Below are 72,089 nucleotides of genomic sequence, written 5' to 3'. Positions count from 1 at the left end.
TGAAAGGATGCTGAATTTTGTCAAATGCTTTTTCAGCATCCAATGAAATGACCATGTGGTTTTGTTCTTTGAGTTTGTTTATGTAGTGGATTGTATTGATGGATTTCCGTATATTGAACCAACCCTGCATTCCCGGGATAAAGCCTACTTGATCATGGTGGATGATCGTTTTGATGTGTTCTTGGATTCGGTTGGCAAGAATTTTGTTGAGTATTTTTGCATCGATGTTCATAAGGGAAATTGGTCTGAAGTTCTCTTTCTTTGTTGGATCTTTGTGTGGCTTTGGTATCAGCGTAATTGTGGCTTCGTAGAAGGAATTGGGTAGTGTTCCTTCTGTTTCTATTTTGTGGAATAGTTTGAAGAGTATTGGTGTTAACTCTTCTTTGAAGGTCTGGTAGAATTCTGCACTGAAACCATCTGGTCCTGTGCTTTTTTTGGTTGGAAGACTTTCTATGACTCCTTCTATTTCTTTAGGCTTTATGGGACTGTTTAGATGGTCTAGTTGGTCCTGATTTAATTTTGGTATTTGGTATCTGTCAAGGAAATTGTCCATTTCCTCCAGATTCTCCAGTTGTGTTGAGTACAGGCTCTTGTAGTAGGATCTGATGAAGCACTCTGGAAATCAGTCTGGCGGTTCCTCCGAAAACTGGGCACCTCACTTCCAGAAGATCCTGCTATACCACTCCTGGGCATATACCCAGAGGATTCCCCACCATGTAATAAGGATACATGCTCTACTATGTTCATAGCAGCCCTATTTATAATTGCCAGATGCTGGAAAGAACCCAGGTATCCCTCAACAGAAGAGTGGATACAAAAAATGTGGTATATCTACACAATGGAGTACTATTCAGCCATTAGAAACAATGAATTCATGAAATTCTTAGGCAAATGGATGGAGCTAGAGAACATCATACTAAGTGAGGTAACCCAGACTCAAAAGGTGAATCATGGTATGCACTCACTAATAAGTGGTTATTAACCTAGAAAACTGGAATACCCAAAACATAATCCACACATCAAATGAGATACAAGAAGAAAGCAGGAGTGGTCCCTGGTTCTGGAAAGACTCAGTGAAACAGTATTTGGCAAAACCAGAACGGGGAACTGGGAAGGGGTGGGAGGGAGGACAGGGGAAGAGAAGGGGGCTTACGGGACTTTCGGGGAGTGGGGGGGGGCTAGAAAAGGGGAAATCATTTGAAATGTAAATAAATTATATCAAATAAAAAAAAAAAGTGATAATGGGGGGTTTGCTTCCACCCTTTTGCTCCCAAATAATGACAGGGTGTTTCTATACCCACTCTAGCCCATTTTAGCTCCGGAATAAACAATAGAGACATAATAAATTTATTAACAAGCTATGAGCCCTATAACTGGGCAGATACTCATCTATTCTAACTGCAGCATGCTAGCTTGGCTACATCCCAGCCATGTGACCCTTTATTTGTAATCTGAATCTGAGTCTGAATCTTGCTCAGACTGGCTCTGTTCCATATGGGTCTTCATGGTGACTCTTCCCATGTCCCTCCACAGCTCTCTTCTCTGTCAGTCCCTCTGTCTGTCTGTCTGTCCCTGTGTATATGTGTGCATGTGCATGTATCTTGTCTCTCTCTTTCGTCTCCCAGGGACCCCCAACTGGGACTGGAAGTCTTGCCTAGTTATTGGCTGATCAGCATTTTATTAAACCATCAGAGTTGATAGAAAACAATTTTTATACAACATTGAGATGCAATCAGAGCTGGGCGGTGGTGGCACATGCCTGTAATCCTTGTACTCGGGAGGTAGAGGCAGGTGGATTTCTGAGTTTGAGGCCAGCCTGGTTTACAGAGTGAGTTCTAGGACATCCAGGGCTACACAGAAAAACCCTGTCTCAAAAAACAAAACAAAACAAAACAAAAAACAAAAACAAAACAAAAAACAAACAAAAAAAAAAAACAAAAACAAAAAACCCGATGAAAGGAAAAAGAAAAGAGGCACAGAAATCAGAATCCGTATACACAGTGTACAAAACCAACCCCTAATAGCTGCGTTCTGGTTTTTTTCTTTCTTTTTTTTAACTTATTAACTTTATGTTCTGCTCACTGCTCTCCTCTAGGCCACCCTTCCCACAATCCTTACTTCATCCCCCTTGTCCTCTGGGCGGTGGACTCAGATTTCAAAATCCCACTATTCTTTGAGAAAAATTACTGAGCCAGGAAGTGGTGGTGCTCATCTTTCATTCCAGCACTTGGAAAGCAGAGGCAGGCCATCTTCTCTCCAGTGACTGAACAGGTGGGTACAGAGTGCAGGGAACACAGGAGTGGCAGAGCAGCTGGGACAGGGTCCATCCAGGCTAAACCTGCACCCAGAAGCTGGGCAGCACCACAGCCATCTGTGAGCCAATCCTGCCAGGGAGAACTGCACTGCAGGGTGTGATTTGACTCCCAGCTTTGGAGGTGAGGGCGCCATCTTCTCTCTAGCAACTGAGCAGGTAGGACCAGCCAGGAGCACAGGGAACACAGGAGAGGCAGAGCAGATTTCAAACCAGAGACTATGAAAGCCACAAGAGCCTGGACAGATGTCATACAGACCATATGGGAACACAAATGCCAACCCAGACTGCTATTTCCAGAAAATCTGTCAATTACCATAGATGGAGAAACCAAATGACAAAAACAAATTTATACAATATCTTTCCACAAATCCAGCCCTTCAAAGGATAATGAATGGAAAACACCAACAAAAGGAGGGAAACTACACACTAGAAAAAGCAACAAATTAATCTTCTTTTAACCAACCCAAAAGAAGATAACCACACAAGCATAAAAATTACATCAAAAATTGCAGGAAGCAGCAATCACTATTCCTTAATATCTCTTAACATCAATGGACTCAATTCCCCAATAAAAAGACATACACCAACAGAGTGGACACATAAACAAGACCCAGCATTTTACTGGATACAGGAAACACATCTCAGTGTCAAAGACAAACACTACCTCAGAGTAAAAGGCTGGAGACAAATTTTCCAAAGAAATGATTTCAGGAAAAAAGCTGGAGTAGCCATGCTGATATCCAAGAAAACAGACTTTCAACCAAAAGTCATCAAAAACGACACGGAAGGACACTTTATACTCATCAAAGGAAAAATCTAACAAGAAGACCTCTCCATTCTGAACATCTATTCTCCAAATACAAGGGCACCGGCATTCTAAAAGGAAAGTTTACTAAAGCTTAAAGTACACATCGCACTCCACACAGAACTGTGGGTGACTTAAACACCTCACTCTCATCAATAGAAAGATCAGGGAAACACAAATTAAGCAGAGACACAGTGAAACTAACAGAAGTTTTGGACCAAATGGATTTAAAAGATATCTATAGAACATTTCATCCCAAGTCGAAAGAATATACCTTTTTGTCAGCACCTCATGGTACCTTCTCCAAAACTGATCATATAATTGATCCCAAAACAGACCTCAACAGATAAAAGAAACTTGATATAATGCCATGACTCCTATCAGATTACTAAGGAGTAAGGATGGTCTTCAATAGGAACAAAAACAACAGAAAGCCCACATATACATGGAAGATGAACAATGCTCTACTCAATGATACCTTGGGTCAAGGAGGAAATAAGGAAAGAAATCAAAGACTTTTTAGAATTTAATGAAAATGAAGACATAACAAACCAACATTTATGGGACACAATGGAAGCAGTGCTAAGAGGAAAACTCATTGCTCTGAGTGCCTCCAAAAAGAAGCTGGAGAGAGCATACACTAGCAGCTTACCAGCACACCTGAATGCTTTAAAACAGAAAGAAATTAATACATCCAAGAGGAGTAGAAGGCAGGAAAATATCAAACTCAGGGCTAAAATCAACCAAGTTGAAACAAAAAGAACTATACAACGAATCAACAAAACCAGAGGCTGGTTCTTTGAGAACATCAAAAAGATAGATAAACCTTTAGCCAGACTAGCCAGAGGGCACAGAGAAGGTATCCAAATTAACAAAATCAGAAATGAAAAGGGAGAAATAACAACAGAAAATGAGGAAATTAAAAAAAAATCAGATTCTACTAAAAAAGTCTATACTCCACACAACTGGAAAATCTGGGTGAAATGGACAATTTTCTAGAAACATACCAAATACCAATGTTAAATCAGGTTTATAGATCATCTAAATGATCTCATAACCCCTAAAGAAATAGAAGTTGTGACCTTCCCCAGCCCTTGAATATCTGGCCCATTGTTCTCAAAGAATAGCAGCCCAGTCACCTAATGCCAGCCTCCTGCAGAACAAGCAGAACCAGTTTCCAGCTTTTGGGGAAGGGTCTTGGCCTGCCTATTTATCTTTGGAGAGACTCATTAAAGGTTGAGCTTTGAGCAAGAAATCATGTCAACATTTATGATTTTGTGTCCATGAGCTTCCCTTGCCACCTTGATTTTCAATCCCCATCTCTTCTTCCAGAGAACCCAGGCTGTTGCCATGTAGCTGCAGGCTGCTACAGAGTGGTGCCAATGGATGGAACCCAGAAAGGCAGAGGCTGAATGAGGGAAGCTGTCTTGGGTGGTGCTCCATGGAAAAGGAAAAAGAAAAATGTTATGTATCCGGCACGTTAAGCAACAGAGTATTAATTTTATGGCTAAAAATGTCATTTTTTCAAGGCTGTTGCTGCAGGGGTGCAAAATAGATACAGGCTAGACTGGATCAGCTAGGGTGTGACAGCAAAATGGAACAGGGAATTAATTCAATTAGGCACGTGGTTCGCAGTCTAAGAACTGTATCAGGGAAGAGGCATAGTGCAAAAATAAAATAAAACAAAATAAAAAGAGTAAAATACAAAAAACCCCATATTTTAGAAACATGAAAGAGAAAGAGAGAAGGAAAATGGATTGAATTGCCCAACCAGCACACTTCCCTTTCTACATAGAGTTTTTTGGTCTCTGGTGGACACCATGTCCACATGTACGTTTGTGTCCTTTTTGTTTCATTGATTGAATGATTGTTGATCTGTTTCATGTTAATAAGAAAAATTGGTGAAGATTTCATCTGCTGGCAGTCTATCTCTCGATCTGGCCACAGTTTGTACAGCAGAGGCTGATTTAAAGGACCCTGCAATAAAACAGGATTCAAACAAGGCTGGAGAAAAAAAGGCTGCTTCTTAAAGGGCCAGCAGCCTCAAGATTTAGGGAAAATTTGTTTGGTTTAAGCTATGAGATTCATTTAATCACTTTATTCTTGCTTCTACTGGTCTTATTGGTATAAAGTTTTACATATCTTGACTATAGAGTTAAAAGTTATTGGTTATGATTTAAAAGGTATAATGTTGGTAATAAAAGATTAGTATAAACTGGTAACTCAGGGTTGGAGCCATCTTAAAATCAGTCTGGAGGTTCCTCCGAAAACTGGGCACCTCACTTCCAGAAGATCCTTAGGCAAATGGATGGAGCTAGAGAACATCATACTAAATGAGGTAACCCAGACTCAAAAGGTAAATTATGGTATACACTCACTAATAAGTGGATATTAACCCAGAAACCTGGAATACCCAAAACATAATCTATACATCAAATGAGGTACAAGAAGAAAGGAAGAGTGGCCCCTTGTTCTGGAAAGACTCAGTGAAGCAGAATTCAGCAAAACCAGAACGGGGAAGTGGGAAGGGGTAGGTGGGAGGACAAGGGGAGAGAAGGGGGCTTACAGGACTTTCTGGGAGTGGGGGGGCTAGGAAAGGGGAAATAATTTGAAATGTAAATAAAAAATATATCGAATAAAAAAAAAGAAAACAGAAAATTATTGTACATGATTTAAAAGATTAAGGTTGGTAATAAGAGGTGAGTTTAGAGCTGGTAGCTCAGGGTTGGAGCCATCTTGAACACGTGGCATGATACAACCCAGGGAAAACACAGGCCTCTAAGATGGTCCTAAACAAGCATGGTATTTTGTGTGAATCTTATCCTAGAAATTGAACTTGTAGGAATAGGATTTAAGATAATGTCTCTTTAATAAGTTACACTGTCATGCATTCAAACATGGGAAGTGGGAGACAGACTTTGTGGTGTGGAAGTAATGCATTTGCCATTGATTTTAAAGAAAATAGATTAATTAAAATCGGGTTTTACTCTCCAAAGTTATAGTTATGCGCTAATATTACAAGAGAAAATTAAGAGTTACAATAAGGATTGCCAGTGTGCCATTGGCTGCAGTTTGCAGTCTGGTTGGAGGCTCACAATTTTTGGCATGTTTTGTAATTGGGATGATTTTAAGAGTGATAAGGTTAAAAGCAGCTGTTGTCAGAATGGGCCTGTTGCTATTTTTTTCACAAGTTTATTGGTGTGGTGGTAAAAGCAATTGTTTCTAACTTTAAAAGAGCATGAGCTAACTTTAAAAGAAACAACAAAGCAATTTCATTAAGATTTTTTTCCTCAAGGAATGGCTAAATAGCCTTAACTTAGGTGAGAAAAAATGTTTTGTCTCTGCTTCAATACAAGAAGCTAGGATCTTAGATTTTTCAGAGTATATTGTTCATAGGATTTTATTACAGGCCTTTGCTCTTAACTATGGGCTTTTAAAATTTTTTAAGTAAATGATTTTCAAAAGTTGGTAAGATAAATTAATTGGCTAAGACATTGCTTTAAGCTTCCCACAAAAGGATTTAAGCTCTGATGTTTTCAAAATAAATGATAAGAGACATAACTCAGAGAAAGCTACTGTAAGCATTTGTCAAACGGTTTATAACGTGTTCACCGCAATTCCTTGGGAAGGAGAACATTAATGTAAAATCAGCTTTTTTCCTCTCCAAATAAAGTTTTTACTTCCTTCAATAAAGATATTGGTGTGTTGGTAAAATGTTGTAAGATAAAAACATAAAGGTATCAAAAAATGTTTTTTTAACTGAAAAGGCCAGCAAATATCTTCAACAAAATATGGAAGAAAACTTCCCTAACCTAAAGAGAGAGATGCCCATGAATAATATACAAGAAGCCTACAGAACTCAAAACAGACTGGACCTGAGCAGAAATACTTCCCGTCACATAATAATCAAAACCCCAAATGTACTAAACAAAGAAAGAATATTAAAGGCAGTAAGAGAAAAAGGTCAAGTAACATATAAAGGAAGACCTATCAGAATCACACCAGACTTCTCACCAGAGACCATGAAAGCTAGAAGATCCAGGGCAGATATCATGCAGACTCTAAGACAACACAAATGTCAGCCAAGATTACTATACCCAGCAAAACTCTCAATCACCATAGATGGAGAAACCAAGATATTCCATGACAAAACCAAATTTACACAATATCTTTCCCCAAACCCAGCCCTACAAAGAATAATAAGAGGAAAACTCCAATACAAGGAGGGAAAATACACCCTGGAAAAAGCAAGATAATAACCTTCTTTCATCAAACCCAAAAGAAGATAACCACTCAAATATAAAAATAACATCAAAAATGACAGGAAGTAATAATCACTATTCCTTAATATCTCTTAACGTCAATGGACTCAATTCCCCAATAAAAAGACACAGACTAACAAAATGGATAAGGAAACAGGACCCTACATTTTGCTGCATACAGGAAACACACTTCAGTGTCAAAGATAAAAACTACCTTAGAGTAAAAGGCTAGAAGACAATTTTACAAGCCAAAGGTCTCAGGAAACAAGCCAGAGTAGCCATTCTAATATCAGATAGATATGACTTTCAAACTTAAGTCATCAAAAGAGACACAGAAGGACACTTCTTGCTGGTCAAAGGAAAAATCCACCAAGAAGAACTCTCAATGCTGAACATCTACATGCCAAATGCAATTCATTCGTAAAAGAAACTTTACTAAAGCTCAAAACACACATTGCACCTAACACAATAATTGTGTGTGACTTCAACATTCCACTATCCTCAATTGACCAATCAGAAACTAAAACAGAAACTAAACAGGGACACAGTAAAACTAATTGATGCTTTGGACCAATTGGATTTGATTGATATTTATAGAACATTTTACCCTAAAGCAAAAGAATATACCCTTTTCTCAGCACCTCATGGTACCTCCTCCAAAATCAACCATATAGAGGCTGAACAATACTCTACTCAATGACACCTTGGCCAAAGAAGAAATAAAGAAAGAAATCAGAGACTTTTTAGAATTTAATGAAAATGAAGGCACAACATACCCAAATCTTTGGGACACAATGAAAGGAGTGCTAAGAGGAAAACTCATAGCCCTGAGTGCCTCCAAATAGAAACTGTAGAGACTATACACTAGCAGCTTAATGACACACGTGAAAGCTCTGGAACAAAAAGAAGCTAATTCACCCAGGAGGAGTAGAAGACAGGAAATCATCAAGCTCAGGGCTGAAATCAATCAAGTGGAAACAAAGAGAAACATACAAAGATTCAATGAATCCAGGAGCTGGTTCTTTGAGAAAATCAACAAGATAGATAAACCCTTAGCCAGACTGAGCAAAGGGCACAGAGAAAGTATCCAAATTAACAAAATTAGAAATGAAAAGGGGGATATAACAACAGAAACTGAGGAAATTCAAAAAAAATCATCAGATCTTACTACAAAAGCCTATACTCAACACAACTGGAGAATCTGGAAGAAATGAACAATTTCCTAGACAGATACCAAATGCCAAAATTAAATCAGGAACAAATAGATCATCTAAAAAATGTTTTAAGAGCCTGATACAATGTTTGTTCCTTGTTTTAAACAGCAATCAAACTGATTATTATTGATGGTTAATCTATTACATGGCAAGCCTTTTTAGGCAAAATCAATAATGGGTATACAAAAGATAATTTGTTGCAATTTGCTTTTATATTTCTATACATACATCCTATAAGGACTACATATACTGTGGGAATCCCCTTACTACAGCACAGATAATTAAATTGGGTATTGTAGCTGCTATATATTTTTTCTTTGTTTTTTGTGATTTTTTTTTCGAGACAGGGTTTCTCTGTATAGCCCTGGCTGTCCTGGAACTCACTCTGTAGAGCAGGCTGGCCTCGAACTCAGAAATCCACCTGCCTCTGCCTCCCAGAGTGCTGGGATTACAGGCTTGCACCACTACTGCCTGGCTTATAGCTGCTGTTTTTAAAATGTTAAAAATGAAGCCTTTAGAAATACATACACACACAGACACACGCACACACACACACACACACACACACACACACACACACACACCATGGATTAAAATTACTCAAAATTGTTCCTTCATTTTGATACTGCTAATTCTTAATTTTTATACTTGTTTATGCAAATATAATTTGAGTTAAAAAAAAAGATAAGTTCTTTAAATAAATGACTATCCTCAGGATATTTGAGAACTGATCCAGTGCCAAAGTGAAGGGAGCAGTCTGCCCATAGGCTGTGACTGCAGACTTTAATTTTTCTAAAACTTTAAAGTCAAGGGGCTTGTTTTGGCTCTGGCTTTTTCTGGGTATTTGTCTTTGAAATAAATCCTGAAGTTAGAGTGACCATTTGTCCTTCTAACTCTCCTAGGTCCTTTAAGAGAGCTACTTGCTCCTTGCAGCTATCATTTGGCAGAGAGAAGAAATTTTTTTCAGTGGCTCTTCTGCTGGCAGCTTTCTCCTCCAAGCTGGCTTCCTCCCTGGGAGATAGAGTGTCATCACCTGAATTATGACTAGATTTCAGAGTTTATAGACAAGGATAGACATTGGTCTTTTTGAGAAATAAGGTAAAAGAGCAGACATACACAGAGACTGTTTTAAATGTCCCTCCTCCATATCTGTCAGAGGTGGGAGGGATAAGAGAGCACAGAGACAGTGTATGGATGAGCACTTTTTCAGAGAACTAGATCCTGGAAGCCGGAGGAATTCTGAATAATGTCATTAATTAATCAGAGACCAGTAGTTAAAGGCAGTAACCAGAACTTTCCCCTGCCCCCCTCCCCCCAACCCGACCCCCCACCCTCCCATCCCTGATAAAAAGTTGCAGAGTAATCTCTAAAACAATTACTTACTCTAGCCATGTTTTCTTATCTATGGTTCCTTCCTCTGGGAACCAGGGACAAATTTGTCTGACATAATACTTAAGACCCTAAGTACTTCTCAAGAAGTACCTAAGATCTCTTTTTATTAACCCAGCCCTCGCATCTTGAGAGATCCCTTGAGCCTTAAAAAAGGCTGGATAAATTCTTGTCCCATGGGGTTTCACCTTCTGAGACATTGTTGCCATGGAGATTTTCCTCTGGCCTAGCACTGGCGGGTCAAACATGCCTTGAATTAATCCGCTCCAGGAGCTGCACATGAAGAGCTCTTCCTTTTTTTTTCCCTACGGCCTCCTTCCCCGTTGATGGATCCATGGGGGCACTATGTTGGGTGCCAGAGTGCCGGACCTGCAGGCCAGTCAACAGGGTCCCCGGAACTACCAAGGGAAAGGCGAGACACATGAGACAGGAGAGATGCACGTCTGTACATCTGTATTCTGATCAAGCTGTCAAATTTTATTTTTTTACAAAAGTTAATATAAAGGGAAGCTCACAAGGTTTGGGAGGGGTAAAGGGGGAACAATCTCAGGGGGTTGGCATCATTTCTAAGAAACAGTTTATCAAGAGTTTCTGGGGAAAGCTAGTTATTGCTGCTGGAATTTTGGCATGATAAAAAGGGGGTCATGAGGAGGTGAAGTGGAAAGGAGTTGCTATAGTAACCTATCCACAGGTAAGCTTCAAAAGAAGAACATTTTGAGATCTAAGTAAGAATGACTCCTGGCATCGAGATCTAAGTGAGAAGGAATCCTGGTATCGAGATCTCCTGGTATCGAGATCTAGGTGGAGATAGCTCCTGGTTTTGCATTGAGATCTAAGTAAAGATGGCTCCTGGCATACAAAGAACTCAAGAAGTTAGACTCCAGAGAACCAAATAACCCTATTATAAATGGCATTCATAGATAAACGAAGAATGCCCAACTAAGGAATACTGAATGGGTGAGAAACACCTAAAGAAATGTTCAACATCCTTAATCATCAGGGAAATGCAAATCAAAACAACCCAGAGATTCCACCTCACACCAGACAGAATGGTCAGGATTAAAAACTCAGGGGACAGCAAATGCTGGAGAGGATGTGGAGAAAGAGGAACATTCCTCAATTGCTGGTGAGATTGCAAGTTGATAAAACCACTCTGGAAATTAGTTTGGTGGTTCCTCAGAAAATTGGACATAGTACTATGTAAGGACCCAGCTATACCACTCCTGGGCATATACCCAGAAGATGCTCTAACATGTAATAAGGACACATGCTTCACTATGTTCATAGCAGCCTTCTTTATAATAGCCAGAAGTTGGAAAGTACCCAGATGTCCTTCAACAGAGTAGAAGATACAGAAAATGTGGTACACTTATACAATGGAGTACTACTCAGCTACTAAAATCAACGAATAAATGAAATTCTTAGCCAAATGGATGGAGCTAGAAAATGTCATCCTGAGTGAAGTAACCCAGTCACAAAAGAATACATATGGTATGCACTCACTGATAAGTGATTATTAGTCCAAAAGCTAGGAATACCCAAGAAACAACCAGAGACCACATGACCCTCAAGAAGAAGGAAGACCAAAATGTGTATTTTTTGATCCTTATTGGAAAGTGGATCAAAATATCCATGGTTCACAGCCAACCAATAGAATGAGCACAGGGTCCACCAATGGAGCAGCTAGAGAAAGGACCCAAGGAGCTCAAGAGCTTTGCAGTCCAGCAGGAGAAACAATATTTGTACCAACCAGTACCCCCAGATCTCCCAGGGACTAAACTCCCAACCAAACAGTACACACAGAGGGACCCTTGGCACCAGCTACATACATAGCAGACAATGACCATTTCAGACTTCAATAAGAGGAGAGGCCATTGGTCCTGTGAAGACTCAATTCTCCAGAATAGGGGAATGCAAGTCAGGAAATATGGGGGGTGAGCAGGTGGAGGAGGGATAGAATGGTGGTTTTCAGAGGGGTAATGAGGAAAGGGGATACCATTTGAAATGTAAATAAAGCAAATATCTAACACACACACACATAAAAGAAAAGCAGTGACGGGCGGATCTCTGAGTTCCAGGGCAGCCTGGTCTACAGAGTAAGTTCCAGGGCTACATAGAGAAACCCTCTCTGGAACACAAAGCAAGGAAACAAACAAAAAGAAAAAGAAAAAATTACTAAGAAAATACAAAGCCGCCTCACACATTCATCTAGGTTACTCAGTACCCTGAGTTCAGGCAGTGGGGCCTGATTACCTGAGCTTGATTCCTAGTACACATAAAGAAAAAGGAAAGAACCACCTCCTGAGGGTTGGGCTCTAGCATCCTCACCAGGTGGTAAATGACCACTGCCCATAGAAATGCCAGCAAATTATCTAGACTTTTATTTTGAGACTAAATGCCTTGTTCGCATTTGTGTATATACACCAATGTACGCATAGCATGTGCATAGTCAGATGAGGGCTTCGGATTCCTACAACTGGAGTTACAGATGGCAGTCAGCATCCATGTGGTACTAGGACCCAGGTCCTCTGCCAAGAGCAACAAGGACTCTCTCTCTCTCTCTCTCTCTCTCTCTCTCTCTCTCTCTCTCTCTCTCTCTCTCGCTGTGTGTGTGTGTGTGTGTGTGTTTAAGATTTATTCATTATATGTAAGTACACTGAGGCTGTCTTCAGACACATTTTCTTCTAGCTCGGGCCCTGCTTGCTCACTGTAGCTATCTTCAGACACTTAAGAAGAGGGCATCAGATCTCATTACAGCTGGTTGTGAGCCATCATGTGGTTGCTGGGATTTGAACTCATGACCTTAGGAGGAGCAGTCGGTGCCCTTATCCTCTGAGCCATCTCTCCAGCCTTTTTGTGGAATGAGTACTCTTAACTGCTCAGTCCTCTCTGCAGCAGCCCTCCTGAACACTAAAAATAATAAATAAGATGAACAGCTAGGAGGACAACCACATCAGTGTCTGCCCTACAGACATATTCACACATGTATACACATGGATTCCACATAGCCACAAAAAAACACATTTGAAAAAATTCAAGTTGCTTTTTTAAAAAAAGTCCAGCATTTGGTGATAGATACAAACTGAAAGATTCAAGAAGCTTAACTGTAAGATTACTCACAGAGAAACATAGCTATATGCATCTTAATGAAACGATTAATGAAAACAGTCTTAAAACAAACTAAACTAGAGCCTAGCTTCAGAAGAGCATAATGCGGGAAACAGTGCCCCATAGGGTCCTGGATGCCCAAGAGAAAGGAAGAAGTCAGTGAGCCATGTAACACTGTTTTTAAAAAGTATTTTTAAAGATTTATTTTATTTATGTATAAGAGTACACTGTTGCTGTCTTCAGAGACACAAGACGAGGGCATCAGATCCAATTCCAGATGGCTGTGATCCACCATGAGGCTTCTGGAAATTGAACTCAGGACCTCTGGAAGAGCAGAGCCATCTCTCTAGCCCATTTTAAGTATCTTAACAGAAAAGATTTGTTAATTCAGAACTCAAGCTCCAGTAAAAATTCCTAAGTTAATATTTCATTAATGGAAAAAGTAAGCTTTTGCATTCAGAATTGTTTGGCTATGGCCATGAACAAAGGGGCTTAGTGCCTATTTTACATGTCAAAGCAGTCCCCATATATCTAGACATCTCTGTCTCTACTCTCTTGCCTGAGAGCTTTCTTTCTCTCTCTACACACTCCCTTCCCTTGGTGACTGCCTAGGCCTCTGTCCTCTGTCCTTGAGGACAACAATTCTGCATTTGATATAATTGAATATGGCTTGACATGACTCATTTCAAATTTGGACAGATAACTTATCAAGTAAATCTGTAAGAATGTGTGAGCAAGTCTCTCCAGCAGAAGATAATGCTATGGGAGGGAGACTTGGGTTTGAAGAATGAATAAACAGAGGTGGCTACTGGAGGTAAAAAAGGTTTCAGCTTCTCTCTCCTCTGCCTTCTGATGTTGGAATTACGGGTGGGCCACCGAACTCATCCAACCTTTCCATGGATTTCTGGGGGTCCAAATTCCGGTCCTCATATTTGCACAGAAAGTATTTTAACCACCAAGCCATTTTTGTACCCACTCCTGGTCTTTTGTAAGCTAATTGTGAGTTTCCACTCAAGAGGCTAGAGAATCAAGGGAGGGCATACCTGTGAGGAACCATCTAGATTAGATTAGCCTAGACATGCTTATGAAGGATTACATTGATTAGGTTAATCGAAGTGGGAAAATCCACCCTGAAATTGGCAATGTGTGTTAGGGTCAGGCTCCCTGAGAGGAAGCCCCACAATACCACAGTGTGAAGCTATGAAGGTGAAGACATGGAGATCGAGACAGGAAAGCAAGCTAGAGGCATAGCGAGGGCTTGCTTGATTTAGAGGATGTGTACTACAGATGGCAAAGCTGGAGGAAGAAACCACTTAAGCCCCCTGGAAGTCAGATGATTCCACCAATGGAATGATGATGCTGGACATGGAGATGCAGTATTTGGTGGTTACCCTGCTGGATTTTTCTTGTCTTGGTTTTATCATTGCTATGTTCCCACTCTTATCTTTGGACTGGGAATGTTTACTTTGTATATCTATATGCTTGAAGGATGTAAAATGTTTTTAATCATGTTGAAGCTCAGAGTTAGGACATTCCCTGAAATGTCACAAGAGACCTAGAAGTTTTAGAACTGTTAGATTCCAGACACTTTTGAAGTTGGAATGAGCATATTTTTGTGTTAGGAGGTTGCATGAACCTATGCAGACAAATAGTAGAGGACTGTGGATTAAGAATGATGTGTTTGGGGGCCAGCAACATGGCTAAGCAGGTAAAGCTGTCTATTATCAAACATGACTCCTTGAATTTGATTTTCAAGATCCACATCTTGGTCTTCTGACCTCCACACATGTACCTTGGTACTGACACAGTTATATACATATACAAACTAAAGATGTGATAAAAAATATGCTTGATGTGTTTGGGTTAAGTTGACAAGGGGTAGAGGTGTGATCATTAATCCTGTCAAATGACAGGATCTAGGATTACTGAAGGGACTTGTGAACTAAGCTCTAAAGGACCTGAGTTCGGTTCCCAGCACCCACTTCAGGTGGCTCACAACTACCTGTAAGTCCAGCTCCAGAGGGATCTGATGCTTCTGCTCTTGGCAGGCACCTGCACTCCCATGCACAGACTCACATAGCACACATGCACATTTTTAAATTCACTACATTTCAAAATCATGCATCAATGTAACTATTGTATGCAATCACCAAGCACAAGACGACTGTGATGACTAATTAATTTCAATAAAACCGACTTTAAGACAGAGACTACATCCAGATAGAAAAAGACAGGCTTCCTAATGACAAAAAATGTCAAATTATTCAGAAGACATAATAATCTGTTGCAATATCTAATAACAGAACTTCGAACTACACATACTGAAACTGACAGCAGCGGGCATATCAGACAACTCCATAAGTATAAAGAGTACACTTATCTCTCTCAGCTACTGATAGGACAACAAGAAAAAGCTTCAGTGAAGAATAAATGATCTGAGAAATATCATTTATCTTTAGAATTTACAGAACACCTCATGGCCATTAGCTTTTGCAAAATACTGTGTTAAGGATACACATTCTTTTCAAGTACATGATGTGTATTTACCAAAACGGAGAATATTTTGGGTCTCAAATATTAAGTTTATATTGAAGGGAGGAAAATTACCACATGATTTTTGACCATATCAGAATCAAGTTAGAAACCAACAGCTGTAAGCTATTCTAAAACAAGCTGGTCATGTTAATCCTGTCGTACTGGAGACAGAGGCAAGTGGATCTTGTGAGGCTAGCCTGGTCTACAAGGAGAATCCAGGACAGTGAGGGCTGTTACACAAAGAAACTCTTCTCAACAGAACAAGAAAAGAGAAAACAAAACAAAAAGATATTCTAAAACAAAACACGAAAATATTCATATATTTAAGGATTTAATAACCTTCTCCTAAATAATTCACAGGTGAAAATGAAATCATAAAGGGCACTGGAGATATTGTATAGTGAGCAACGGAGATGCACTGACCCTAGAGTGTAAGACAATTAACACAGCACCTGGGAGGGAACAGAAATGTTCATCCAGGAAGCAGAAAACAGGTCTGAGGTTCTGGCCAGGGCTGACCCCTCTGGTACTAAGGTAAGAAACAGAGACCAGAGGAAGCCCTCTCTCTAGAAACCATTATGCCCCTACCAATGAGGCCTAGAGCCTAAAATTCCAACACAGTAAGAAGTGAACTCCTGGAGGCTTCATGTAAGAATGGCTCTTTTGTGAAAACACTGTCCTTTGGAAGACACCTGCAAACATATCTTTATAATCTTTTCTGAGATGAGAGGAAGCAGCATTGTAGTTTTAAAAAATGTTCATTAAAGGATGTCAGATAAGGATGAACTACACCCAGAGAAAGACCTTCTGTGTAAATAGAAAGAACATAAGACAAGATGGCTTCATGACACACGACCATGTGTGGGAAATATATTATGCTGGGGGAGGGGCTATGCCTGTTTCCACATAAAAGAAAAGCTGTGGGTTCTTTCCAAGGTGATAAAAATCAGACACGACGAAGAGAGACCTCCTGAAGACCTTAGCGACAGAGAAGTAAAGGGAGACTAACACAATCAACAAAATAGTTTTGTATACTACAGGATAAAAGAAGAGAAAGACAGCCCTAAAAAGACTCACACTCTGGGGATGCTGAGATTCTGGGACCTTCCATTCCAGCTTCACACTTGACTCTACTTCAACTCCCTCAAAGCTGATTGTTTTAGAGACTTGTTTCCAGAACTACTCACCTATTCAGCCTTTCAGAATGTCATGGTCAAGATGTCAGCTGACCAATGAACATAGCGACTGGAAGGCAAATAATGGCAGCTAGGTCTCCTCTGACGAGTCAACTTTCCTATTTCCCTTTGGGCCCCCAGATGGGAATTCTTCGCCTCAATTCAGCTGGAAGCAGACAGAAGATAATCATTATCCCAGTTCCCTATGTTGGGGTAGATGGTTCTGATTATTTTAGGAATTATAGATATGTTGTCATTTTAGAGGTACTTTACAAATGTAGATTTGGACAGGGAGGGAGCTAAAGAAGTTAAACTCAGGTACTTCTACCTTTCTTCTTTCCTATACTTCCTTCTTAGGTAAAGGGGAAGGGGGCAGAAAAGAAAAAGGGGGATATATAGAAATTATGGAAATTATTATTCATAGAAATTAAAGAAATAGACAAATAGGGATAGGTTGGCAAATGTATTTTTAAGCAAAACATTACATAGCCAGATCTAACATTGTTAGAAGTCTTTATAACTGATACGAAGCTGAAGTTGTAATCTCTTATATTGGTTCAGAATTTACTTATGCAAATTTAAGGTTTTCATTGGTATAAATGTATTATTGATATAAAACTGAGATTAATATTATTATTCCCATGTAGGCATTGTGTCCATATAACACATTTAAGAATAAAAGGAGCTGGGCGGTGGTGGCATAGGCCTTTAATCCCAGTACCTGTGAGGCAGAAGCAGATGGATTTCTGAGTTCTAGGCCAGCCTGGTCTACAGAGTGGGTTCCCGGACAGGGCTACACAGAGAAACCCTGTCTCTAAGAACCAAAAAAAAAAAAAAATACAACAACAGAAGACCAGATAGCAAAGTTGTGGTTGTGGGTTAATTGGTGGTGGGTTAATTAAAAGTGTGTTCCTGAGTTAATGGCCAAGAGTAGTCAATGCTTAACAGTTTAGAGATGCTTTAGGTAGATAGATGGTCTTCAAATGTGTCAGAAGTACACAGAACATGACATTTATTGACATTTCTTTTTTAAAGTTCATTTGACTGGAGACCTGTCTGCTCCTGACAGCACTCCTTTCTTTAATTCAAAAAGGAAATTGAGCATCAATAGAGTTGCTTCAGTTGTGGCAAGACAGTCACCAAGCAAGAATTGCCTCATTTCATCTACAGAAAAATACTGTCCAAAAAAAAGGACACACTATGCAAAATAGTCGACTGATAATCTCTGCCAAGATAGAGTAATTAGCCCTTCAAAATTCTCCATTACCAAGTCTGTCAGATGATCCTGGGCCAGAAGGCTGAAGACTGATGTTCCAACGTTTTGGTGTATAGGCCCTGTTCAGGTGATCAGCAGTCTCTATAAATTGGCTAAGTTTTAGAAGGTATATGTTGTGTTTCTCATACTTTCAGGTAATATTAGTCATTCTTGGATTTCTGATGGGGTTGAAGACTAGTAGGCTCATAGTCAGTTCAAGCTGTTTAGCATTTAGAAAGATGATACAGATTTGAGAGGATGGTTTTCAGATGGGTTACAATTTAAAGCCAGGACTTGAGTCATGTGTAGAATTTTAAGTCTTTTAAGTTCAGATAGACAACAGAGGTACTATTTAATTGATAAAAATTGATGGACTGGGTGTTAGGTCTATCCTGTATATTATAAATTACAAAATGGTAATAATTACACTCAATTGATGTCTGAGATAAAAGAGCCTTTCAATTGGACAGAAAGGGGGAGGAGTTGTGGATACCTCTGGGCTTGTAATTTGATGCTAATTCTACTCCTCTGATGTGCTGCACAAGAGGAGTTGCCTTGTGAACCTTCTCCCCACCCTATCTTTTCAAATAAAGGCTTGAGCCTATGATTGGGCAGGAAGGAGGAGGAGGGGCTGAGAGTTTGTGGGACTAGCTATGGAGGATGCATGGAGAGGCTGCAGAGAGAAGCTCATGGCCTAGAGAAACTGCAAGTTAGATGGAATAATAGAGATGGGAATAGATTAGTGTAGTGGGAGATCAGCCCGATCTAGGCTTATAGCTTATATTGTTACTGATTGAGTTGAGATTTCTTTTACCCGGTTGGAAAAATATAGCAACAACATTTTGTTTGTTGGTTGGTTGGTTGTTTGTTTTCAGTCAGGGTTTCTCTTTGAAGCCTTGGATGTACTGAAACCCTCCCTGTTAACAGGGACTCAACCTTAATCCCATGATCCACCTGCCTTAGACTCCCAAGTTCTGGGACTAAAGATATGTGTCACCATACCTGGCAGTAAAGTTGGTTTTAATGTCATATTTAAAAAACAAAAAACAATATCCTGGAATAGCAAGATGGCACACCAGGTAAACTGGTTAGCCGTTTTAGCATGAGCACCCGACTTTCATTATTCCATGTTTTATGTATACTTTTCATATACAATCACACTGAAAATTCATAGATGGGTATTGCAGTTTCATTAAATAATACGATTTAAGGAAATTAATTACCAATGGTGAGGAAGTTATGTTGGGAAATGGAATATGGGGGCTGGAAAGATGGTTCAGAGTTTAAGAGAATTGTCTGCTCTTCTAGAGGTACTGAGTTCAATACCCAGCAGTCATATGGTGGCTCTTAACCATCTATAATGAGATCTGGTGCCCTCTTCTGGCCTGTAGGCACACATGCAGACAGAACGTTGTATAATAAATAAATCTTAAAAAAAAAAAAAAAAGAAAGAAAAAGAAAAAGAAAAAAGAATAAGGAATTGAGTCCTAAAATGTGACTGTTCTCCTCCTCCTCCTCCTATGAAGAAAATATACACTACCATTATCCACTTTCTTCAAAAATAAGAATAAACTCCACAAGTAGATGGATTATCCAGGCAGGAATGCTGGTCACCTGAACCACCACTTAAGACTCACATCGAGGCGGCCAGGATTCTGGGTCTATCTGAGGGAGGAGAAAGCACAGCATTTGTTGATGGTTGGAGGTGGTGGGTGTCCAAGAACTGGAACAAGGTGACGCTCTTTGCCTGTTCCGGAATAATGGAGTAACCATTTTCTCAACAGGAAGGCTATAGGTGCTGCTAGCTTATTTCAGTATTGGACACCGAGTAAGAAGCGAGGGCTACTAAACACACAGAGAGATGCGCTAAGTCTCCTATGGGTGCCTCCGCATCGCAGGCTCTTCCGTCCTGCGCTCCTCCCTCCTGCACCCACCCACCAAAGCACTCACGGATGGGGCTTAGCTGCCGCTGTGCTGGGCAGTCACAGCCAACTAGCAGGGCCCTCTGTCATCCTCCAGGTCGCCCTGACGCCCCAAACCCGAGCTTTACAGCACTGACCCTGTTCTGCTGAGGGTGCGCTAAGCATGCTCTGTGCAATTGGTGCGGGACCCAGGAACCTCCCACTAGGCCCTGAAAGCAGATTCGCTATGAAACTTGGGGCGGGCGGGGTTAAGAGAGCTTGGGGAGTGCGGGTGCGCCTGACCAGTGTCCTGCGCATGCGTTGTCTTCAGGCTTCCTGTGGGCAGGAGTTTGGGAGGCGGGGCATCCGCGTCCCTTGGCAGTGCGGAGCTGGGCAGGTCGGTCCTGACTAGACTAGGAGGTGAGGAGGTGTCGCGCTCTGCCAGGCTGACACGCACCGCGATCCCTGTGTCCCTGGACATCTTCAGGAAGGAATTCGAGTTTTCAGCCTCGGGCTTGGCAGCTCGAGGACTCCTTCGACGCGAGGCTGACCTCGCAGGGCGGCCCGGGACCCCAGTTTGCGGTTTCCCGCAGACTCCCAGTTGTCGGGGTCTTGGGAGCGGCCCGGGGCACCCGGACCCGGAGCACCGCGTTCCCGGGCGAGGGGTTGTCCCGGACCCCGTCGGGCTCGCTCCTACTTGTCAGATCCCTGGGGTCTTTATTCTGTGTCCTGGTGGCGAGGGACAGGTAAAGGTGCCCATGATGCTCAGCAGGTGGAGGAGAAGCCTCGCCCAGGCTCAGAAGTTCGGTTCTCAAGGTAGAATGAGTTAATAGCCTATGTTCTAATAGACAAACAACAGCCCGGGGATAATGTCTTTGTGCAGTGTTTACATTTTCCTTTCATTCCATTCTTATTGCCAAACAGTCTCTTTTTGTTTATCTTTGTCTTTACGAAGTTAATTCTCTAGTGAGAAGTGAAACCACGCAGTCCTTCCCTATCTTAGCGGTTGCATTTATGAAACTTGGTATTTAATATTTAAATAATCCTTACCTGTAAGGGCTGGAGAGATGGCTCAGTGATTAAGTATACTTGTTGCTTTTGATAAAGACCTGGGTTTGGTTTCCAGAGCCCACATGATGGCTCGAAACCATCTTTTTCTCCAGTTCCAGGGGAAGCCAACACCCTGTTTTGACCTCTGTGGGCACCAGGCACACATGTAGTCCATATACATACATGTGGGCAAAACATTCCTACACATAAATAAAAAATTGCTTACATATGTATTTTACTTTTTAAAAAGCTAATCTGTTCACTTAAGGTTGGAGTTAAGAACATCAATAATGGAGCTAGCTCACGGTTTATTGCTAAATGAAGAAGCATTGGCTCAGATCACAAAGGCAAAGGGACCAGTGTTCATCTTTGAATGGTTAAGATTTCTTGATAAAGTCCTAGTTGCTGCCAACAAGGTGAGTATTGCCCACTCCCCACCATAAGATTGACATAAAGAAAGATGAAAATATTGTGTTTTTTTAAATGTTATGAGTCATTCACCTCAGGAAGTGGAGGATGTCATACTATGGGAATTTCTAGCTTATCCGTCTCTTAGTCAGCAGTAAAGCCCAAACCCTGTTTACATCTGCTTGTTGCATGCGTCATATCTGTCTAGGCAGTGCAATGTGACTGGATTTAAACGTCACTGTGCTGGTGTCACTTATAATCCACTTATAATTCCAGTGCCTGGGAAGGCCTGTGCGATAAGAGATTTTTACTTTCCCCTCTACAACCTCTTTGATTCAAACTTGTTTTGTGTATTTTTTTTTTATTTTGTTAATATTAGATGCTTTCCTCTAGTGGGAAAATGTAAGAGTGAATCATAAAAGGTTTTCTGGAAAAGGTGAATTTTACAAACTGAATGTCACAATAGGCTGGTCCTGACCTTATCTTAGTATGTTTCTCTAGACTAATTGTTCCCTAGAAGATGCCTTTCTACTCTGTTGTCTGAAGGGAATGTGGATAATTGTCTGGGACTGAGGAATTGGGATAGGGAGACTAAAGACTTTAACATTCATGATGTAAACATTCACTTAATTCCTATTTTAGTACAGCGACCTCAGTCCACAGTTGTGTCTGATCCTTCTTGTTCAAAGATGTCCTATCTCATGTTTTTTCCAGGACGCAAGCCTCTAGCTTTCTTCTGGAATGGAAGAAAGGAGGGTAGAAAATTTTGTTTGTTTGTTGGCTTTGATTTTACTTTGTCTGACTGCTTTATTAGTTATTCCTGGCTGGCCTGGGGCTCATTGCATATCCCAGACTGGCCTCAAACATTCAGCTGTCTCCCTGCATTAGCTGTCTGAGTGGTGAAATGCTGGGCATGATGGGTGTACACCAGTATAGCCTCTTGGACAGTCAACTAGTAATTCCTTTTATTTCTAGGTGCAGATTTATTCTCGCCTGAACGACCGAGAATCACTTTTAGGGTCCTGTTGGCTTTCAAGTTTTGTCCAGGTTCCTTTCCTATTGTTGTGGCCACGGATACCCTAGTGACCTTTAACTAGAATTTTCTTTTTGTCTTTTAAACCCCCTGTAACTGGGCATTTGTTGTTTCCCTTCCAAGGAAAAGTCTTTTTGGAGCTGGCACATGACTCACACTGCCTACAGCAATCATCTGGATGTGTTGTATTTGGCTCCCTTCTATCTTTACATGTGTCTTATCCTCTGCTTTAAATACTTAGCCCTCACTGTGTTTTGTTGTGAGAGTTGTCAGTCTTCCTTTTCAGTGATACTCACTCCTATGACTCCTACCACCACTTTACATAACTGCTTTGAAAAGACATCTGGGCTGGCCTGGAGCTCAGCTGCTAGAGTACTTGCCTCCACCATGCAGAAAGCCCTGGGTTTAATTCCTATCGCCACATAGAACAAGTGTATGTGGTGGCCGTTGTAATAATCCCAGCCCTGGGAAGTGGAGGAGTGAGCAAAAGTTCACAGTCATTCTCAGCTACATGGTGGATTCAAGGCTAGCAGAGATTCATTTGTGTTCTCTCTCTCTCTCTCTCTCTCTCTCTCTCTCTCTCTCTCTCTGAGTTAACACATTTACACCAATTTATTGATTTCAAACCCATCCTTTGCCAGCCCCCTAAAATCATTCCCTTCCCTTATATCATGTGGATTAGCAACTGTTAAGGGAGTTACCCACAAGCATATCTAGAATTCATTCATTTCCCATCATCTGCCTCTGCAGTGTCTCTCATCTGGGTCATTGTAGTAGGGTTTTAACTGCTCACCATGTGTCTGCCACATATATATATATATGTTGTACAGTTTGAACAGTCCAAGTGAATTGGCAGAATATTTAGAATACAACCCTTCTCTGCTCAGAACAATCACTCGGCATAAATTTAATGCTCTTCAGTGTGTCTGGAGCATCATCTGTTTTCTTATGACTTTATCTTAGACAATTTTCTATTACTCCACCAGCTCCCCTAACCTTGCTGTCCTCAGATATGCGGATCTTACTTCATCTGCAAAGCCTTTCACATCTTGTTCCTGCTCCTCGGATATTTTTTTAGATAGCTGTGTAGCTCACCATTTCACCTTAGAGAGAGGTGTTTTCTCATACCACTCACATATTTATATTCTGTCCCTACCCCAGAATGTAAATTTCATGAGAATGAGGACTTTGTCTATTTTTTTTTTGCACTGTTGCTCCCAGGGCCTCCTAGATTAGTACTTGGTATGTAGGAACTGCATCATATTTCTTAAATACATGGGTGATATTGACTAGATATTGATTATGTGTAAATCTTGGAATTATGTTGTGTTGAGTATAGGCTTTTGTAGTAGGATCTGATGATTTTCTTTCTTTCTTTTTTGATTTCTTTAGTTTCTGTTGTTATTTCTCCCTTTTCATTTCTAATTTTGTTAATTTAGATACAGTCTCTGTGCCCTCTCGTTAGTCTGCCTAAGGGTTTATCTTTTTTGTTGATTTCCTCAAAGAACCAGCTCCTAGTTTTGTTGATTCTATGTATGATTCTTTTTGTTTCTACTTGGTTGGTTTCAGCCCTGTGTTTGATGATTTCCTGCTGTCTACTCCTCATGGGTGTATTAACTTCTTTCTGTTCGAGAGTTTTCAGGTGTGCTGTTAAGCTGCTAGTGTAAGCTTTCTCCAGTTTCTTTTTGGAGGCACTCAGAGCTATGAGTTTTCCTCTTAGCACTGCTTTCATTGTTTCCCGTAAGTTTGGGTATGTTGTGCCCTCATTTTCATTAAATTCTATAAAGTCTTTCTTTCTTTATTTATTTTGGTTTTTAGAGACAGGATTTCTCTCTGTATCCCTGGCTGTCCTAGAACGCACTCTGTAGACCAAGCTGGCCTCTAACTCAGAAATTCACCTGCATCTGCCTCCCAAATGCTGGGATTAAAGGCGTGCACTACCACTGCCCAGCTAAGTCTTTTGATTTCTTTCCTTATTCCTTCCTTGACCAAGTTTTCATTGAGTAGAGCATGGTTTAGCATCCATGTGTATGTGGGTTTTCTGTTGTTTTTGTCACTATTGAAGACCAGCCTTAATCTGTAGTGATCTGATAGGAGGCATGGGATTATGTCAGTCTTCTTTTATCTGTTGAGGTCTGTTTTGTGCCCAATTATATGATCAGTTTTGGAGAAGGTACCATGAGGTGCTGAGAAGAAGATATATTCTTTTGATTTAGGATGAAATATTCTACAGATATCTGTTAAATCCATTCAGTCCATAACTTCTGGTAGTTTCACTGTGCCTCTGGTTTAGCTTGTGTTTCCCTGATCTGTCCAATGATGAGAGTGGGATGTTGAAGTCCCCCACAATTATTGTGTGAGGTACCATGTGTGCTCTTTGCTTTAGTGAAGTTTCTTTTTTGAATGTGGGTGCCCTTACATTTGGGGCATAGATGTTCAGAATTGAGAGTTCATCTTGGTCGGTTTTTCTTTTGATGAGTATGAAATGTCCTTTTATGTCTTTTCTGATGACTTTTGGTTGAAAGTCTATCTTATTGGACATTAGAATGGCTATTCCAGCTTGTTTCCTGGGACCATTTTCTTGAAAAATTGTTCTACAGCCTTTTACTGTGAGGTAGTGATTATCTTTGACACTGAGTTGCGTTACCTGTATGCAGCAAAATGCTGGGTCCTGTTTATGTATCCAGTATGCTATTCTATGTCTTTTTACTGTGGAATTGAGTCCATTGATATTAAGAGATATTAAGGAAAAATGATTGTTGCTCCCTGTTAATTTTTATGTTATTTTTACATTTGTGTCGTTATCTTATTTTGGGTTTGTTGAAAGAAGATTACTTTTTTGGCTTTTTTAGGGTGTAGTTTCCCTCCTTATGTTGGCGTTTTCCATCTATTATCCTTTCTAGAGCTGATTTGTGGAAAGATACTATGTAAATTTGGTTTTATCATGGAATATCTTAGTTTCTCTGTCTATGGTGATTGAGAATTTTGCTGAGTATTTTAGTCTGGGCTGGCATTTGTGTTGTCTTAGGGTCTGTATGAGATCTGCCCAGGATCTTCTAGCTTTCTTGGTCTCTGGTGAGAAGTCTGGTGTGATTCTGATAGGTCTGCCTTAATATGTTACTTGGCCTTTTTCCCTTACTGTTTTTAGTATTCGTTCTTTGTTTAGTTCCTTTGGTGTTTTGATTATTATGTGCAGGGAGGACTTTCTGATCTGGTTCAATCTGTTTGGAGTTCTGAAGGCTTCTTGAATATTCATGAGCATCTCTTTAAGTTAGGGAAGTCTTCTTCTATAATTTTGTTGGAGATATTTACTGGCCCTTTAAATTGTAAATCTTTGCTCTCTTCTATACCTATAATCCTTAGGTTTGGTCTTCTCATTTTGTCCTGGATTTCCTGAATGTTTTGGATTATAAGCTTTTTGCATTTTGCATTTTCTTTGACTGTTGAGTTTTCTATGGTATCTTGAGTTATCTATTGGTATCTATGGTATCTTGAGTTATCTGTTGTATCTATGGTATCTGTTGAGTTTTCTATGGTATCTTCAGCACCTGAGAGTCTTTCTTTTGTCTCTTGTATTCTGTTATTGATGTTTGCATCTATGACTCCTGATTTCTTTCCTAGGTTTTCTATCTCCAGAGTTGCCTCCCTTTGTAATTTCTTTATTGTTTCTACTTCCACTTTTAGATGCTGGATGGTTTTGTTCAGTTCCTTCACTTGTTTGTTTGTGTTTTCCTGTACTTCTTTTAGGGATTTTTGTGTTTCCTCTTTAAGGGCTTCTGCCTGTTGATCCATGATCTCTTGTATTTCTTTAAGGGAATTGTTTATGTCCTTCTTGAAGTTCTTTCCCAGAGTCATGAGCTGTTGCTTTTCCAGAGTGTTGGGCTATCCAGGACTTGATGTTGTGGTAGAACTCAGTTCAGATGATGCCATGATGCCTTGGTTTCTGTTGCAGTGTTCTTGCATTTGCCTTTTGCCATCTGATGATCTCTGGTATTTGCTGGTCTTGCTGTCTCTGACTGTGGCTTATCTGTCCTGCAAGCCTGTGTACCTGTACTCCTGGGAGACCTGTTATCTCTGTGTGCACAGGTATGTAGGCACTCGTGGGAGACCAGCTCTTTCCTAGTGGTATTTGTGTATGTAGCTCTCTAGCCCAGGATCAGATCTGGGTGCAGATGTTAATTGGAAGACTTCTATCCCAGGCTGCTTCTGGGCTCTTGTGTCCTCCAGGTTCCAGAAGGGTTCCTCTGAGCAGCAGGGTTGGTGCTTCCTGTGCTCTCAGTCCTCTACGCACTCCTGGCTGCTTAGCTATCTCCCTGCACCACCTGCATATGGTGCACTGTGGCAGAGGATGGTCCCCAGCCAGAGACAGAAACCAGAAGGCTCCTGCCTGAGGGTTCCGGCTAGGTACCTCTGAGCAGCAGTCTTGGTCCTATCTGTCCCCTCAGGCCTCTCCACACTCCTGGGTGCTTAACTACCTCCCTACACCACCTCCATATGGTGTTCTATGTCAGAGGATGATCCCCAGCTATAAACAGAACTGTTTATACTTTCTTTACACAAAATATTAATTTACAAATATTTTCTCAATAACCTGTGAGCTGACTTAAGAGAGGGTGTTTTGTTTTGTTTTGTTTTGTTTCTGCCCTGTGGTTTGAGAATACGGTCTATCATGGGGGCGGTGAGTGGAGGAAGATGTGGTGGTAGTCCAGGGAACAGAGAGAAGACAGAAAAGAATGCTAGGCTGTACTTCCTTATTCTTTGTTTTTTTTAATTTTTTTTATTGATATATTTTTATTTACATTTCAAATGATTTCCCCTTTTCTGGGTCCCAACTCCCCGCAAGTCCCATAAGCCCTCTTCCCTCCCCCTGTTCCTCCATCTCCCACTTCCTACTTCCCTGTTCTGGAATTCCCCTATACTCTTGCACTGAGTCTTTCCAGAACCAGGGGCCACTCCTCCATTCTTTTTGAACATCATTTAATATGTGGATTATGTCTTGGGTACTCAAAGTTTCTAGGCTAATATCCACTTATCAGTGAGTGCATACCATGATTGGTCTTTTGAGACTGGGTTACCTCACTTAGTATGATGTTCTCCAGCTCCATCATTTGTCTAAGAATTTCATGAATTCATTGTTTCTAATGGCTGAATAGTACTCCATTGTGTAAATATACCACATTTTTTTGTATCTATTCCTCAGTTGAAGGACACCTGGGTTCTTTCTAGCTTCTGGCTACTACAAATACTGGAGCATGTGTCCTTATTGTATGTTGAAGAATCCTCTGGGTATATGCCCAGGAGTGGTATAACAGGGTCCTCAGGAAGTGTCATGCCCAGTTTTCTGAGGAACCTCCAGACAGATTTCCAAAGTGGTTGCACCATCTTGCAATCCCACCAGCAGTGGAGGAGTGTTCCTCTTTCTCCACATCCTCGCCAACACCTGCTGTCTCCTGAGTTTTTGACCTTAGCCATTCTGACTGGTGTGAGGTAAAATCTCAGGGTTGTTTTGATTTGCATTTCCCTAATGATTAATGATGTTGAACATATCTTAAGGTGTTTCTCAGCCCTCCAAAGTTCTTCAAGTGAAAATTCTTTGTTTAGCTCCGTACCCCACTTTTTAATGGGGTTATTTGGTTCTCTGGGTTCTACCTTCTTGAGTTCTTTGTATATATTAGATATTAGCCCTCTGTTGGATTTAGGGTTGGTGAAGATCCTTTCCCAATCTCTTGGTTGACTTTTGGTCCTTTTGACAGTGTCCTTTGCCTTACAGAAACTTTGTAGTTTTATGAGGTCCCCTTTGTCAATTCTTGATCTTAGAGCGTAAGCTATTGGTGTTCTATTCAGGAACCTTTCCCCTGTGACCATGTCCTCAAGGGTCTTCCCCAGTTTCTTTTCTATTAGTTTCAGTGTGTCAGGTTTTATGTCGAGGTCCTTGATCCATTTGGAGTTAAGCTTGGTACAAGCAGATAAGAATGGATCGATTCGCATTCTTCTGCAGGCTGACCTCCAATTGAACCAGCACCACCAGACTATGGATCTTTAAGGTTATTTCTGCAACACTGGATGACTGGGTTTCCTCTGGCACAGATTACTGTTATGCTGCCTTCCTCTTTTGTGCCTTTGGAGCCATGTTCAGTCTTGCCTCAAGCAATGTTATACTTAGGTTGTCAAGGTCATCCAGGTGTTCTCTGTCTGCTCTATTATGGAGCGCAGATGGTGTGGTGGGGGCCACTCCCTCTGTTGATTCTTACCTAGGACGCAGGTCCCCGGACAGACTGGCTGGCAGACAAACCACCTATGTGCTCAGTTACTTGGCGCAGGCAGACCCCTGGTGCTTTGCACCACCAGAGATCTAAAGCTCAGGGTGATACAGTACCTAGTGACCCTTTTCTGTCCAGGCAGGCAGCAAATATGGCTGCGGGGCTTCTCTCCTTCCACAGCTCTCTGGGCAGGACACAGGCCCCACGCCCGGCAGGCTGGCTGACAAATTGACTATGTGCTTAGTTCTTTGGCGCACGCAGACCCCTGGTGCTTTGCACCACCAGAGATCTAAAGCTTTCCTAATGTGGATTACATTAATTAGTTCTGGAATTTAAAACATTTATGTTAGGATTTGTTGTTCCTTAAAGAACAATGTCCATGCATTGCCTTGCCGGCAGTTTTGAAAACTGTTCATATGTTTTGTGCAGTTCTTTGGGTATTGCAGGAGAGCATCAGTTTGGTTGTGTTCCTCCATCTGTGGAATAGAGTCTGCATATAATTTACTTTCTGCCTTGTTTTTGATCCTAGTGCCTTCTGGAACTACAGAATGAAGCTGTGTTCATGTGGACTGTTGAACTAGAAAATATAGCTATCCTCTGCTTTAAGGCTTTGGAAAACTCAAATTATGGGGTATGAGTCACAGTATCTAAACTACTAGGAACAGTCATGGCTACAGCATTGATGCCTAAACAGGCAAGAGGTACTGTTGTTGGCTAACCCTGCATTGGACTATTGTAGGCATTAGAAGGCTTAGAAAATGCTTTCTTCTGGGGCTGGAGAGAAAGCTCAGAGGTTAAGAGCACTGACTGCTCTTCTGAAGGTCCGAGTTCAAATCCCAGCCACCACATGTGTCTCACAATCATTTATAATGATATAATAATAAATAAACCTTTAAAAAAAAGAAAGAAAAAATGTTTTCTTCTAAATTAGTTATGACTTATGGAGACTACTTTAAAGGCATCTAAATCATTACATACCTTTTTCACCAAACAAAAGAACTAAATGACACTCCCTGATACATTTTTTTTTGTGACAGTGGTGTACACGTTAACATGAGCATATTTTTCTCATATTTATGAAATGATTTGTATCATGTTTATAGGAGTCTGGCATCTTATGTGCTGCTATCCTTCAGTCTCTGCTATGTAGATATCATTCTTCTTTTTTTATCTTTTAATCAATATAGGGCTTAGCTGAAAACAAGAGCACTTTAGGGCCTAAGGAGGTTCGCAAGTCTGCTCTGACCCTGGTTATGGGAGCTCTTGACAACCCAAACCCCATTTTAAGGTGTGCGGCAGGGGAATCCCTCAGAAGAATGGCTCAGGTGTTGGGAGAAGCATCTTTTATTGCCAGGATGGCCCAGTATAGCTTTGACAATACGTGCGTCTCTTGCCCATCTTCTCCACTAGTCTAAGGTGTCTCTTAAGCAGACCATGTTACCTAGACTGTACTTTCCACATGGCTTACAGCATGTGACATGTTTTTGTTCTTGTTGCTTTCCATAATCTCAAACTTTAATTCAGTAATTTAGTGACCTCTAGATTCTGGGAGAGATGTAATATGTTAAGAGCTTTGAAGGAGGACATGGAAGCCTTAGTCAAGACTTTGCACAGGCACCTGCAGCTGTGCCCGCCTCTCTGCCTCCTTTAATTCCGTTCACTCTGTTACTTACTCACTTCTTGGAGTAATACCTCACTTTAGGGGAGAAAAGAATAAAGTTACACTTTAAGGCTTTTAAGAATTATTGTGCATGTCAGTTATGAAGAGTGACCTCAGAGAGTCAAACAAGTGTGACTAAGGTGAGGAATGTGGCTTTTAATATTGTTACTTGAAGTTAAAAAAACAACCAAAAGGCCAAGAAATAACACAAGTCATATAAATTACCATTCTTAAGTCATATATTTTGAACAGTAAACATTAATCCACATCATAATCATTAAAAAGAAAGAATTGAAAGTAAGGATTAATGAATAAAAGCAGTTTCTGAATACTTACATTTTGAGAATACTTTTTTTTAATTGAATATCGTCTTCATATACATTGCCAGTAATAAAACCTTTCCCGATTTCCCCCCTCCCCAAAGACCCCCAACCCCTCCTCCTACCCCTCCCTCCATATATATGCCCCTCTACCCAACTCACTTTGAGAATACTTTTTTTAAAACCAGTGGTAGACCTCTTGGTTATAAGATGATGACACTGTTGGCAGGTAAAAACCCTGAAAAAGCTACTCAAGGAAAGAGGGATTTACTTCTGTCACTAATTGCGGATGATGGTCCCTCCTCCAGGAAGGGCATGGTGGCAGGACTGTGAGGCAGCTGGCTCCATGCTGCCCTTAATTAGGAAGTAGAGAGGGTTTGCTCTCAACATGATTGCTTTGCTTACTGAATAGTTGAAGTATTTCTTCTCCAAATTCTCAATACTGTTAAGTAGTTATTTTACATCAGATTTTAATACTTACTTTGAAAAACAGTGTAAAATATCTCAGTAACTTGTTAATTGCATTATGATATTTTAATGCTTTGCTAGTACTTTGTTAAAACTTTTTAAAATTAATTTCTGTATTTTCACTTCTGTATTAGCACAAGAGTATTAATTAGATGCTATATCTGTGCTATTTTGAACATTTCTGCTCAATGTTGTGTTTATGTGATGGCTATATACAGTGTCCAATGATCATTGCATACTTGACACTTTAAATTGATGAGTTTTAAAGCCAGGTGTGATGGCTCATCCCTGTAATAGCAGCAGCATTTGGAAGGCTAAGACAGGATTGCCACGAGTTTGTGGCTAGCCTGGGTAATTAATTAGCTTTACATAATAAATACATCTCAATTAAATTATTATAAAATGTATATACAATATTTAATTTTATAATTTATTATGTATATACTAGAGGCTGGAGAAATGGCCTAGCAATTAAAAGCATTTCTGTTTTTTTGGAAGACCCAAATTCAATGTCCAGAACCTACATCAGGCAGCTTACAACTTCCCGTAACTCCACCTTTGGGAATCCAGTGCCCTCCACTGCTTTCTGTGAGTATCCACACTTAATTCACACTCTCATGTCAAAAAAATAAATCTTTTACATATACATCTAAAATATATGTAGAAATTTTCCTGTTTTATAAAGAGTCTGATTGTAATTATAAGCAGCTGTGGCATATCCCAGTGATAGAATGCTTGCTTAGTGTACACAAGACCCTGGATCTAGTCCCCAGCACTTCAGAAACAAGACAAAATATAGGAAATTTCTTAAGTAAAGTAAGAAATATTTTGTGTATTCTCAGAATGCAGGTTTTTTCTTTGTGGTACTGGGGATTGAACCCAGGACTTTGTACACACTAAGCACATTCTCTGCCTCTGGGCCACACCCTCAGTCCCACAAATACTATTTATAAATTTCTTGTTCAAAGTCAGTTATAAAGACCCTTAGAGCATTAGGTTCCAGAATAGTTTCCCATTTTGCATGTGTGGTTGCTTAGACTGTTAGGAGAGGACAATGGTGATAACAATCCCTGTTGTGCCATCTTTCTCAGGTTGAAGTTCATAACTGTATGACTGGTGATTATTTTTCTTCTCTGGTAGAACCTTCAAGGACTATGAAAGTTAGCTAGTAGTGATGCAGCTTCTAGGTCCATACCAGTGTGCTGTGTTACCCTGCTCTATCACTCCAGCGTGTTGTGTCTTCAGCAGTAGGATCTGACAAGTTCTGGAGGGCAACCTGGAACACTGGCAAAAGCCTGTAATGTTCAGGGAAGGAGTGTCTATGGGACCTCAGTGGCCAGTGACTTTAGAAGTAACTCATACCTGGCATTGGGCTCTTCTTAGCCTCTAGGAGGAGCATTGTTGCCCTGTTATAGCGTAACTGCATTTTAATGCTCTGCGTGTGTTTGTTCATATATATACATATATATGTATATATATGTATACATATATATGTATCCAGTTATTCCTGGAGTAGTTTTCTAACCTTTTTTGTTTCTCGAACATTTTACATTTAAGCAAATGTAGCTGCAGTGAAACTTTAAAAGTATACACATGGAAACCATTCACAGAGGTTTAGCAATTAGCAATTAGAAGGCTAAGCATTTAGAAGGCTAATGAGGATCACAAGTTCAAGGCCATCCCAGGATGCAATAAGACTCTAACTCAAAATATATTGAAGATATTTCCATGAATATAACAATTTAGGATTCTTGATTCAGTATAGTGAATTGTTTTCTCCAACTAAAATGCAATTATGTTTTATCTTAGACTTGGTCTCTTCATTCACTTGTCCTGAGAGTGGATTCTAGTGGCCCAATGTACCGTGGGTACTTGGAACCCACGCTGTCCCTGGTTGTTACCTTGCTGCTGACAGTTCCACCTTCACACACAGAAGTTCACCAGTGTTTGGGCAGATGCTTGGGGGCCACCATAACTACTGTTGGACCAGAGCTGCAGGGTAAGCAAATTCATCTTCAGTTAAAGGGAGTGCCTGGACAAGTACTGTTCCGCTGGTTTTCTCAATATCACCATTGTGTTGCTTGCAAAGCATTTTAATAATTATCATCTACCATACATTTTGTTTTCCAAAATGTGGCACTCAATGTTTTATATGTGCCATTTTTAAAATAATATGGATGTGATGGTTCCTATGTGCTTGGCCCAGGGAGTGGCACTATTAGTAGGTGTAGCATTGTTGGAGGGAGTCTGTCATAGTCCAATGGGCTTAAATTCCCTCAACCTAGCTGCCTGGGAGTGAGTCTTCTGCTAGCAGCCTTCAGATAAAGATGTAGAACTTTCAACTCCTCCTGTACCATGCCTGCCTGGATGCTGCCATTTTCCCACCTTGATGATACTGAACTTGTAAGTCAGACCCAATTAAATGTTGTGCCTTATAAGACTTGCCACAAGGTCATGGTGTCTGTTCACAGCAGTAAAACCCTAATTAAGACAGCAGGCAAACCAGAGCAGGTGTCAGGGTTTTACTGGCAGTTGTAGAGGGCTTAGACCTCTCTATGTAGAGCAGGCTGTCCTTGAATTTGCAGTCTCTGGATTGCTTGGATTAAAGGTATGCATCACCACTCCTGGGTAAAGCATTTTTAAAAGTCTTGAACAGAGAAAACATTTTAAATGAAAGTCTACTTGGACATCTCCTCCACCCCTCCCCCCACAAAAAATGGAAAGGAAGTTCTTTTAGTCTGGGATGCCAAATACTGCCTCCATGAGCTTACTCTTTGATTTTACCACCCCTAACGGTGTGTTACCTGTCACTGAGGCAGCTAGTTCAGAGGAAAGGTTCATAGAAGGTTGACTGCTGCTGTACTTGGAACTGGATCTTCCTGATGGTGACTTCAACCTGAATTCAGTGAGTCATGACTGGACCCTGAATGCATACACTCAGAATTCCTGCTTCCCTTTCTGTTTATTTTATGTCTTGAGGAGGTCAACTTCAGGTCTCTGAAGAAGGAAATTGAAGAAGGCCTCAAAAAATGGAAAAATCTTCCATGCTCTTGGATTGCCATGATTAATATAGTAAACATGGCCATCTTTCCAAAAGCAATACACAGAATCAATGCAATCTCCATCAAAACCCCAACTCAGTCCTTTATAGAGTTAGAAAGAGCAATTCTCAAATATATCTGTAATAACAAAAAACCCAGGATAGCTAAAACTGTTCTCAACAGTAAAAGAACTTCTGGGGGAATCAGAATCCCTTACCTCAAGCAGTACTACAGAGCAGTAGTGTTAAAATATGCATGGTATTGATATGGTGACAGGCAGGTAGATCAATGGAATAGAACTGAAGACCCAGAAATGAACCCCCACAGCTATGGTCACTTGATCTTTGACAAAGGAGCTAACGCCATCCAGTGGAATAAAGATAGCCTTTTCATCAAATGGTGCTGGTTCAACTGGAGGTCAGCATGCAGAAGAATGCAAATTGATCCATTCTTATCTCCTTGTACTAAGCTCAAGTCCAAGTGGATCAAGGACCTCCACATAAAACCAGACTCACTGAAACTAATAGAACAGAAACTGGGGAAGACCCTTGAGGACATGGGCCAAGGATAAAATATCCTGAACAGATCACCAATAGCTTATGCTCTAAGATCAAGAATTCACCAAATGGACCTCATAAAATTGCAGTTTCTGTAAGGCAAAGGACACTGTCAATCGGACAAAATGGCAACCAAAAAATTGGGAAATATTTTCAGAAACCTTACATACGACAGAGGGCTAATATCCAATATTTAAAAAAAAGTAAAGAAGTTAGGCTTCAGAGAGCCAAATAACCCTATTAAAATATTGGGTACAGAGCTAAACAAAGAGTTTTCACCTGAAGGATTTAGAATGGCTGAGAAGCACTCTGGAAATCAGTCTGGCGGTTCCTCCGAAAACTGGGCACCTCACTTCCAGAAGATCCTGCTATACCACTCCTGGGCATATACCCAGAGGATTCCCCACCATGTAATAAGGATACATGCTCTACTATGTTCATTGCAGCCCTATTTGTAATTGCCAGATGCTGGAAAGAACCCAGGTATCCCTCAACAGAAGAGTGGATGCAAAAAATGTGGTATATCTACACAATGGAGTACTATTCAGCCATTAGAAATAATGAATTCATGAAATTCTTAGGCAAATGGATGGAGCTAGAGAACATCATACTAAGTGAGGTAACCTAGACTCAAAAGGTGAATCATGATATGCACTCACTAATAAGTGGATATTAACCTAGAAACCTGGAATACCCAAAACATAATCTACACATCAAATGAGGTACAAGAAGAAAGGAAGAGTGGCCCCTTGTTTTGGAAAGACTCAGTGAAGCAGTATTCAGCAAAACCAGAACGGGGAAGTGGGAAGGGGTGGGTGGGAGGACAGGAGGAGAGAAGGGGACTTACGGAACTTTCTGGGAGTGGGGGGGGCTAGGAAAGGGGAAATCATTTGAAATGTAAATAAAAAATATATTGAATAAAAAAAATAATGTAAAAAAAAAAGAAATTTTCAACATCATTAGTCATTAGGGAAATGCAAATCAAAACAAGCCTGAGATTTCAACTCAGACCAGTCAGAATGGCTTAGATTAAAAACTCAGTAGACAGCAGGCATTGGTGAGGATGTGGAGAAAGAGGAATACTCCTCCACTACTGTTGGGATTGCAAGAAGATTCAACCACTCTGGAAATCAGTCTGGTAGTTTCTCAGAAAACTGGGCATGACCCTTCAAGGGGACCCTGATATACCATTTCTGGGCATATACACAGAGGTTTTTCCAGCGTGTCATAAGGATACATGCTATATGTTCATAGCAGCCCTATTTATAATAGCCAGAAACTTGAAAGTACCCAGATATCTCTCAACAGAGCAATGGATATAGAACATGTGATATATTTACACAATGGAATTATACTCAGCAATTAAAAACAATGAATTCATGAAATTCTTAGGCAAATAGTTGGAACTGGAAAATAGGATCCTAAGTGAGGTAACCCAATCACAAAAGAACACACATGGAATAATGTGTCACTAATAAGTGGATATTAGCCCAGAAGCTCTGAATCCCAAGACACAATTCACATATCAAATGATTTCCAAGAAGAAGGAAGGAGAGGGCCCTGGTCCTGGAAAGGCTTGATGCAACAATGTAGGAGATTACCAGGACAGAGAAGTGCGAGGGGGTTGACTGGTGAATGGTGGGAGGGAAGAGGGCTTATAAGAGTTATGGGGAGGGAGGAACTGGGAAAGGGGAAATCATTAGGAATGTAAACAAAGAATGTAGAAAAATAAAAAATATGTAATATAATTTCCTTCATTTCCTCTATAAGGTTTTATTATTAGACAAACAGTATTTAAAGTTGTCATAATGAAAGTAGAGTTGTATTTGTTGAGTAGAGAACCACAGAATGAGAAATCCTATGGTTCTTTAGCCAGAAGACTGGTGGTTATAAAGGATAGTATGATTTTTTTTTAAGTAATTCATTTCTAAGACCTAAATTTTTACCTTGCAAATACAGTTGTGTTTCAAAGTCATATTTGTGGACTATATGGGTGGTTTTTTTAAAAAAAAAAAAAACAATCTGAATAATGATTTGAAGAAGGGTTTAGCTGGAAGATGACTACTTTCTGAGAGTCTTTTTGTGACACTAATAGCATAGTTACATTTAATGTTATCTTTTATTTTCCTGTTAGGAAATGCAGCCACCATTTCCACCATCCGCTCCTCTTGCTTGGTGGGTTGTGCCATCACCCAGGACCACTCTGATTCTCTGCTTCAGGCAGCTGCCATCTCTTGCCTTCAAGAGCTTCACATGTTTGCCCCACGACACGTCAATCTGTTCAGCCTTGTTCCAAGCCTTTGTGTGAGTATACAGTCATTCACCATTTTCTATCGAGAGCTTTAAATTGTCTTTGTCCAAAGACCAAACTGGACTAAAACACAAACATACTGGCTGGATTATATGTTTTAGTGTTTAAGTTTCAATAGTTATCTTCTTTTCTTTTATTTACTTTTGTTTTAAATTTTAAGAAATAATTTGATGAACTGCTTATTTCCTAGCTAAGAACTTGCTGTGTGTGTTCCCATTCTCTTAGAACTGTATTTCTTAGCACTTGATTGATGGCTTCTGAGATCTGCTGATGTCATTGCAATGTTCAATGTGTCCATTCAGCAAATATTTATGGATTGCCTGTTAGATGTAAGGTACAAGGCAGACTACTGCAGACAGTTATATAAATAAGACAAGATTAGCCTTTGTCATGAGGCTTAAGCTAAGGAGACCGTTAACAATAGCTATTTACAAAGAAGGTAAGAGCTAGGAAGGCTGTAGAACATTGGTAAAAGGTTGAGGATATTGCTCGTGATAAAGCACTTGTGTAGCGTTTAGAAGGCCCTGGCTTTGATTCTCAACAAACAGAAAACAGAAAAGAAAAGGCATACACTTCCCATAAGGAGTATATAACACAGGGCCTATCATAAGCCAGACATTGAGAAATTAGTTTCCTGAAAAATAGTACTTAAGATATGTTATGTAGAATAGGATTTAGTGTGAAGACCAGCACAGTACCAGAGTATTCATTGGGAAAAGTAGGACGGCCTCTATATGAGAAGTATGATGTGCTTAAAGGTGTGGTTAAACCTGGAAGAGGTGAAAGTATGGACAGTGGAAAGCAAGTTGGGAAAGCAAGGATAGCTAGCCAGGGGCCAGATCATGCAGATGTTCATAGATAGTAAAACCTTGGAGTTAATTCTGTAACAAGGAACTTGAAAGGCAGGTGACATGATTAGATCTGTACTTTCTCCATTCTGTCCTCGATGCATAATGGAGACTGTATTCTCCTTTACAGTAAGCTAAGAATCTTGGTATTGTAGGAGAATGATGATAACAGTTGTTTTAGGTTGTTTGTAATTAGAATAAGGGGGAAAAGGATGGTTTCAAATGACATTTAGGAGGAAGAATTGACAGAATGAGTTGATTAATTGGCCCTGAAGGAAAAGCAAGAAGCTGTTTTAGGTTCTGTCCTGAGCATGGTGATGGAATTTCCTGTGATTGGCATTGTTGGGCAGGGTTGGGAGGAGTGGAATACCATTATTTGGTTATAGGTGTGTGACTGATTACATGAGCCTGGAGCTCATTTAAAAAATGAGTGGATTAAGTTAGGGGGTGGTAGCTCATGTCTTTGATCCCAGCACTTGGAAGGCAGAGGGCAGGCAGATCTCTGTGAGTTCTAGGCCAGCCTGGTCTACAGTGAGTTCCAGGACAGCTGTAGCTACAGAGAGAAACTTTTTGTCTTAAATCAAACCAAGCAAACAAACAAAAGGCTGGATTGGAGAAATTGGTTTGGTATTGTAAGTCGTTTAGATGACCAATGGGAGTAGATGAGATCAGAGAGAGTGCTGAGTGAGAAACCCACCATGGTAGATTTATAAAATAAAAGAAGACTCTCAGTGAACTGAGAGGAAGTGGGAAGGGGAACAGGAGGATAGCAGTGATATAAGAAAGACTGAAGGAAAGTAGAGGGTGTATTCACACAAGCCAAACGCAGTAGAGGAGCAGGTAGCTGTATCAAATACTGACAAGGCCTGAGGAGAGCTGCAATATGCCCTTCGACCTTTGTCACATGATTGTTCATAGCAAGAACTTGCTGGAAGAATGATGGCAGTAAGAGTCAAAGTGATTATTTTAGAGATGGAGCACAAGTAGAAAGTCTGCATAGACGTTTTCAATGTTGGAGCTGGAACAATGGCTCAGTGGTTAAGAGCATCAGCTGCTCTTCAGAGGACCCAGGTTCAATTTCCAGCACTCATGTGATGGCTAACAATTGTCTGTAACTCCAGGTCCAGGCGACCCAACATCCTTTGTGGACTCCTCAATTACTGGCTGCACATGGTACACAGAACTAAATGTAGTCAGAACACCCCTACACATAAAATAAAAATAACAAATAAAATGTTACCCTTGAGTCATTTGAACTGTATTTCCAAAGGATAAGAACGTTGTCTTATGTAACCATAGAACAGTTATTATTTGCTTTTAGTTCAGTATTGACTCCTTGCTTTTATTAAGTCTGTCACACCTTTAGTCATTGAACAGAACTTTTGACTGTCTCTAGACACTACTGTGTAAACAATGGAGTGACTATTGGTAGAAATCTCAACATAGCAGTAGACTTCTTGCAACGTCTTTATTCAGCCTACATACATTACACCTCATCATCTCTCTGATATGATTCTGGCCTTCATGACTGATGCTGGCTTCCTTAAAACTAAAGCTTGTTTGTATTCCTTTACTTATTGATATGGTGATAATAGGAAAGCTTACTAACATCATAATCTTACCTTTATTGTGTGTACAGTGAGAGTGAATACATGTGTCAAAGAGAGAGAGTTGTATATACACATAAATGATTGAATGGGGTCAGAAGACAGTCTTCGAGAGTCAGTTCTCTCTTTCCCCCCTGGTTCTCAGCCATTGAACTCAGAGTGTCCACCTCGATTGTCAGCTGCTTTTACCCATTTCTAAAAGGCAATACTTTTGAGGTGAGATGGTTTTGAGGTGTTTTTGTGCCTCTTAATTTTTATTATTCCTCAGTTAGCTAAAGAAATTGATCCACTTACATGGGATTTACCCAAGAAATACATAAATGCGATTAGAAATATGTTCAGAAATACATATAGGGGTGTGGAAGAAACACAAAACACAACAGTCTGCACATATCTTTGATTACATATGACTGTATCAGAAAATCCCATTTACTGTTAAACAGAAGCAAAAACAAAGGAAACAAGCTTGTCCTTTGGGCATTCTTCCCATATAGATTTGATATTGATAACTTCCTAAAAAGCAAAGTTATGTTTAATCTTACTATAAAAGAAGTGGATAAGGAGGAGGTGATAAAGAAGAAAGGGATATAGATGTGTATTTGGTGTTTTTTTTTTAAAGATTTATTTATTTATTATATGTAAGTACTCTGTAGCTGTCTTCAGATACCCCAGAAAGAACATCATACTCATTACAGATTAGCTACTATGTGGTTGCTGGGATTTGAACTCAGGACCTTTGGAAGAGTAGTCAGTGCTCTTAACCCCTGAGCCATCTCACTAGTCCTTGTGTATTTGGTGTTTTATCCTCCAATGACTCAACAGGCTTTCTGTTTACTAGTTGTTTCTAAAATAAAAATTTGCTCATTTTTCTAGGTGGGAGCTGCCCTAAGACCAGCCTTTTCACAAGATACGCCATCAGACATAATAGCAAAAGCTTGTCAGGTAAGAAGAAAGCAGACTTTCTATAGCTGCCTTCTGTAAATTCCTAGAAGTCTTAGATTTTACTTAAAGGGAGAAAAATCAAATAGTTGCAAACACTATTGAAATACAGTAGTGTTCATTCCTTTTTTATAAATTTTCAAATAAAATCATTCATTCATTCATCCATCTGTTCATTCATTCAGTTGTCTGATCTGTGTGAGGCACTGCGCTCATATGGAGGGCAGGACAACTCCTAGGTGTCAGCCGTCTCCTCCACTGTGTGATTCCCACACAGGTCACCATTCTGACCGAGGGCGGACACCTGCCAGCTGAGCCATCTCGCTGCCCCTCCTCATCTTGTCTCCTATTTTATTCTATAGGAATGTAAAATAGTAGGCGTTAATCACACTCCTTTTTTGTCATAGCTCAGGATTCGACTTTGGATCCTCAGCTACTATATTATGTCCAAGTGAACAGACCTGTAAACATTCTAAGGGGGGCCAAAATAAACATAAAATATAAAATTTGTGATAACAAAGGAGTGTAGCAACAGTTAGGGCACTAGACATTATTGACCATAGGTTATGAGAATTCCTGGATTCCTGGAAAGAGCTGCACATTATGGAAGTGGCATTGTACCAGCAGTCCATGAGAGGTGGTCTCGAATTGTCCCATCTGCAGGGAGAGAGCCACCCAAGCACACGTGTCCTACCCCTGTGCTAAGGGCCTTCCTCTCCCATGTCTCCCCGAGGAAGGATTCCTGCACTGAGTTCCAATCTTTTCAAAAATGGCATTCTTTGTGTGCACAGCATTGAACAGAGCTGTCTCCTCCGCAGTCTGCTGGAGAGCAGAGCCATAGCCTTCATCTTTGCTTGGGATCCATAGGCACACTGCCTGCGACTGCCCTCAGCAGTGCCCAGCATGAAGTTCTTTATTCTTGTGGTTGAATGGTTAACTCCATGTCATTGAGTTGGTGTCTCTGGTACTTCTTGCTCTTTAGGGAAATTAAGTCCTTCCACAGACAGTACGGCACAGAGAGAAGAGGATCATTGCTGTAAGGGGTAGATCTTTGCTTTGTGGTTGAAGTGTTGGGGTGAAAGTCAATCCTTTGGGACACTAAGAAACAAGTATTGAAAGTAGTCATGTGCAATTTTCCGTTTGATGATGGCGTTGTGAGCACATCACAGCACTCGGTCCTCCCACAAAGGTGCTGAATGCTGGAATAGTGAAAGCCCCTAGAATTTCGTCTCCCAGGGAGCAGTGTGAAGGCTTAGTGTTGAGTTCCCTGGAACTTGCTTGTTGGTGGCACAAGTTGCTTTTTCTATAATGGTTATTGTTTCCTGGTAGCAGGTTCAAATGTCTGGCCTCCTTTCCACTTGCACAAGGAAACTTAGTGTGGAACTGGTGAGACAGTGAGTTGCACATTCTTTTACTTTATAAAGGAAGAAGCAGCTTAGAAGGTTCTTGTTTGTTGGTGAGAATAACTTCACTTCAGAGGCTTCTAATCAGGGTAATCTATCTATAGGCAGACCTGAGAAAGCTTCACCTGTAGGACACCCAGCTGTTTTCTGTGAGGCTGAAAAACAGTCAGTGAAAGCCAGAGCAGAGTCACAGACAGACACAGTGTACCTTAAATATTTCACTTGCGCCTAAAGTGCAAAATATGTACACTTGCTTGCTTGGTGTAGGGCCAAGGTCTTTTCTCTGAATCTGGTTTTGCTGACTCTTCAGTGCATTGTCTTTCTTTACACACAAATCCATAAAGCATTACTTGCATTTTCCAGGTATAAAATCCTCTTAAAAACCCACTTACATTTTTATTTCTGTATGTGTGTGTGTATATGCTCACATACATGTGGGTGGCCACAGATGCTAAAAGAGGGTATCATTTCTCCTGGAGCTATACTAGAGTTCTGGGCAGTTGAGAGCTGCCTGACAGTGCTGCTGAGAACCAAACTCTGGTCTTCTTCAAGAGAGCAAGGGCTCCTAAGCACTGAGCCATCCCTTCAGCCCCTAGATGAGTGGTTCTCAGCCTTCCTAACGCTGTGGACCTTTAATGCAGTTCCTCATGTTGTGGTGACCCCAACCATAACATTATTTTCAGAGCTACTTCCTAACTAATTTTGCTGGTATGAGTCATAATGGAAAATATTTTTGGAGATAGAGGACTGTCAAAGTGGATGTGACCCACAGGTTGAGAACAGCTGCCCTAGACTCCTTAAAGAAGAGGAAGTAGGTAGGTGTTTTGCAAAGAAAGTTTAGAGCCACATTTCTGGTGTTCACGAAATTCCCTGACTTTTAGTTACATTTCAACCAAATTGCACAAACGTCCTGTATCTCCAGGATGTTTAGTTCTGTAGGAATCAACTCCTTTATTTCTTCTGACACTCTTATTATATTGCATGTCACTTTGAAGTTGGTATTTGCAGAACTATTTTGGTGGAGGAATTTAACTTGCCTGAAGTATGCCTTTAATAGCAATGTTTTTAAGTGCTCTTATTTTTATTAAACATAGTTTTCAGTTTTTGAAAATAAGATTTTAAGCAAATAAAGTTGTTGATGTAAGTATTTGGTCAGTTTTTAAGGTTTTAAACCTTAAAAGACCATTAGCCATCCATGATTTGAAACCCAAATACTCCAGAAACCTAGAATGGTTTTATAATCTTTTTGGTAGCAAAACCTGAGCTTACAACACTTATTTGCCCCTGAAGCTGGATGAGGTTTAATCTTCATTTGTCTCTGAGTGATTTCTAATGTGTTCTCTATTACAATGTCCATGTGTCCACAGTGTGTTTCACCCCCGACCCTTCCCACTGTGTTCCTCAAGTGGTTCCTTTGTCCATTTTACCCAGATGTCGTGGGCGTGAGCAGAGTTGCCAAAGCTGGCACTGCCCAGGCCTCTTCCTGGTTGGCATCCTTCTGTTGACTTCAGTGTCTGTCCTCAGTGCGTTTCCTTTATTTCCCTGGGTTTCCAATTATTTTTCTTGCTCTACTTACCCCTTCAGTATACCTACTTCTTCTGTTGTTTTGGTAGAGGACTTTAAGATATTCTCTTCCTGAACAAATCTGCCTCCTAATCTTACTTTAGTTATTGCCTTCGTGTGGAAGTTTCTGGTCTTATGTGGTTACCTTCCACTTGCTCCTGGTGTCTAGAACAGAGTTTCCAGCTGTCTTGTGGATCTTTTAGTGTTATGTATAACTCACATGTGAAAGTGTTAGGAATCAAACTTATGCTGACTTGTCTCTGCTGAACTTTTCCTAGGTTTTAGCTGTACTCCTGATGGTGGTGCCACCTTCCTTCTGTTCTTCAAGGTTGGAACTCTGACTCCCCATCCCAAGTCTCAGTGTCCATGCCCGCCATACATGGTGTTTCCCTCTGCAGTCTTGGAATCCTGTCTCCAAGGTTACCTTGGCTATTATTCCCAGGTCCATCCACGTCATGCCTGTCTCCTGCAGTGCTGTAGAGACATGGAACTGAATGTGCTATTTATTATCCTGTATACTTTTTTTTTAAGTATAAATCTAATGGCAAGGATCCTTGGCAACTCAGTACCATCATCTAATTTAGTCATGGGATTCCTCAGTTTCATCCTGTCTGACCTCAGCTTTCCCGGTCTTCACTTGTTCCTCACCTCACACCCTGGTGTCTTTATAATCAAGCTCTCCTGATGTCTGAGACTCTCCTCTCCTTCCTAGATATAAGTGCGTTTATAAACTCTGTACTTATAACTTTGACTTTTCTTTTTCCCTGTTACAAAAGGTTTTCATGATAACTAATTTGATAGTTTGATAGTAAATAGAGAATTGTTGAAGAAGTTTGCAAGTAGAAAACCACTTATTTGAAAATTTTCATTAAATAGTGGAAACATAGAATCTGGACATGGTGGCACAAACTTGTAATTCCTGCACTTAGGAGATGAGTTCAGAGCCACCCTGTAGTGCATGGCAAAGGCCTGTCTCAGACAGAGTGGAAATTCAGTGCTGCTCTGTTTTCTGCAGGGGGATGGAATGAACCCTTTTATTCTCTGTGCAGGGATATGAGGAAACTCATCCCACTCTCTTCTATTCAGTTACTCTGTACACTGTAACTTCCACTGTTCCTACCCAGGTGTGCAGCACATGGATTGGAAGTGGTGTTGTCAGTGATCTCAATGATTTATGTCAGGTGCATAATCTACTTGTTTCCTCTCTGGACAAAGTTCAAGCTGGCAAGGGATCTTCTAGTCAAGTGTACCGAGAGAGTGCCACCACCATGGAGAAGCTGGCTGTTCTTTTTTTTTTTTTTCTTAATTTTTTTTATTCGATATAATTTATTTACATTTCAAATGATTTCCCCTTTTCTAGCCCCCCCACTCCCGAAAGTCCCGTAAGCCCCCTTCTCTTCCCCTGTCCTCCCTCCCACCCCTTCCCACTTCCCCGTTCTGGTTTTGCCGAATACTGTTTCACTGAGTCTTTCCAGAACCAGGGGCCACTCCTCCTTTCTTCTTGTATCTCGTTTGATGTGTTGATTATGTTTTGGGTATTCCAGTTTTCTAGGTTAATAACCACTTATTAGTGAGTGCATACCATGATTCACCTTTTGAGTCTGGGTTACCTCACTTAGTATGATGTTCTCTAGCTCCATCCATTTGCCTAAGAATTTCATGAATTCATTGTTTCTAATGGCTGAATAGTACTCCATTGTGTAGATATACCACATTTTTTGCATCCACTCTTCTGTTGAGGGATACCTGGGTTCTTTCCAGCATCTGGCAATTATAAATAGGGAAGCTGGCTGTTCTTAAGACATGGGCAGAGGTAAACATGGCCTCCCACAGCTCACCATTCCTCCATCTGAGCCCACTGGAGGACCCTGTGTGTGCTAAAACTGGCCCTGCATGGAAAGCCTTTCCAACCTTTGTCAGTCAGTCTTTGGCAAACTTTTATCTCATTTTGTATGGTGGCATCCACCTGTAATCACAGTGCTCGGGGCGGGGTCTGCAGCAGGAGATTGCCATGTCAGGCCCACTCTTGTGCTTCACAGCAATTTCTAAGCCAGTCAAAGCTACAAACCAAGACCTGCCTGAAAAACAGAACACAAATTCTCTGTATTGTAGAAGAGTTATTATTACTTTCAAAGGCCAGAAAAGGGATCTTCTGGAACTGTATTTTTGGTTTGTTGTGAGGCATCATGTGGTGCTGGGACCCAAACTCAGGTCCTTTAGCTTCTGAGCATCTCTGCAGCCCCTCAGCCATTCCTCTCTGTTCCTATGGTTCTGGTGGTTAGGACCACTGAACAGCAATGCTGCCTCAGCATGTGTAATAGTCAGTTGACATAAAGGATACTGGGCTTCAGGCTAGGGACTTAGACACATTCCTCCAGAGAAAGAAATTATGGTGTATCGATGAAGTACCATAAGAATTAATTTTCTCTCCAGGTTTTAGACTATAGATCCAGCTATCTTGCAAATAAAATATCCCTGGGATCCTGCACTTCACTCTGTTATTTTGGCAAAATAATGATTTTTGCTTATTTTAGTAAAATGTTTGCTTTTATTTATTAAATTTAGTCTTTTAAAATTAATGCAAACATGGAAAAGTTACTATTTAGTGGATTTTATTTTTTATTTTTATGAAAATAAGCCCCTAACAATTGTTCTTCAATCTCAGCTCTTCTTTAACTAGTTGTCCCAGGTGTGTGTAGCAGTGTGTGTTCTGATGACCATGAAGATCCTTTTTATAGTGTGCATTAATTCTTTTGTAGTCGGGGGTAATGTGTTTTATTGTTTGCCAATTTGTACCTCAGGCTTAGTTTTTCTTGCTGACTGGGAGTTGTTAAACCACTTCTTTTATCACTTTATCACTGTTTTTTTTTTTTTAATATCGCCTTCATTTATATTGCCAATGGTAAAATCTTTTCCCATTCCCCCCTCCCCAAAGACCCCCAACCCCTCCTTCCCCCCCATATATGCCCCTCCACCCAACCCACTCTTACCTTCTCCCCCTCCCCCCTGCTTGGTTTCCCGTTCTTCGGGCCTCTATTGAGCCTTTAACTGACCAAGGACTACTCCTCCCACTGATGCCCAATTTGGCCTTCCTCTGCCACATTTTTGGCTGGAACCATGTGTATCCCTTGGTTGATGGTTCAGTCCCTGGGAGTCTTGGGGCATCTGGGTGGCCGAAGTCATTGTTCTTCACATGGGTCTATAAACCCTTCTGCCCCTCCGGACCACCCTCCAGCTCCTCCTTTGGAGACCCCACGCTCAGTCCAATAGTTGGTTGCTAGTTTCTGCTTCTGTATTTGTAAGGCTCTGGCAAGGCTACTGCCCACCACCTAGTGTCCTGGAGCCGCTCTGCTCTGGGACTCACTACCAAGCAACCTCCAGAACGCCACCCCCCTTCCACCTCTTCTACCCTTCCCCTTTTACCTTCTACCCTTTCCATTGGATGTGGTAGACCTGTGCCACATCTGGCACAGAGAGGGTCCTACTTCCTGATTCTCTCTAGAGAACTGACAGGAGCAGGGCATTCAAGAATTGGCAGGAGCAGGTCATTTGAGATCTGGCAGCAGCAGGGCATTTAAACAGGTAGAAGCAGGGCATTCAAAAACCAGCATCAACAGGGCATTCAAGATCTGTTATCAGCAGATGATTTGAGAGCGAGCAGCCTACAGGGCATTCGACTCTTGCCAAGTCTGCCAGACAGGAGACCCCATCACCTGATACTTCCTGGAGAACCAGGTTTTTGCAGGGCATCGGACATAAAGAGAATCCCAGGAGTACAGAAACACAGGCCTGCAGGTCAGAGAAAATAGAGACAGCAAGACCAGCTAACACCAGAGATAGCGAGATGGCCAAAGGCGAATGCAAGATCATTATCAACAGAAGCAAAGACAACATGGCACCATCAGAACCCAGTTCTCCCACAACAGCAAATCCTGCATATTCCATCACATCAGAAAAGCAATAACTAGATTTAAAATCATATCTCATATCGCTGATGGAGGACTTCAAGAAGGATATAAATAACTCCCTTAAAGAAATACAAGAGAACTTAAGTCAACAGGTAGAAGCACAAAAATCCCTTAAAGAATATGGATCAAAAGGTAGAAGCCGTTAAAGAAGAAACACAAAAATCTCTTAAAGAAATACAGGAGAACATGGGTCAACAGATTGAAGCCCTTAAAGAGGCAATCCAAAAATCCCATAGGGAATTATGGGAGAACATGGGTCAACATGCAGAAACCCTTAAAGAGGAATCACAAAAATCCCTAAAAGAAACAAAGGAGAACATGGGTCAACAGGTAGAAGGCCTTAAAGAGAAAACACAAAAATTCCTTAAAGAATTTCTGGAAAAAAACAAACAGGTGAAGGAACTGAACAAAACAAAACTATGCAGGATCTAAAACTGTAAATAGAATCAATAAATTGCAAAGTTAGACATCTCTGAAGATAGAAAACCTTGGAAAGAATTCAGGAGTCATAGATGCAAGCATCAACAACAGAATACAAGAGATAGAAGAAAGAATATCGGATGCTGAAGATTCCATAGAAAACATTGACTCAACAGTCAAAGAAAATGCAAAATGCAAAAAGCTTGTAACCCAAAACATCCAGGAAATCCAGGACACAATAAGAAGACCAAACCTAAGGATTACAGGAATACAACAAAGCGAGGATTTACATGTTTTTTTTTTTAATTTATTGATATATTTATTTACATTTCAAATGATTTCCCCTTTTCTGGACCCCCACTCCCCGAAAGTGCCATCAGTCCCCTTCCCTCCCCCTGTTTTCACACCCAACCATTCCCACTTCCCTGTTCTGATTTTGCTCTATACTGCTTCATTGAGTCTTTTCAGAACAAGGGGCCACTCCCCTGTTCTTCTTGTACCTCATTTGATGTGTGGATTATGTTTTGTTGTATTCCAGTTTTCTAGGTTAATATCCACTTATTGGTGAGTGCATACCATGATTCATCTTTTGAGTCTGGGTTACCTCACTTAGTATGATGTTCTCCACCTCTATCCATTTGCCTAATAATTTCATGAATTCATTGTTTCTAATGGCTGAATAGTACTCCATTGTGTAGATATACCACATTTTTTGCATCCACTCTTCTGTTGAGGGATACCTGGGTTCTTTCCAACTTCTGGCAATTATAAATAGGGCTGCTATGAACATAGTGGAACATGTATCCTTATTACATGCTGGGGAATCTTTTGGGTATATGCCCAGGAGTGGTATAGCAGGATCTTCTGGAAGTGAGGTGCCCAGTTTTCGGAGGAACCGCCAGACTGATTTCCACAGTGGAGGAGTGTTCCTCTTTCTCCACATCCTCGCCAACACCTGCTATCTCCTGAATTTTTAATCTTAGCCATTCTGACTGGTGTAAGGTGAAATCTCAGGGTTGTTTTGATTTGCATTTCCCTAATGACTAATGAAGTTGAGCATTTTTTTAAGATGTTTCTCCGCCATCCGAAGTTCTTCAGGTGAGAATTCTTTGTTTAACTCTGTACCCCATTTTTTAATAGGGTGGTTTGGTTTTCTGGAGTCTAACTTCTTGAGTTCTTTATATATATTGGATATTAGCCCTCTATCTGATGTAGGATTGGTGAAGATCTTTTCCTAATTTGTTGGTTGCCGATTTGTCCTATTGATGGTGTCCTTTGACTTACAGAAACTTTGTAATTTTATGAGGTCCCATTTGTCAATTCTTGATCTTAGAGAATATGCTATTGGTGTTCTGTTCAGAATCTTTCTCCCTGTACCGATGTCCTCAAGGGTCTTCCCCAGTTTCTTTTCTATTAGCTTCAGAGTATCTGTCTTTATGTGGAGGTCCTTGATCCCATTTGGATTTGAGCTTAGTACAAGGAGACAAGGATGGATCAATTCGCATTCTTCTGCATGCTGACCTCCAGTTGAACCAGCACCATGTGTTGAAAAGGCTATCTTTTTTCCATTGGATGTTTTCAGCCCCTTTGTCGAGGATCAAGTGGTCATAGGTGTGTGGGTTCATTTCTGGGTCTTCAATCCTATTCCATTGATCTGCTTGCCTGATATTGTACCAATGCCATGCAGTTTTTAACACTATTGCTCTGTAGTATTGCTTGAGGTCAGGGATACTGATTCCCCCCAGAATTTCTTTTGTTGCTGAGAATAGTTTTAGCTATCCTGGGTTTTTTGTTATTCCAGATGAATTTGATAATTGCTCTTTCTAACTCTGTGAAGAATTGAGTTGGGATTTTGATGGGTATTGCATTGAATCTGTATATTGCTTTTGGCAAAATGGCCATTTTAACTATATTGATTCTGCCGATCCATGAGCATGGGAGGTTTTCCCATTTTTTTGAGGTCTTCTTCCATTTCCTTCTTCAGGGTCTTGAAGTTCTTGTCATACAGATCTTTCCATGTTTGGTAAGAGTCACCCCAAGATACTTTATACTGTTTGTGGCTATTGTGAAGGGGGTCATTTCCCTAATTTCTTTCTCAGCCTGCTTATCCTTTGAGTATAGGAAGGCCACTGATTTGCTTGAGTTGATTTTATAACCTGCCATTTTGCTGAAGTTGTTTATCAGCTGTAGGAGTTCTCTAGTGGAGTTTTTTGGGTCACTTAGGTAGACTATCATGTCATCTGCAAATAATGATAGTTTGACTTCTTCCTTTCCAATTTGTATCCCTTTGACCTCCTTATGTTGTCGAATTGCCCAAGCTAGTAACTTAAGGATTTACATCTTAAAGAGCCAATAAATATTTTCTTTTTTTTTTTGTTTTTTGTTTTGTTTTGTTTTTTGTTGTTGTTTTTTGTTTTTTCTAATATTTTTATTTTCTATATTCTTTATTTACATTCCAAATGATTTCCCCTTTCCCAGATCCCCCTCCCCATATGTCCCATAAGCCTTCTTCTCTCTATCCCTTCTCCAATCACCTCCTTCCTTTTTCTCTGTCCTTATATTCCTCTCCAATGCTAGATCAATCCTTTCCAGGATCAGGACCCTCTCCATACTTCTTCATGGGAGTCATTTGTTATGCGATTTGTGCCTTGGGTTCAGAGCTTCTGGGCTAATTAATATCCACTTATCAGAGATTACATTCCATGTGTATTCTTTTGTGATTGGGTTACCTCACTTAGGATGATATTTTCCAGATCAAACCATGTGCCTAAAAATTTTGTGAATTCATTGTTTCTAATTGCTGAGCAGTATTCCATTGTGTAAATATACCACATTTTCTGTATCCATTCCTCCACTGAGGGACATCTGGGTTCTTTCCAGCTTCTGGCTATTATAAATAAGGCTGCTATAAACATAATGGAGCATGTGTCTTTATTGCATGCCGGGGAATCCTTTGGGTATATGCCAAGGAGAGGTATATCAGGGTCCTCCAGAAGTGTCATGTCCAGTTTCCTGAGGAACCTCCAGACTGATTTCCAAAGTGGTTGTACCATCTTACAGCCCCACCAGCAGTGTAGGAGTGGTCCTCTTTTTCCACATCCTGCTGTCTCCTGAGTTTTTGATCTTAGCCATTCTGACTGCTGTAAGGTGAAATCTCAGGGTCGTTTTGATTTGCATTTCCCTAATGACTAATGATGTTGAGCACTTTTTAAGGTGCTTCCTGGCCATCTGAATTTCTTCAGGTGAAAATTCTTTGTTTATATCTGTACCCCATTTTTTAATAGGGTTATTTGTTTCCCTGGGGTCTAACTTCTTGAGTTCTTTGTATATATTGGATATTAGCCTTCTATCAGATGTAGGGTTGGTGAATATCCTTTCCTAATTTGATGGTTGCCATTCTGTCCTTTTAACAATGTCCTTTGCCTTACAGAAACTTTGTAATTTTATGAGGTCCCATTTGTCAATTCTTGATCTTAGAGCATAAGCTATTGGTGTTCTGTTCAGGAACTTTTCCCCTGTGCCCATGTCCTCAAGGGAGAGATGCTCATGAATATACAAGAAGCCTAAAGAACTCCAAACAGACTGGACCAGAACAGAAATACACATACTAGTCAAAACCCCAAATGTACTAAATAAAGAATATTAAAAGCAGTAAGAGAAAAAGGCCAAGTAGCATATAAAGGAAGAAGTGTTAGAATTACACCAGACTTCTCACCTGAGACTATGAAAGCTAGAAGATTCTGGGCTGATCTCATGCAGACTCTAAGAGAACACAAATGCCAGACAAGATTACTATACCCAGAAAACTCTCAATCATCATAGATGGAGAAACCAAGATATTCCATGATAAAACCAAATTTACACAATATCTTTCCACAAACCCAGCCCTACAAAGGATACTAGGTGGAAAACACCAATACAAGGAGGGAAACTACACCCTGGATAGAGCAAGATAGTAACCTTCTTTCATCAAACCCAATAGAAGATAACCACTCAAATATAAAAATAACATCAAAAATAACAGGGAGTAATAATCACTATTCCTTAATATCTCTTAACATCAATGGACTCGATTCCCAAATAAAAAGACAAAGGCTAACAGACTGGATATGTAAACAGGACCCTCCATTTTGCTGCATACAGGAAGCACACCTCAGTGTCAAAGACAAACACTACCTCAGAGTAAAAGGCTGGAAAACAATTTTACAAGCAAATGGTCTTATCAAACAAGCCGGAGTAGCCACTCTAATATAGGATAAAATTGAGTTTCAACCTGAAGTCATCAAAAGAGACATGGAAGGACACTTCTTACTGGTCAAAGGAAAATTCTGAACATCTATGCTCCAAATGTAAGGGAAATCTCATTCATAAAAGAAGCTTTACAATGTCCTTTACCTTAAAGAAACTTTGTAATTTTATGAGGTCCCATTTGCCAATTCTTGATCTTAGGGCATAAGCTATTGGTGTTCAGTTCAGGAAATTTTCCCGTGTCCATGTCCTCAAGGGGTTTCCCCACTTTCTTTTCTATTAGTTTCAGTGTGTCTGGTTTTACGTGGAGGTCCTTGATCCACTTGGAGTTAAACTTAGTACAAGGAGATAAGAATTGATCAATTCCTATTCTTCTGCATGCTCACCTCCAGTTGACCCAGCACCATGGGTTAAAAAGGCTATCTTTTTTCCACTGGATGCTTTCGGCTCCTTTGTCGAAGATCAAGTGACCATAGGTGTGTGGATTCATTTCTGTGTCTTCAATTCTATTCCATTGGTCCACTTGTCTGTCACTGTGCCAATACCATGCAGTTTTTAACACTATTGCTCTGTAGTATTGCTTGAAGTCAGGGATACTGATTCCCCCAGAATTTCTTTTGTTGTTGAGAATAGTTTTAGCTATCCTGGGTTTTTTGTTATTCCAGATGAATTTGAGAATTGCTTTTTCTAACTTTGTGAAGAACTGAGTTGGGGTTTTGATGGGGATTGCGTTGAATCTGTAGATCGCTTTTGGCAAGATGGCCATTTTAACTATATTAATCCTGCCAATCCACGAGCATGGCAGATTTTTTCCATTTTCTGAGGTCTTCTTCGATTTCCTTCTTCAGAGACCTGAAGTTCTTGTCGTATAGATCTTTCACATGTTTGGTTAGAGTCAGACCAAGATACTTTATATTGTTTGTGGCTATTGTGAAGGGTGTCATTTCCCTAACTTCTTTCTCAGCCTGCTTATGCTTTGAGTATAGGAAGGCAACTGATTTGCTTGAGTTGATTTTATAACCAGCCACTTTGCTGAAGTTGTTTATCAGCTGTAGTTCTCTGGTGGAGGTTTTCGGGTCACTTATGTAGACTATCATGTCATCTGCAAATAGTGATAATTTGACTTCTTCCTTTCCAATTTGTATCCCCTTGACATCTTTATGTTGTCTAATTGCTCTAGCTAGAACTTCAAGTACTATATTGAAAAGATATGGAGAGAGAGGACAGCCTTGTCTAGTCCCTGATTTTAGTGGGATTGCTTCAAGTTTCTCTCCATTTAGTTTGATGTTGGCTACCAGTTTCCTGTATATTGCTTTAGCAATGTTTACGTATGGGCCTTGAATTCCTGTTCTTTCCAAGACTTTTAGCATGAAAGGATGCTGAATTTTGTCAAATGGTTTTTCTGCATCTAATGAGATGATCATGTGGTTTTTTTCTTTGAGTTTGTTTATGTAGTAGAGCACATTGATGGATTTCATTATATTGAACCATCCCTGCATCCCTGGGATGAAGCCTACTAGATCATGGTGGATGATCGTTTTGATGTGTTCTTGGATTCGGTTGGCAAGAATTTTATTAAGTATTTTTGCATCAATATTCATAAGGGAAATTGGCCTGAAGTTCTCTTTCTTTGTTGGATCTTTGTGTGGTTTTGGTATCAGCATAATTGTGGCTTCATAGAACGAGTTGGGTAGAGTTCCTTCTATTTCTATTTTATGGAATAGTTTGAAGAGTATTGGTGTTAGGTCTTCTATGAAGGTCTGATAGAATTCTGCACTGAAGCCATCTGGTCCCGTGATTTTTTTGGTTATGAGACTTTCTATCGCCCTTTTTATTTCTTCAGGTGTTATGGGACTGTTTAGATGATCTATTTGATCCTGATTTAGTTTTTTTTATATTTTATTTTATTTTATTTTATTTTATTTTTATTTACATTGCAAATCGTTTCCCCTTTTCTGGGTCCCCACTCCCAGCAAGTCCCATAAGCCCTCTTCCGTCCCCCTATTCTTCCATCCACCCCTTCCCTCTTCCCTGTTCTGGAATTCCCCTATATTCTTGCACTAGTCTTTCCAGAACCAGGGGCCACTCCTCCATTCTTTTTGGACATCATTTAATTTGTGGATTATGTCCTGGGTATTCAAAGTTTCTAGGCTAATATCCACTTATCAGTGAGTGCATACCATGATTGATCTTTTGAGACTGGGTTACCTCACTTAGTATGATATTCTCCAGCTCCATCCATTTGTCTAAGAATTTCATGAATTCGTTGTTTCTAATCGCTGAATAGTACTCCATTGTGTAAATATACCACATTTTTTGTATCCATTCCTCCGTTGAAGGACACCTAGGTTCTTTCCAGCTTCTGGCTACTACAAATAGGGCTGCTATGAACATAGTTGAGCATGTGTCCTTATTGCATGCTGAAGAATCCTCTGGATATATGCCCAGTAGTGGTATAACAGGGTCCTCAGGGAGTGACATGCCCAGTTTTCTGAGGAACCACCAGACTGATTTCCAAAGTGGTTGCACCATCTTGCAATCCCACCAGCAGTGGAGGAGTGTTCCTCTTTCTCCACATCCTCGCCAACACCTGCTGTCTCCTGAGTTTTTGATCTTAGCCATTCTGAATGGTGTGAGGTGAAATCTCAGGGTTGTTTTGATTTGCATTTCCCTAATGATTAATGATGCTGAACATTTCTTAAGGTGTTTCTCAGCTCTCCGAAGTTCTTCATGTGAAAATTCTTTGTTTAGCTCCATACCCCACATTTTAATGGGGTTATTTGGTTCTCTGGGTTCTACTTTCTTGAGTTCTTTGTATATATTAGAAATTAGCCCTCTGTCGGATTTAGGGTTAGTGAAGATCCTTTCCCAGTCTGTTGGTTGACGTTTTGTCCTTTTGACGGTGTCCTTTGCCTTATAGAAACTTTGTAGTTTTATGAGGTCCCATTTGTCAATTCTTGATCTTAGAGCATAAGCTATTGGTGTTCTACTCAGGAACTTTTCCCCTGTGCCCATGTCCTCCAGGGTCTTTCCCAGTTTCTTTTCGAATAGTTTCAGTGTGTCAGGTTTTATGTGGAGGTCCTTGATCCATTTGGAGTTGAGCTTGGTACAAGGAGATAAGAATGGATCGATGCGCATTCTTCTACATGCTGACCTCCAATTGAACCAGCACCATTTGTTGAAAAGACTATCTTTTTTCCACTGGATGCTTTTAGCTCCTTTGTCGAAGACCAAGTGACCATAGGTGTGTTGGTTCATTTCTGGGTCTTCAATCCTATTCCATTGATCTGCTTGCCTGATATTGTACCAATACCATGCAGTTTTTATCACTATTGCTCTGTAGTAGAGTTTAAAGTCTGGGATATTGAATCCCCCTGAAGTTCTTTTACTGTTGAGAATAGTTTTAGCCATCCTGGGTTTTTTGTTATTCCAGATGAATTTTTGAGAATTTCTCTTTCTAGCTCTATGAAGAACTGGGTTGGGATTTTTATGGGAATAGCATTGAATCTGTAGATTGCCTTTGGCAAGATGGCCATTTTAACTATATTAATCCTGCCAATCCACAAGCATGGAAGGTTTTTCCATTTTCTGAGATCTTCGATTTCCTTCTTCAGAGATCTGAAGTTCTTGTCATATAGGTCTTTCACTTGTTTGGTTAGAGTCATCCCAAGATTCTTTATGCTGTTTGTAGCTATTGTGAAGGGGGTCATTTCCCTAATTTCTTTTTCAGTCTGCTTATCCTTTGAATATATAAAGGCTACTGATTTGCTTGCATTGATTTTGTAGCCAGCCACTTTGCTGAAGTTGCTTATCAGCTGTAGGAGTTCTCTAGTAGAGTTTTTAGGGTCACTTAAGTATACGATCATATCATCTGCAAGTAGTGATAGTTTGACTTCTTCCTTTCCAATTTGTATCCCTTTGACTTCCTTCTGTTGTCTAATTGCTCTAGCTAGGACTTCAAGAACTATATTGAATAGATATGGAGAGATGGGGCAGCCTTGTGTAGTCCCTGATTTTAGTGGGATTGCTTCAAGTTTCTCTCCATTTAGTTTGATGTTGGCTACCGGTTTGCTGTATATTGCTTTTACTATGTTTAGATATGGGCCTTGAATTCCTGTCCTTTCCAAGACTTTTAGCATGAAAGGATGCTGAATTTTGTCATATGCTTTTTCAACATCTAATGAAATGATCATGTGGTTTTTTTTTTCATTGAGTTTGTTTATGTATTGGGTAGCATTTATGGATTTCCTTATATTGAACCATCCCTGCATCCCTGGGATGAAGCCTACTTGATCATGGTGAATGATCGTTTTGATGTGTTCTTGGATTCGTTGGGCAAGAATTTTATTTAGTATTTTTGCATCAATATTCATAAGGGAAATTGGCCTGAAATTATCTCTTTCTGAGTTGGATCTTTGTGTGGTTTTGGTATTAGCGTAATAGTGGCTTCGAAGGAGGAGTTGGGTAGTGTTCCTTCTGTTTCTGTTTGGTGGAAAAGTTTGAAGAGTATTGGTGTTAAGTCTTCTTTGAAGGTGTGATAGAATTCTGCACTGAAACCATCTGGTCCTGTGCTTTTTTTTGGTTGGAAGCCTATCTATGACCCCTTCTCTTTCTTTAGGGGTTATGGGTCTGTTTAGATTGTCTATTTGATCCTGGTTTAATTTTGGTAATTGGTATCTGTCTAAGAAAATGTCCATTTCCTCCAGATTCTCCAGTTGTGTTGAGTACAGGTTTTTGTAGTAGGATCTGATGATTTTTTGAATTTCCTCGGTTTCTACTGTAATATCTCCGTTTTCATTTCTAATTTTGTTAATTTGGATACTTTCTCTGTGCCCTTTGGTTAGTCTGACTAAGGGTTTATCTATCTTGTTGATTTTTTCAAAGAACCAGCTTTTGGTCTTGTTGATTCTTTGTATGGTTCTGTTGGTTTCTACTTGATTGATTTCAGCCCTGAGTTTGATGATTTCCTGTCTTCTCCTCCTCCTGGGTGAATTAGCTTCTTCTTGTTCCAGGGTTTTCAGTTGTTCCATTAATCATCTAGTGTAAGCTCTCTCAAATTTCTTTTTGGAGGCACTCAAAGCTATGAGTTTTCCTCTTAGCACTGATTTCATTGTGTCCCATAGATTTGTGTATGTTGTGCCTTCATTTTCATTAAATTCTAAGAAATCTTTGATTTCTTTCTTTATTTCTTCCTTGACTAAGGTATCATTGAGTAGAGTATTGTTCAGTTTCCATGTGTATGTGGGCTTTCTGTTGTTTTTGCTGTTACTAAAGACGACTTTTACTCCATAGTGATCTGATAGGAGGCATGGGATTATTTCAGGCTTCTTATATTTGTTGAGGTCTGTCTTGTGACCAACTATATGATCTGTTTTGGAGAAGGTACCATGAGGTGCTGAGAAAAAAGTATATTCTTTTGCTTTGGGATTAAAAAGTTATATATATATATATTTATATCTGTTAACTCCAATTGGTTCAAAGCTTCAATTAGTTTCATTGTCTCCCTGTTTAGTTTCTCTTTTCCTGATCGGTCCATTGATGAAAGTGGAGTGTTGAAGTCACCCACAATTATTGTGTTAGGTGCAATGTGTACTTTGAGCTTTAGTAAAGTTTCTTTTATGAATGAGGGCGCCCTTGTATTTGGTGCATAGATGTTCAGGATTGAGAGTTTTTCTTGTTGGATTTTTCCTCTGACCAGCAAGTAGTGACCTTCCATGTCTCTTTTGATGGCATTAGGTTGAAAGTCAATTTTATCTGAAATTAGAATGGCAACTCCCGGCTTGTTTCCTGGGACCATTTGCTTGTAGAATTGTCTTCCAGCCTTTTACTCTAAGGCTGAGGTGTGTTTCCTGTATGCAGCAAAATGTAGGGTCCTGTTTTTATGAAACCAGTCTGTTAGTCTGTCTTTTTATTGGGGAATTGAGTCCATTGATGTTAAGAGATATCAAAGGGTAGTGGTTATTGCTTCCTAACATTTTTGATTTTAATTTTATATGTGTGTGGTTATCCTCTTTGGGTTTGATGAAAGAAGCTTAATATCCTGCTCTTTCCAGGGTATAGTTTCCCTCGTTGTAATGGTGCTTTCCCCCTATTATCCTTTGTAGGGCTGGGTTTGTAGAAAGATATTGTGTAAATTTGGTTTTGTCATGGAATATCTTGGTTTCTCCATCTATAGTAATTGAGAGTTTCACTTGGTATAGTAGTCTCGGCTGGCATCTGTGTTCTCTTAGAGTCTGCATGAGCTCCACCCAGGATCTTCTTGCTTTCGTGGTCTCTGGTGAGAAATCTGGTGTAATTCTGATAGGTCTTCCTTTATATGTTACTTGCCCTTTTTCTCTTACTGCCCTAAGTATTCTTTCTTTGTTTAGTACATTTGGGGTTTTGATTATTATGTGACTGGAGGTATTTCTGTTCTGGTCCAGTCTGTTTGGAGTTCTGTAGGCTTCTTGTATATTCATGGGCATCTCTCTCTTTAGGTTAGGGAAGTTTTCTTCCATAATTTTGTTGAAGATATTTGCTGGCCCTTTAAGTTGTAAATCTTCACTCTCATCAATACCTATAATCCTTAGATTTGGCTTTCTCATTGTGTCCTGGATTTCCTGGATATTTTGGGTTACAAGCTTTTTGCATTTTGCATTTTCTTTAACTGTTGAGTCCATGGTTTCTATGGTATCTTCAGCATCTGAGATTCTTTCTTCTATCTCTTGTATTCTGTTGTTGTATTTGCGTCTATGGTCCCTGATTTCTTCCCAAGGTTTTCTATCTCCAAAGTTGTCTCCCTTTGTGTTTTCTTAGTTGTTTCTACTTCTGTTTTCAGATCCTGGAAATTTTTGCTCAGTTCTGTCATTTGCTTGTCTGTGTTTTCCTCTAATTCTTTAAGTGATTTTTGTGTTTCCTCTTTCATGACTTCTGCCTGTTGATCTAGGTTCTCCTGTATTTCTTTAAGTGATTTTTTGGTTTCCTCCTTATTGGCTTTTGCATTCTCCTGAATTTCTTTCAATGATTTTTGTGTTTCCCTTGTAAGGGCTTCTAATTTTTGATCCATTTTCTCCTGAATTTCTTTAAGTATGTCCTTCATGTGTTCCTGTACTAGCATCAAGACCAGTGATTTTAAATCCAAATCTTGTTTTTCTGGTGTGTTGTGGTATCCAGGAGTTGCTAATGTTGGAGAATTGGGTTCAGATGCTGCCATAATGCCTTGGTTTCTGTTAGTAACGTTCCTACGTTTGCCTTTAGCCATCTGGTTCTCCCAGGGGTTAGATGGGGTCTTATTGTCACTGGCTGGTGCTTCAACCTACTGTGGATCTTTAAGATTATCTCTGCACCACTGGATGACTGGGTTTCTTCTGGCACAGATTGCTTCCTCTTTTGTGCCTGTGGAACCCTTCTCAGTCTTGCCTCAAGCAATGCTATACTTAGGTTGTCAAGGTCAACCAGGTGTTCTTTGTCTGCTCTATTATGGAGGGAAGAAGTTGTCCTGGGGGTCACTCCCTCTGTTGATTCTCACATAGGACACAGGTCCTGCGATGGACTGGCTTGTAGATGAACCGCCTATGTGCTCAGTTCCTGAGTGCAGGCAGACCCCTGGTGGTTTGTACCACCAGAAATCTAAAGCTCAGGATGTTACAGTACCTAGTGATCCTTTTGTGTCCCTGCAGGCAGCGAGTATAAGGGGCTTCTCTCCTTCCACGGCTCCCTGGGCAGGATACAGGCCCTGAGCCCAGCGGGCTGGCAGACAAAAGCTGCCTATGTGCTCAGTTCCTGAGTGCAGGCAGATCCCTGGCGATTTGCACCACCAGAAATCTAAAGCTCAGGGTGTTACAGTACCTAGTGATCCTTTTGTGTCCCTCCTGATTTAGTTTTGGTGTCAGATATCTGTCTAGGAAACTGTCCATTTCCCCCAGATTCTCCAGTTGTGTTGAGTATAGGCTTTTGTAGTAGGATCTAATGATTTTTTGAATTTCCTCAGTTTCTGTTGTTATATCTCCCTTTTCATTTCTAAGTTTGTTAATCTGGATACTGTCTCTGTGCCCTTTGGTTAGGCTGGCTAAGGGTTTATCTATCTTGTTGATTTTCTGAAAGAACCAGCTCCTGGTTTTGTTGATTCTTTGTATGGTTCTCTTTGTTTCTCTTTGTTCTACTTGATTGATTTCAGCCCTGAGTTTGATGATTTCCTGCCTTCTACTCCTCCTGGGTGAAATAGCTTCTTTTCGTTCCAGGGCTTTCAGGTGTGACATTAAGCTGTTAGTGTATGCTCTCTCCATTTTCTTTTTCTTTTTTTTATATATATATATTTTCATTTTCTATATTTTTTGTTTACATTCCAAATGATTTCCCCTTTCCCAGATTTCCCCATCCCCATATGTCCCATAAACCTTCTTCTCTCCATCCCTTCTCCAATCACCTCCCTCCTTTTTCTCTGTCCTTATATTCCCTTCCAATGCTAGATCAATCCTTTCCAGGATCAGGACCCTTTCCATACTTCTTCATGGGCGTCATTTGTTATGCAATTTGTGACTTGGGTATTCAGGGCTTCTGAGCTAATTAATATCCACTTATCAGAGATTGCATTCCATGTGTATTCTTTTGTGATTGGGTTACCTCACTTAGGATGATATTTTCCAGATCAAACCTTTGCCTAAAAATTTTGTGAATTCATTGTTTCTAATTGCTGAGTAGTATTCCATTGTGTAAATATACCACATTTTCTGTATCCATTCCTCCTTTGAGGGGCATCTGGGTTCTTTCCAGTTTCTGGCTATTATAAATAAGGCTGCTATGAACATAATGGAGCATGTGTCTTTATTGCATGCTGGGGAATCCTTTGGGTATATGCCCAGGAGAGGTATATCAGGGTCCTCCGGAAGTGTCATGTCCAGTTTTCTGAGGAACCTCCAGACAGATTTCCAAAGTGGTTGTACCATCTTTCAGCCCCACCAGCAGTGGAGGTCCATTTTCTTTTTGGAGGCACTCAGGGCTATGAGTTTTCCTCCTAGCACTGCTTTCATTGTGTCCCATTTATTTGGGTATATTGTGTCTTCATTTTCATTAAGTTCTAAAAAGTCTTTAATTCTTTCTTTATTTCTTCCTTGACTAAGGTATCATTGAGTGGAATGTTGTTCAGTTTCCACGTATATGTGGGTTTTCTGTTGTTTTTGTTGCTATTGAAGACCACTTTTACTCCATAGAGGTCCGGTACGAGGCATGGGATTAGTTCGATCTTCTTATATTTGTTGAGGTCTGTCTTGTGACCAATTATATGGTTGATTTTGGAGAAGGTACCATGAGGTGCTGAGAAAAAGATAAATTCTTTTGCTTTAGGATAAAATGTTCTATATATATCTGTTAAATATAATTGTTCCAAAGCTTCAATTAGTTTCACAGTGTCCCTGTTCAGTTTCTGTTTTCCTGATCGGTCCATTGAGGAAAGTGCAGTGTTGAAGTCACCCACAATTATTGTGTTAGGTGCAATGTGTGCTTTGAGCTTTAGTAAAGTTTCTTTTATGAATGAGGGTGCCCTTGCATTTGGAGCATAGATGTTCAAGATTGAGAGTTCTTCTTGTTGTATTTCTCCTTTTACCAGCAAGAAGTGTCCCTCAGAGTCTCTTTTGATGACTTTGTTTGAAAATCAATTTTATCTGATATTAGAATGGCTACTCCAGCTTGTTTCCTGAGACCATTTGCTTGTAAAATTGTCTTCCAGCCTTTTGCTCTAAGGTAATGTTTGTTTGTCTTTGACACTGAGGTGTGTTTCCTCTATGCAGCAAAATGTAGGGTCCTGTTTATGTATCCAGTCCGTTAGTCTATGTCTTTTTATTGGGGCATTGAGCCCACTGATATTAAGAGATATTAAGGAATAGTGATTATTACTTCCTGTCATTTTTTGATGTTATTTTTTAAATTTGATTGGTTATCTTCTTTTGAGTTTGATGAAAGAAGGCTACTATCTTGCTTCTTCCAGGGTGAAGTTTCCCTCCTTGTATTGGTGTTTTCCTCCTATTATCCTTTGTAGGGCTGGGTTTGTGGATAGATATTGGGTAAACTTGGTTTTGTCATGGAATATCTTAGTTTCTCCATCTATGGTGATTGGGAGTTTTGCTGGGTAGAGTAGTTTTGGCTGGCATTTGTGTTCTCTTAGAGTCTGCATGAGATCTGCCCAGGATCTTCTAGCTTTCATGGTCTCTGGTGAGAAGTCTGGTGTGATTCTGATAGGTCTTCCTTTATATGCTACTTGGCCTTTTTCTCTTACTGCCTTTAATATTCTTTCTTTGTTTAGTGCATTTAGGGTTCTAATTATTATGTGGCGAGAGGTATTTCTGCTCAGAACCAGTCTGTTTGGAGTTCTGTAGGCTTCTTGTATATTCATAGGCATCTCTCTCTTTAAGTTGGAAAAGTTTTCTTCCATAATTTTGTTGAAGATATTTGCTGGCCCTTTCAATTGTAAATCTTCACTCTCATCTATACCTATAATCCTTAGGTTTGGTCTTCTCATTGTATCCTGGATTTCCTGGATGTTCTGGGATACCAGCTTTTTGCATTTTACATTTTCTTTGACTGTTGAGACAATGGTTTCTATATTATCTTCGGCATCTGAAATTCTTTCTTCCATCTCTTGTATTCTGTTGTTTATATTTGCATCGATGGCTCCTGATTTCTTCTCAAGGTTTTCTATCTCCAAAGTTGTCTCCCTTTGTGATTTCTTAGTTGTTTCTACTTCTGTTTTTAGATCCAGGATGGTTTTGCTCAGTTCTATTGTTTGTTTGTTTGTGTTTTCCTGTAATAAGAGATTTTTGTGTTTCCTCTTTCATGACTTCTGCCTTTTGACTCAAGTTCTCCTGCATTTCTTTACTTTTTTTTTTTTTGCATTTCTTCTTTATTGGCTTCTATCTCTTATTCTCCTGCATTTCTTTATGTGATTTTTGTGTTTCCATTATTCGGGTTTCTAGCTTATTCATGTTCCCCTGTATTTCTTTAAGAGATTCATTTATGTCCTTTTTGTGTTCTTCTAGCAGCATCATGACCAGTGATTTTAAATCCAAATCTTGTTTCTCTGGTGTGTTGGCATAACCAGGACTTGCTGATGTTGGAGAGTTTGGTTCAGATGCTGCCATATTGCCTAGATTTCTATTAGTAATGTTCCTTGGTTTACCTTTTGTCATCTTGTTCTCTGGAGTTAATTGGTCTTGTCTTTGGCTGGTGTTTGGGACTCCTGAGGGGCTCTGGGGCTATTTCTGCAACACTATATGGCTGGGTTTCCCCTGTAGCAGATTGCTGATGTGCTGTCCTCCTCTTGGGTGCCCTTGCAGCCCTAGTGTGCTTTGCCCCAGATTGTGTCTGTGAACCAGATGGTGCCTGTTTGCTCTTTCAGGGAGTGCTGATGATGTATGCTGCCAGGACCTTTTCCATGTGCTGATCACTCTGCTGGGCAGCTGATCTCCCAACCGGGTTGGTGCACCCAAGACTAGCCTAGCTGCTCAGGCCCTGAGTCTAGGCAAAAGCCTGGGAGGCCAAGGTCGGAGCAAAGTTCCCCTTGGGCTCTGACTGTTAATTGGTTCTGTCTGGTGGCCAGGATGGCAGGCGTGTGTGCGTGCTTCCTGAAAGTGCCAGGAGAGTCTGCTGGGCTAACAACCTCCTGGCTGGGTTGACACACAGATGGCCCACCAAGCAGCCCAGTTCTAGGGGTCAGTCCAGGGCCTGTTGGGGCCTAGACCCCCACTATGTTAGCCTTGGGATATGCCTGTTAGCTTGCTTTGCCTGCTAGAGCTCTCTGGCGTCCTGTAGGCAAAATTGCCAGGCCTGCGCAAAAAACTCCTGGCTGGGTTGGCACCCCGATGCCCCCCCCCCCCGAACAGCCCAGGGCCTGGGTGCAGGCCAATGCCCGTCGGGCTAAGACCCCCGCAATGTTGGCCTCAGGTTATATTTGCATACCTCAGTCTGTCTGATCTCTCTGGAGTCTGAGAACCAAGATGGAGGCAAGTCACTCCTGACTGGCAGAAGGCAGAGTTCTGAAATGGCTTCTGTGCGGTGAAAGGCACCATAAATCTGCTGCTGCTTGCAGCCTGGCTGGCCAGCGAAGGTCAGTGGTCGTGGGCGCAGGGCCTAACTGGACCCTGTGTCATCTTGGTTCCATTGTTGATGGCCCTTCAGCTGGACCAGCCACTGCTGTACGGCCACCCAGTTCCGATCTTCTTATATCTGTTGAGGTCTGTTTTGTGACCAATTATATGGTCAACTTTGGAGAAGGTCCAATGAGGTGCTGAGAAAAAGGTATATTCTTTTGATTTAGGATGAGATGTTCTATAGATATCTATTAAATCCATTTGGTCCAAAACTTCTGTTAGTTTCACTATGCCTCAGTTTAGTTTGTGTTTCCCTGATCTGTCTATTGATGAGAGTGCTGTGTTTAAGTCAGGCACAGTTTTGTGTGGGGAACGATGTGTGCTTTAAGCTTTAGTAAACTTTAGGAATGTGGGTGCCCTTGTATTTGGAGGATAGATGTTCAGAATTGAGAGTTCTTCCTGGTAGATTTTTCCTTTGATGAGTATAAAGTGTCCTTCTGTGTCTTTTTTTTTTTTTTGGTGACTTTTGGTTGCAAATCTATTTTATTGGATTTAGAATGTGTACTCCAGCTTTTTTCCTGGGACCATTTGCTTGTAAAACTGTTTTCCAGCCTTTTACTCTGAGCTAGTGTTTGTCTTTGACACTGAGATGTGTTTCCTGTGTGCATCAAAATGTTGGGTCTTGTTTATAGTATCCAGTCTATTAGGGTATGTCTTTTTCTTGGGGTAATGAGTCCATTGATGTTAAGAGATATTAAGGAATAGTGAGTGTTGCTTCCTGCTATTTTTGACTTAATTTGTATGTTCGTGTGGTTATCTTGTTTTGGGTTTGTTGAAACAAGATTAATTTCTTACTTTTTCTAGTGTGTACTTTCTCTCCTTTTATTGGTGTTTTCCATTCATTATCCTTCGAAGGGCTGGATTTGTGGAAAGATACCATGTAAATTTGTTTTTGTCATGAAATACCTTGGTTTCTCGATCTATGATAATTGAGAGATTTTCTGGAAATAGCAGCCTGGGTTGTCATTTGTGTTCCCTTAGGGTCTGTATAACATCTGCCCAGGCTCTTCTGAATTATCACAGAGAGAGGAGCTTCAGTTGAGGAGATGCCTCCTTGAGATCTAGCTGTAAGTCATTTTCTCAATTAGTAATCAGGGGGGAGGGCCCACTGTGGGTGTTGCAATCCCTGGGCTGGTAGTCTTGGGTTCTATAAGAAAGCAAACTGAGCAAGCCAGTGGAAGCAAGCCAGTAAGTACCATCCCTCTATGGCCTCTGCATCAGCTTCTCCTTCCTGACCTGCTTGAGTTCCAGTCCTGACTTCCTTTAGTAATGAACAGCAATGTGGAAGTGTAAGCTGAATAAGTCCTTTCCTCCCCACTTGCTTCTTGGTCATGATGTTTGTGCAGGAATAGAAACCCTAAGATAGAAAGTATGTTTTTACTTGATTTGATGTTTTGTTTTTTTGTTCACAGAGGGAGCATTTTATACTCCCAAGACCATTGATATAGCAAGACTTCACTACGGGAACTCCTGGGCCCCAATTCTCCATGCAGTGGCACTCTGATTAAACAGCACAGGATTTATATGTCAAGAGTGCACAGAAGCAACAACTGTGTCTGGTATACAGAAACCTCCCTAGTGGTCAGTTTAAACGAGGATCCAGGAGCAATGGCTAGTGCGGAAGCCTTGCCAGAAGTTAACAAGGACAGAATGCACCTGACCCTAGGTGGGCTCACTGTGATGCACTCCAGGCCCTGCCACTGCAGAGCTTGGAGCTCTCATCGCAATGCTGTGTAAAGCCTTGTGTAGCACACTTCAGAGAAAGAATAGTACAAGGACCTTCAGCTCCACTTATGAAATAGATGAATTTCTATCTACAAATTATCTAGAACTACTGTAAAAGCTCAGCCATTATGTTCACTCACAGAACAATATTGAATTTCAAGGAAAAAATATACGGTTTTTTATTCAACATGCTTTCTTTGTATTGGCCTTTATTGTCCAATGTAGAAAAAAACATTTTATTATTTGGTTTTTAATAATTTTTAATTTTTAATTTATAATTGTTCTTAGTTATGTATTTACATATTCTTTAGGGAATTTGTCATCTCATATTTTCTGAAAGTGCAAAGTACGACAACTAGTAGGTGTAATTAGTGAATTTTGTAAGTAGATCTCACAGTTGAAAATATGAAAAACACCAGAGTCTTGGCCTTGTACACTGTGAGCACTTGTTTGGACAAGCCTTGTATGTAGCTGGGCATTTATAAACCTTGTATGGGAGATGGATGGCTCAGTGGTTAAGAGCACTTACTGCTTTTAGAGAGGACCTAAGTTCAATTCTAGCACCCCTCAGGTGGGTTCCCAACTGCTCTAACTCCAGCTCCAGTGGCTCTGACACTGTCCTCTGGACTCTGCAGGCATGCACACTCACAGGAACAAACCACACACACACATACACACACACACACATCATTGTATCTTAAAAAACATATGTATACGATATTGTTGGACAACTCTTTAATGAAACTAAAAACTAGTTATAAATTTATTCTTAATGTAGTATAAATTTTTTTTGAGATAAAGTCTCAATGTGTACCTTTGAATGTCTTTATTTTGTAGACCAGGCTGGCCACAAACTCAGAGATACACTTGTCTCTGCCTCCTAAGTGCTGGGATTAAAGGTGAACATCACCACTGCCTGGTTAATATACTATATATTTTTTAATTCTAGAAATTGACAAGTGATTATGTTCATAACATGCCTAATTTAAATATTAAATGAATTGAAGCACTCACTACAACCCCATATTGTGTTTGTCTGTGTAGCCTAGAAAACATTTTTTAACTTCGTGGTAATAATAGATATATAGTAATCTGGGAAAAATAGAGAAAAATATTATATCAAAGCAACACAAGTGTTTTGTGTTGAAAAGTCATGGTTTTACTTTGTGCATTCCAGGTGTGAGTATACAGTTTCTTTGTTCCCATCGACCAGAGGAGCCCATTCAACATGCTACAGCATGCCTGCAGGCCTTACACCCCTTATTGGCTTCTCCTTATGCATGATTCCACATTACAGAAGATCAGGTACAGTGTATTTGTATAATGGATAATTGTATGCTGTGTTTTAATTGCATCTATCTCGGAATAAATTTCTCACACTGGAAATAAACATTGTATATTGCTAACAAGATTGTGTAACTAATACCAACAAAAGGGGTTCTGTCTCTCTTATCTCTTGGATGACTACACAGAGCTAGACTGCAGCTACACACCATGGCTTTACCATCTTAGATCGGGAGTAGTGAGTATGGGGGTCAGGCCCCAGGACCACAGCAATGTGATGTACAGGCAAAGGACACCTTCTCGCAGAGAGGTAGTCGAATGGGATCTTAGAGAAGAACTGCCAAGGGACAAGATTCCTTCTGAGAAAGAGCAACACAAATACAAAAACCAGATCCAGGAGTGCATGGCAAGTTCAAGGGTGTACAGTCATTTACTGTCACTGATGTAAGGCAGATAGACATCATGGGTGGGGCTGGGCAAGGCTGGGAAGGCCAAACGTGAAGCTTTACAAACAAAGGAATTTGGACTCCATACTGAAAGCTAAAGGAAATGATTAACAATGTTTAAATAGAAGGATGATTAATTTTGTTTGGACGTAACTCAAAGAGCATCAGCACATATAGATAGAAAAGTAGATAGATAGATGACTGAGAGTGACAGACACAGAAGGATTATACAGTTAGCCTTGAAGAGGTTAGTTTATGAGGTATGAGAAGGGAGCACGGAGACCAGCTATGAGGCTCTCTATCTAATCCTCCAGAGAATAGTAGTCTAGAAAACTTGAACGAAGGTGAATAGAGGATCATATTGGGAACCTGAGGATAAACAGCAGTTAAGGGTCAAAAATCGAGAACTAGATGGGCAGTGGGGACCAGAGAGGGCAAAAGAGGGAGTAGGGCAAAAGCCAGCAGCTCTCAGGGGCAAGGGATGCTCTGGGAGAGGCAGGGACATGGAAGGGAAGAAAGTACAGACAGATTCGGGACTGCAGCAAGGGCAGAGGAGGCCTGCAGGGCCTTTAAGTAAGAAAGTCTAGAACATTCAGTTACCGAGGAGAGTAGCTTGACAGGAGAGGCACTGGTCTCTCAGTCCCTGGAAGCCTGCTAGGATCCGTGAAGAACATGAAGAACAAGGAACAGCCTGGGATGTATTTTGATTGTGAATTTCTTTGCAATTGAGGGAATTGGCTCTAGAGCCTCATGTATGCTGAACCAGCACTTTCTGACTGAGCAGTGCCCCAAGCTGTGTAGGGGCGTTCCTGTGTTAAGAGAAGAGAGGACAGTTCTGACTGAATTAACTTTCTCTTCTGTTTCTTAATTTATGGCAAGCTCATTGTATCAGTTACATGAAGAAAATTTTAAAGACTTAAAATTACTGTTTGTGGGAGCTGGAGAGATGGCTCAGTGGTTAAGAGTACTGACTGCTCTTCCAGAGGTCCTGAGTTCTATTCCCAGCAACCACATGGTGGCTCACAACCATCTGAATTAGGATCTGATGCCCTCTTCTGGTGTGTCTGAAGACAGCAACAATGTACTCACATAAATAAAATAAATAAATAAATCTTAAAAAAAAAGATTACAGTTTGTAATAGTGGTTAAAGTGAAAACACACCAATTCCTCAGCTTAGGTGGGCAATTAGGAACTTCAGTGACATTGAATTCTCGCAACACCAATAGCTTAGGTGTTTTATTCCAGTAGGAGAATAATAATCTCTGCATATAAAACATTTAAAATTTAAATACTGTATGTTGCTTGAATATCTTATAGGAGAAAGTATGACCTCTCATTCTTTTAATCTAGCCTATATATTAAATTTTAGTTATAAAATCATTATTGCATGTGTATTTTCTTAGGTTTTAATAATACACATCTGCCATTTGTAATTGAAATTAACTAAGTGTATTTATATTAATTATAGCAGCTGATTGGTGTTGAGCTGCTAAGTGTCCTGCACCACCTGTTACTGACCTGGAACCCACCTGCTATCCATCTGCTGGTCACTGGAGTTGTGCAGCAGATTATCAGGGCTGCTCAGGACTATGGACAGGAAAAGAGAAGCGCTCTGAGTAAGTACTGGAAGCAGCAACCTTGTTTGTTCCCCAGGGTTTGGAATTGGTTCTTTTATGTGTATGGCTGTTTTGCCACATGCATGCCTGAGGCCCACAGAGACCAGAAGAGGGCATCCTGCTGCCCTATAAGAAGCAGGGCAGGTGGTTCTTTGTGAGCTCAAAGCCACCCAAATCTACATAGTGAGTTCCAGGCCAGCCAGAGCCAATGTAATGAGGCCCTATCTCCAGAGAAAAAGTAATAAAAGAGGAGACTAAATATTTATGACTGTATTCTGACATATCCCCAAATAAAACTACAGTTTTGATATTGAAATATTTTATCCTATGCTTATATATAGAAATAAGGAATTTCTTATGTTAATATGTATTAGTTAGCAAATATATATGTATATGTTCATGCATATATTGACTGAGAAAAATAATTATGAAATATATGGTATTTGTTTATGTTTTTAATATACTTAAGTAAATTTATATTAGTAAAATCTCATTCTTTTATTTTTTCAATCAATTTGCCAGTTACTTGTTACCTGTCAATGAGTATTTTTTTTTAATTTCTAATTTTCCACAATTATAAAGATAGTTGTGATAAACATCCTTAAAGATTCCTCATGTTTTTTAATGGCACATATGAGGACTGAGAATACATATTTCAATACCACTTTCATTAGATAATGCCAAATTGATGTCCACTGTGTCTTTATGAATTTATGATTCCATCAGCAACTTCTGCTAATCTAATCTCCATACATCAATTTGTATTGTCCTTGTACTGGTGAATATAACCATTTTGATATTCATTTTTAATTCAGGGAAAGTACTTTTTCATAGTTTTTATCTTTTCCTACTTAAATTGTATTTTCTTTTTAAATAAAATATCATTGCTGTGAAAACAGAGTAAGAAGGAAAAGTCTGCCACCTTGTTTTTGAAACCTTTTCACAGCCAGGCATCAAGGCTCATATCTAATCCCAGTCCTTAGACAGTGAGGGCAGGCTCACTATGGAGAGCATTTCCAGCCTGGAATGTTTCTTATTTAAAGAATTGAGGATCTGCACTTAAAAGTTGTGTGTACGTTCACTCAGAAATCCTCCTGGGAGCAATGAGTCCTTTAAAACTGTTGCAATACTTTTCTTCATTTTTAGAACGTTTGATTTTGAAAGAATTTCAAACTTTAATAAGATGGTGGAGAATAGATTTGTGGACTTCAGTATTGTCCAGTATTGTCATAGATACTGCCTCCCACTCCATTGGACCCTCGTGAAATTAATATATCACTACTGTTCCTCATCTTAATTAGCTCTACTGAGCCATTTGAGAATATGCGGACATCTTTGTGAGGTTTTACTCCTGAATACTTCATAGGTATCCTAAGAACAGAGAAATTCCTTAAATACCCACAAAAGAATTGCCAAACTTAGGAATTTAGCATTGATGCAGTGTTATTGTTGTTCAAATGTAAATTTCAGAAGTTGTCCTAAGAATGCATTTTTCTCTGTGTTATGTTTCGATGGGACATTTCCCTAGCCTTTATCTTTTATAGTATTCCGAGTTTGGTTTTATTCTGTTTTGTTGTTTTCTGTGTAGCCCTGGCTGTTCAGGAACTCACATATACTAGGTTAGTCTGGAACTCCTCTCTCTGTCCGCACCCCCTTCCCCTACCCCCACCCTCACCCCACCCCCTGCAAATGCTAGGAAAAAAAATTGTTTATTTTGAGCTTTTGGACTAGCATCCACTTATTAGTAAGTGCATACCATGAACATTCTTTTGTGACTGGATTACCTCACTCAGGATGACACTTTCTAGTTCCATCCATTTGCCTAAGAATTTCATGAGTTCATTGTTTTTAATATCTGAATAGTACTCCATTGTGTATATATACCACAGTTTCTGTATCCATTCCTCTGTTGATGGACATCTGTGTTCTTTCCAGCTTCTGGCTATTATAAATAAGGCAGCTATGAACATAGTGGAGCATGTCTCATTATTACATGTAGGAGCATCTTCTGGGTATATGCCCAGGAGTGGTATAGCTGGCTCCACAGGTAGTACTATGTCTAATTTTCTGAGGAATCGCCAAACTGATTTCCAGAGTGGTTTTACCAGCTTGCAATCCCACCAACAATGGACAAGTGTTCCTCTTTCCCCACATCCTCTCCAGCATCTGCTGTCCCCTGAGTTTTTCATCTTAGCCATTCTGACTGGTGTAAGGTGGAATCTCAGTGTTGTTTTGATTTGCATTTCTCTGATAACTAAGGATGCTGAACATTTCTTTAGGTGCTTTAGAGCCATTTGAGTTTCCTCAGTTGAGAATTCCCTGTTTAGCTCTGTACCCCATTTTTTAATAGTGTTATTTGAGTCTCTGGAGACTAACTTATTGAGTTCTTTGTATACATTGGATATTAGCCCTCTATCTGATGTAGGGTTAATAAAGATTTTTTCCCAATTTGTTCTTTGCCGTTTTGTCCTATTGACTGTGTCCTTTGCCTTACAGAAGCTTTGCAGTTTTATGAGGTCCTATTTGATTCTTGTTCTTAGAATATAAGCCATGGTGTTCTGTTCAGGAACTTTTGCCCTGTGCCCATGTGTTCAAGATTCTTCCACACTTTCTCCTTTATATGCTTCAGTGTTTCTGTTTTTATGTGTAGATCCTTGATCTACTTGGACTTGGAGTTTTGTACAAGGAGATAAGAATGGGTCGATTTGCATGCAGATTTTTCTGCATGCAGATATCCAGTTGATCCAGCACCATTTGTTAAAAATGCTCTTTTTTTCCACTTGATGTTTTTAGTTCATTTGTCAAAAATCAAGTGACCGTACATGTGTGGGTTCTT

At 40.3% G+C, this 72,089-nt stretch overlaps 1 protein-coding gene and 1 long non-coding RNA gene across 2 annotated transcripts; one reads left to right on the top strand and one right to left on the bottom strand.

Moving 5' to 3' along the window:
• Positions 1 to 13,429: 13,429 nt before the first annotated feature.
• LOC127687614 (uncharacterized) lies at positions 13,430 to 20,131 on the bottom strand. Its single transcript, XR_007978430.1, has 3 exons — positions 20,008 to 20,131; positions 16,815 to 16,968; positions 13,430 to 13,456 (listed from the first exon to the last, which is right to left on the bottom strand). It is a non-coding gene; the product is annotated as an uncharacterized LOC127687614 (long non-coding RNA).
• A 1,157-nt stretch (positions 20,132 to 21,288) lies between these two features.
• Positions 21,289 to 67,180, top strand: LOC127687601 (HEAT repeat-containing protein 5B-like). The gene is made up of 9 exons (XM_052186402.1): positions 21,289 to 21,424; positions 29,239 to 29,340; positions 31,656 to 31,745; positions 32,967 to 33,156; positions 36,890 to 37,059; positions 40,395 to 40,463; positions 65,163 to 65,248; positions 65,594 to 65,847; positions 67,084 to 67,180. The coding sequence occupies exons 1-7, from the start codon at positions 21,299 to 21,301 to the stop codon at positions 65,244 to 65,246; spliced, it is 831 nt and encodes a 276-aa protein (XP_052042362.1). The 5' UTR covers positions 21,289 to 21,298; the 3' UTR covers positions 65,247 to 65,248; positions 65,594 to 65,847; positions 67,084 to 67,180.
• Positions 67,181 to 72,089: the final 4,909 nt, after the last annotated feature.

The sequence above is a fragment of the Apodemus sylvaticus genome, chromosome 6 (genome assembly GCF_947179515.1).
Source record: "Apodemus sylvaticus chromosome 6, mApoSyl1.1, whole genome shotgun sequence".
In the NCBI taxonomy this organism is placed as follows: domain Eukaryota; kingdom Metazoa; phylum Chordata; class Mammalia; order Rodentia; family Muridae; genus Apodemus; species Apodemus sylvaticus.
The sequence above is the reverse complement of the archived record's forward strand: the minus strand, read 5'-3'. Positions and strand labels throughout refer to the sequence as shown.

Excerpts from the sequence above, each read along its gene's own strand:
- LOC127687601 (XM_052186402.1), top strand. The coding sequence starts at position 21,299 with ATGGAGCTAGCTCACGGTTTATTGCTAAATGAAGAAGCATTGGCTCAG. Across the intron at positions 21,425-29,238 it reads TCCTAGTTGCTGCCAACAAG|TGCCTTCTGGAACTACAGAA; the intron begins GTGAGTATTGCC and ends TTTTGATCCTAG. Across the intron at positions 29,341-31,655 it reads TGGAAAACTCAAATTATGGG|ACCCAAATTCAATGTCCAGA; the intron begins GTATGAGTCACA and ends TTTTTTTGGAAG.